Genomic DNA, 72,089 nt, shown 5'->3' on the forward strand with positions numbered 1-72,089 from the left:
AGTACTCGTCCCTCATCTAAATTCTTGCTAGGATCTAGACGTGATTCTTTTGTATTGAATGACAATTTCTCATAACTGATTTTACTTCAATTAAAGTTATGGTTTAATGACTTTGAATGGTTGTAGAAATGTTTTCATATTGTACTAAAGTCTGAGCGCAAATGTAAGAATATTTGTCCTTTACACAGTATATTCATTTATTATCGACAAGAAAGATAAATTTCATATTGTAGGTATGTTTATATTATCAACAAGATATAGATTCTCTAGATGCCATTTAAATGTAGAGTTTAATCCTCAGTCAAGATATTCACTAATTCAGACGGAAATCATTACAATGATATAAAACTACTCTGTTATTTTGTTTAACTTGCAGTCAGACTTTGCCCCATTTTATTCTATTGCACTGTCGCTATTGTTTTCTATCGCAATGTCAAATTTTAAATTCAACTATTTCAATGTCGATTCTTATATTTTGTAGCCGTGTAACATTTCTATATTCAATCGCAATTTCGTTTTAAATTCTATTACAATGTCACTGCCATGTTACTCGTTATATACAATCGCAACAAGGATGACATCGTTGAATGCATTGTATGTAGCGCTTGTTCCCTGCCTACAGGTGTTCTTATATTAAAAGTTAACTTTCCGGAATTTACGTGAGGTAAACACATGGCATTGTTCAAATGTAAGCTAGGAAAGTTGCCCTTACTTCTTGTTGTTGTGGGGTATCGTTTTAACTGTATATCAGAAACAACACAAGACATTTAAGAAGTTTTATTACCATTTACTACATCGAAAATAGAACTGGTTTATAAACTACATGAGCATGAACATTTCAAAATGATATGTATAAAAAACTTATTGTTGCAGGGGATGTAAACGTCTCGATTAAATCTATCAAAAAAAAAGTCTTATTACACGGCAAAGTCGCCACAAATTATAAGTGCTAACAAGTAAAGACTTTTTATTTCTGTCTTCTTTATTTGATTAGTAATTACTCTTTAATGTTAAATAAATTACTATGTTGATTTTCCAGTAAATGCTTTGACCCTTATAATCTTTCGGTATAATAAAATAAATATTGCATTCCTGAGAGGGTGATATGAAAAATGTTCACCTCTCGAAATATGAATACAGACCTCGGCTGGCGCCTCTGTCAATATTCATATATCTCGCGGTGAACATTTTTCATATCACCCTCTCAGGAATGCAATATTTATATAATATAGTATATATATTGGGAATAAAGAAATAAATGCCCAAATTTCTTTGAATTTTTGAGGGGCTTTGGTAGGTTAAACTGCCTTTTAACTCTAGAGGTGATCCTAGAGGTCTTTATTAATAGTGTCATTTTAAGCGCATATTACTGTAATACATGTATTATGGAATAAAGCACCAGTGCTGGTTTAATGTAGGGATAATACACGTTTTTTTGTGTATTAACGTCTGCAGAAGCCCGCGGGATTGTTTGTGACCGAGACCGAAGGTCGAGGTCACAAACATATCCCAAGGGCTTCTACAGGCGTTAATAAACAAACCAAACGTGTATTGTCGCTATTCTTGCATAAAAAAAAACATTACACGACGACTAAATGCATTGTTTTCATATGTGATGACTTTACGATTCCGGTACATTTTTAGTTACCATTCGGTTGTTCTTGGAAACGGTAAACAAGTTTTAGATATCCATAACCGGGGCACACACAACAACAACACTACCAAAAGCGTGATTTGAAGGTTTTTGAGCATCTTATTTTTATTTTTAGTTATTACAAACGTTACATTACACATAATTTTGCATATAACTCAAAAATTTGATTAACAGGAACATAATTTTAAAAATAACAACTTTACATTCGAATTATTTTGAATACGAACACACTTAAGAGTACGGATGAGTACGAAGCTAGTGACTAGCTTTTGAGGTTTATTATATGAATTCTGCGAAAAATCAGGTAAAACCAAACAGACTGATACTAACAAAAATCATTAATATAATACCTAAAAACGGACAATAGCACAAGTTACACGCGATACTTATTAATTCACAGTTATTTACAATAACTGAACAGACGCTTTGTAAAGGGAGTACACTCTAAGAGAAGCTAGTACGTACATTGATGGGGCAGTACGTTTGGGGTTGGAAACTGATACAGCTAAACATACTATGGATTACATTGTATCTATAATGCTACAAGAAGAGGTTATTATTGGAAGAAACAAGATGCAGATGCCAAATATCAGTCTGCGCAGAAATACATACATACGGCCCTGGCAAAGCATTTCAAAAATACAAATCATGTATTAACAGCACGTGAATTGCCTTGTTTGCACACGATTTTTTTCCCGTTAATGCATGGGCGGATCCAGTGAAAAAAAGGTAGTTTTTATGCAAGAATACATACAAAAACCTTTAAGTATTCTGGACTTGTTTCAAAATTTCAAAAGTCGCTCACCTACCTCATATCATCTTGTTTTACAGTCTAGTGTAAAAGGACATTTCACTTTCCGTTAACGTTCAAGTGAAAAGCCCTTTAACACTAGACTGTAAAACAAGATTATCATGTGTGAAATGTAACAAACCAACGCATTTGTCGCTTCAACTCTACCTAACAATATGCTGTTTTACATCATTAGCAAAGGTGGTGTTTGTACCGAGCAAGCGAGAAATGTAGCTAAAACAAATTTTATTTCACAATTAATTAAAATAAAAGCTATTAATTTTGCGCGGTAACTGACACGTAACATCATGACGTCAATGACGTCATTTTAAGGCAACAATGTTTTGAAGCGTTTCTGCGGCAATTCATTCATTATTTCTGCATTATTAAACCATTAAACATAAGATCAGAGGCAGGTTCAAGATTTATTTCCAGAAGAATGGATATACAAATACATTTAATTTGTCGTAAACGTCGTCGTAAATCGTCACGTTGGCTTCCGGTTGGACATGCGTACTTACAAATATCAAGGTAACCTACCTCCTTACTGCTTTAAATGTCATTTGTAGGCTGCAGGCAACGTGGCACAAAATTCTACACACGTGTTGACCAAAATAATACAACCAACCAATCACATATCATACATCACCATGCCTCTTTTTGTTCTTGTCCGAAATTGTTTGCAGTTTACAACTGACAGTGACATTCGAGTTCGAAATATTATTCATCCACTTCTCAGCATGCGAATTGCTATTAATATTGCATAAATAATCCACACTATAGTGTGTTCGGATGGAGCCAAATGTTTCGTATTGTGCGATTGGAATAAGGAATAAAAAGCGACATATATCAAAGTGTTCAATAATGTCTGAAGTTCATCTTAATCTATGTCGCCAGTCTCAATTTCGCGACCGGACCGATTTATGACGTCATCAAAATGGCGTCCATTTTGATAATCAAATTTATCTTCAAATAATTGATCGATGTTGTTTGCTTTTGATGCTAAAAGTGAGTTTTATATAACATCGTACACATACATGTATATATTTTGCTCGCATTATGCCATTTTATACAATTTTAAAGACATCTCTTGCCCATATTTCAAAGTTTATTATATGCACAATTTCCGCATATCATTTAATATGTAATTATGAAAGAAACGTGTTTGTTGATATTATGTGCTAGGTTTACATACTACATGCTAATAAATGTGCAAGTAAAACAGTATGAATACCACTTAAAACTTTGAAGTTAGTTTGGAACAAACGACTGTTACTGAATGAATATTAAATATTAATTGCAGCACACAGTTAGTATATCTTTGGCAAAGTTAAAAATGTTTGATGAGGATTTTCTAGGTCTAACATATGATTTATTTGTAATGAAATGGTCATGTTAAAGATGAGCATAGTACATCTTTAAAGGAATAAATAGTGGATATTACGTTAGTGTCTTGAATGAAATAATGAGCTGCGAGGCTCTGCCGCCAACAGTAAATCGCCTCTATTTGATGTGCGCACGTTTGTGTTAGTGTACAATATACTGACTGAAGGTTAGGGTTAGGTTTAACATATGTTAAATTGAGCATTTTTATCAATTTTATTTAACGAGTTTAATAAATTCAGTTTTGAAAGACATACCTGTATTATTCTTTTTACCACGTGTAAGCTTTTCCTGCTGATACATCAGTCTTTTCTCTTTCTTTATCTACCATAGACCAAGGTCTCCTAGACTTAAAACGACATCAACGTCAAAGCTTTATTATAATAGTGTAATTCAAAATTATTCAATGGCTTTATTTCATTTCCTAGAGGTTCTAAACATGTGATAAACTGCTATAATATAATTCTACATGTGTAATATTTCAGGAATCTTTCCGATTGAGATAACTTGTACTGGTAAACACTTGTCTTATAAAATACTTAACTCATATTGACACAACAGTATAAAATAGAATGATAAATATAATTGTATTTATTTTAACTTTGGATTTTCAACATAACTTAAATGTACATATTGATATTTTGCACTTACTTTCCACTTTTGTTGTTGTTGTTGTAACATTCATGTATCGGCGCTATTGATCCATTTGCATTAATGTGTCGCGAAACCCTTAAACTGATCCGTAAAATATAACAGCTATTCATTGAAAATTAACATGAGGTGAAGCAGTGTCTGCGGAGCATTTATACTCCCTTCAGAAATGTTTATGCCTGTAACTAAACACCATCCATAAATTTGCTGGGTTTTACTGGGAGATTTCAACTTCTGTTGTAAATATCTTTTCTGTATTAACCTGTAAAGATGTAACAAAATGTCTGACTACAACGACACTAAGACCGAGTAGCAAAACTTTACACGACATGGAAGTATGATATTTAATCGTACGGTGGTAAGATATGCGCTTATGATTTTAAAACAGTCGGTTCTACTATTCAAAAACGCATTAGATAGAAGACAAAATGGTTTGTAGTAAGTCGAAGTTTGAATACACCAAATTATATTTCAAACCTTGTATGCCATTTTGATGACATCATAAATCGGTCTTGTCGTGGAAATCGGACTGGCGACATGTCTTTTTGTGCCCTTAGGCTTTACCAAACAGTTTGGTATATGTCGCCGTTAATCTTTTTTCCGATCACGCGGGATTCCCGTTTTTCATACACTACTGTCTATTTCCAGACGTCTGCATTGATCCAAGTGAATAAACACTTGAATGTGATTTGGTGAAAAATTTACTTTTAAAACCTGTAAATTTAGTGTTGTTTCTTTTTTTTTGTACGCTAAACCTATGCATAAGTTCTGTGCTCAAACTGTCAACGTTTACTGACTTTAAAATCAAAATGGCTGCCGTTTCGGAACTTCCAGCTGCGAATCTATATCATTTTTGCCCTGTCTAATTAGCCAGTCAAACTTCTCGCTGACTGATATAGATATTGGCACTGTTTTACAGAGGAGGCATTTGTATTATTGGACGATGCAAATGCTGTGTTTAAGGGCTAATAATTAATAGTTATTTAATAACCATTCTTAACAACCTTTACAAAATACGGAGATGATTATATTACATGTTTTGATTGTTCTTTTTTGTCCTTCCTTTTATCCACTCTGAGGTAATTGGAAGTGAAAACATAGAAGCCCGTAGGAATTGTTTCCCTTATAAGCTAAAATCTATTACAAGAAATATAATTGCTGATAGTATGTGTTAATAGACTATAGTAGTTGTTTCCCTTGAATATGAATACCAAACACTATTTTTCCCTTGCAATTTTCGTTGTTTTCGTCCTATTATTGCAAGGTTGTTTTATGTTTCAGTTTCATTTCCCTTTTAAAATTGCTTTCTTCTTTTGATGTTTAATACCTACTGGTTTGATTTGCTTGTCTTATCCATTTTTTCGTTTTTCGAATGGTAAGGTAATATTATTATAAAGATTTCTGATCAGCGTAAAAATAAAATTCAGTAACATCTTGTATTCAAGACTAAGCAGACATATGACCTAGTAAATTGAATGAATTTCTATGTCGGGAAAGAATTTACTAATTTCTTTTCTGGGGCATTACTATGTAGAAATTAAGTACATACTTTACCATCTGCAGACTATACTCGTACTTGTATTGTAGTTTGTTTCCTCTTATTCATGCATAACTCATAAATAGCAATTATGTATGATGAATTTAGGAACTATAGAAAGAAAATCAAATAAGCGGGGCTACCCGCAAGGGGCCCCAAAATTACAAAAATAGTGTAAAAACTCCATAGATTTTTGGAAAGGTCTTTTAAAGTGTCTCTTAACTATATACGACGCTATTATTTTCTTGCAAGATCATGTGATGATATTCGAATGTATCTTCCTGAATCTACTTGTGCAGACAGGGAAGAAGGAAATTATATTCTACTGGTTAATTGCCCTTGTTTAAGGATGGTGTGATTTAAGTGCCCTTGCTTTATAGGCAAGTGACCTGTAGTATTCACAAAAGAGAGACCCTAGTTGATACATACATATTATAGTATTTATAGTGCAAGTGTTAGCATAGTTAGAATACATGTTGCAATTATGCTCTAGTTGCAACCGCAAAGTTATATATCATTCTAACACGACCAGATTTGTTTTCCTGTTAAACAAAGAAGACTGAGAGTGTGACGTTTTAATATTTCTACGTCATAATTATCAGTCAAACGAATTAGCGACGCACTGGGAAGGAATAACAGACAAAACAGGCAATTATTTGGCATTAATGTCAGTACGGAATACTGTTCCCGCCGGTTGTTATCTCGTCCGTTGCGCTAAGACTGCGACATACGACAATGCGAAGTGACAATGCGATACGACAAACGTCAATGCCAAAAAGAAGCTCTACAATGCGATACGACCGGCGACAATGTGACGGGATAATGTCGCTATATATATCAGTGTTGCACCTGATCTGTTGTTGTCGTTGAATACATAGCTCTAGGTACCATCTCTAATATAAACAGTATCATATTTTGACATATCGTTAACCCTTACCCTGCTAAATTTCTAAAATGGGCTTTAGACATGAGACGCAAAAGTTTGAAGGATAAGTCTGTCAACGCAAATGATCAATAATATCTACGAGTTGTTTCCCTTTGTATACTCCATGCACTTCATCTATAAAATATGGGTCCTTCCATACATCGTTTGATCTTAAATAACTCTACAGAAAATGAGAAGAATGATTTAAGTAGAACAGACTTTTTAAATTCAATTTCATTTCGATACTTCAAGATGCGCAATTTTGTTTAAAAAAGAATTGCATTACGTAGCTTCGAATCCAAATGCAATATCCTGAAATGTTAATGTTTGTTCCCTTTTTAGCACGGTTAAAACTTCATATACTATTTTCTAAAACAATTTTCCCAACCAAAATAGGACCCACTTTATGACAGTTTCAAAAACAGATAGTATCAGTGTTTCTCTATTAAAATTGCACATTGTGCAGAGACCGTTTGATAAGAGCATTAGGTTCAATACATGTTTTGTAAAAATATGTTTGCATTTCTGCTCCTTTAAAAATGCAAACGATCTATATACGTTGTTCAAAATACAAGACTAATTATTGGTGTAGTTAACAAAGTATTTCCCATTTTTGTTCCGTCCTGAGCATATTATATGTTGTGCAAAAATATTGCTTCCAAAATTTTCTGAGCATATTATATGTTGTGCAATAATATTGCTTCCAAAATTTTCTGAGCATATTATATGTTGTGCAAAAATATTGCTTCCGAAATTTTCTGAGCATATTATATGTTGTGCAATAATATTGCTTCCAAAATTTTCTCGTGTGCGCAGTTGATTATACAAAATTTGTTTGCGTTTTTCTAAAAAAAAAATCGTTATATTTATTTTCGATGAATATGGCGGCTTTTTACGCAGCTTTTGTTGATAAGACCCGACTTTTGAAACCGAAAGTTATAGCGTGACATTATTTATCCGATGCCTGGACTTGGTATACGGATTATGAAATCAATGGCAAACCATGAGTAAATTTATTAAAATGGCAAATGACCTTAGTGGCAACCCATGGGTAATTCAATAAAATGGCATTGCTACTATCTTTTAAAAGATTAAATATTGTGTCAAAACTTTACACATCAAGTAAGTCCAAAAATATTTCAAATCACATTGAAAAGTGAAAACAAGCACAAATGCATAAACATTTCTTTCACATATTATTCATTTTATATTATGTTTATTTACGAGAGTGAGAAGTTTTATTAAAACCTACATCATAGAAAAAGTTTTTTTGCGAAAATGTTATCACAACTGTAATTTTTCTATAGACTTCCATTATGAAAGTTGAATGAGGTTCAATTTTTTAAGTCGATGTAGCAAATAATTAAGCACACGAATGTATGTTTTTATTTACCAGTGTTCTACGTATCCTCTGAAATTTTGAAAAATCAGAATTTAATCAAATTCTTCATGGTAGAAAACAATTTATCCAAACTTGCAGAACTACCGCAAGAATATTAACGTATTCAGTAAGAGTATCATTTAAAGTGTAAGCCGCTCCGTTTGCTTAAATATCTTTCTCTTTTTATTTTTAATTTCTCTTTCGGAGAGAAAATCTTTGGTGTATTAATTGAAGTAGTATTTCTTCTTTAAAACGATGTATAATACAGAGGCTTGATCCGAAAAAGTTTCCTCTGATTAACAAGCTAATCTATTTTAGGACGTCTTTGACAGTGTTGGGTTTGAACAACTTTAAAACCTCGCACCAGTGACGCACTGCTTGGACATAAAACAAAAACTATGAACGAAAACATATAAGAAATGTGATTATAAAATCTGTCTTTCTCTAAAAATATTTTAACCGAAAAACAAAATATATCATTTGAATATTTAAAGATAAGTCTTTTATATTCGATAAATTAAAACACACCAAGGGATTTGTCGTATCCTACAAAATGTCAGTTATTAATAGTTTTAGCTCGTTGGCATATATTTAAAGTATGCATTTAGTTTCTATCTCATCTTAACACGGAGAAGACAGAATACATAATGATAAGGACTTTTTCTTTTATTGTTAAATTTCTTGGCTTTCAAAATCGAAGACAGGAGTTTATTTTATCGTCATCGTTATAACCATGGCAGACTCCCAAGAGTTTTAACATGATAATAATTTGTCCAATTTATGTCATTAAATTTCGGATTCCTATTTTTTTCAGACTACTGAAACAAACGCCCGTATTCTTCTTTATTTAGTTTAGCATCTGAGGCTTTTTCACATAATTTTAAGTCATTGAAATCATGAACCAAGGATGGTTGTCTTTTCAAAAAGTTGGGTGCATGTTTGCCTTGGTCAATGTTTCTTCCCTTTACATATGCTTTCTGACTGGAGTGAATTAAATATGGTAGTACAGCTTTTAGACAAGTACACAAAAAGTTTACAAAAATTTTATAATATACATTTGCTAAACACAAGCTAGCGCGCACAAACGGTGAGCATTAAAATTAGCGCGCATTAAATTGAGTGCTGTCCCCTGAATAGAAATCGGAAATAAAACTGGCGAACAGTAGCTTGCGAACGTTACTTAACTGCACCCAGGAATCTATTTACGGTCCGCACACTAGAGTTTTGGCCAGTTGCATGGTTTCGTATTGTGACCCGGGCACTTATTTTAAATAAAAAAAGACGTACATATACTTTAAAGGCTTTTATATATATATATTGGGTTATTTATGATGTTTAAAGAACTAAGAATTCCCGCGAAGGAGTAATTGGATAAAATAAACGAAAATGCCTGAATTGATTTTCCTAGCTCCTTAGGGACTGTAGGGTCTAAAATCTTAACTGAGGTATTGGAAGTATGTCGAAACGGAAACGACCATTTATCCATCAATTTAGATACAACTCACATTTGTAAAAGAAGAAAAACCCTCGCAACCATAGTTCAAGACTGATCATATATAACAACCAGGCATATTAACATATATCAGGATGACTGTTTAACAGTTACACCAGAAGATAACAAAATCAATATAACAATCTGTCACATTTATGAAATGCTCAAACAAACTGTCTTAAAATGTTGACATCAAATAAGGAAGGACTCTTGGTTCTGGAACTGACAGCAGGGTCGTTAAAAGGACAGTGTCGGAGACAATATCGGCCTCCTTGGCCCAATTTGAGCCGCCGTAGCTCAGAACCCAGGACGTGTGCCACCCCCCTAAAACCGGGTATGTATCGAAAGGGTGTTCAAAGACAGATAAGAGGAGCCCAGGCTTATAGCTGTATCTTGGGTCTGGCACTGACAGCAGGGTCGTGAAAAGGACAGTGTCGGAGACAAAACCGGCCTCCTTGGCCCCATTTGAGTCACCGTAGCTCAGAACCCAGGAAGTGTGCCCCCACAAAAACTGGGTATGTATCGAAAGGGTATCCAAAGACAGACAAGACAAGCCCAGGCTTATAGCTGTATCTTTGTTCTGGAACTGAAAGCAGGGTCGTGAAAAGGACAGTGTCGGAGACAAAATCGGCCTCCTTGGCCCCCATTGAGCCGCCGTAGCTCAGAATTCAGGAAGTGTGCCCCTCTAAAAACGGGTATGTATCGAAAGGGTGTCCAACAACAGACAAGAGGACCCCAGGCTTATAGCTGTATCTTGGGTCTGGAACTGACAGCAGGGTCGTGAAAAGGACAGTGTCGGAGACAAAATCGGCCTCCTTGGCCCCATTTGAGCCGCCGTAGCTCAGAACCCAGGAAGTGTGCCCACCTAAAATTGAGTATGTATCGAAAGGGTGTTCAAAGATAGACAAGAGGAGCCCAGGCTTATAGCGGTATCCTGGGTCTGGAACTGACAGCAGGGTCGTGTAAAGGACAGTGTCGGAGACAAAATTGGCCTCCTTGGCCTCATTTGAGCCGCCGTAGCACAGAACCCAGGAAGTATGCCCCCCTAAAACTGGTATGTATCGAAAGAGTGTCCAAATACAGACAAGAGGAGTCCAAGCTTATAGCTGTATCTTGGGTTTGAAACTGACAACAAGGTCGTGAAAAGGACAGTATCGGAGACAAAATCGGCCTCCTTGGCCCCCTTTAAGCCGCCGTAGCTCAGAACCCAGGAAGTGTGTTCCCCTAAAACTGGGTATGTATCGAAAGGTTGTTCACAGACAGACAAGAGGAGCCCAGACTTATAGCTGTATCTTGGAACTGACAGCAGGGTTGTGAAAAGGACAGTGTCGGAGACAATATCGGCCTCCTTGGCCCAATTTGAGCCGCCGTAGCTCAGAACCCAGGACGTGTGCCCCACCCCCCCCCCCCCTAAAACCGTGTATGTATCGAAAGGGTGTTCAAAGACAGACAAGAGGAGCCCAGGCTTATAGATGTATCTTGGGTCTGGAACTGACAGCAGGGTCGTGAAAAGGACAGTGTCAGAGACAAAACCGGCCTCCTTGGCCCCATTTGAGCCGCCGTAGCTCAGAACCCAGGAAGTGTGCCCACCTAAAACTGGGTATGTATCGAAAGGGTATCCAAGGGCAGACAAGAGGAGCCCAGACTTATAGCTGTATCTTTGTTCTGGAACTGACAGCAGGGTCGTGAAAAGGACAGTGTCGGAGACAAAATCGGCCTCCTTGGCCCCCTTTGAGCCGCCGTAGCTCAGAATTCAGGAGGTGTGCCCCCCTAAAAACGGGTATGTATCGAAAGGGTGTCCAAAGACAGACAAGAGGCGTCCAGGCTTATAGCTGTATCTTAGGTCTGGAACTGACCGCAGGGTCGTGAAAAGGACAGTGTCGGAGACAAAATCGGCCTCCTTGGCCCCTTTGCGGCCGCCGTAGCTCAGAACCAAGGAAGTGTGCTCCCCTAAAACTGGGTATGTATCGAAAGGATGTTCAAAGACAGACAAGAGGAGCCCAGGCTTATAGCTGTATCTTGGGTCTGGAACTGACAGCAGGGTCGTTAAAAGGACAGTGTCGGAGACAAAATCGGCCTCCTTGGCCCCATTTGAGCCGCCGTAGCTCAGAACCCAGGAAGTGTGCCCCCCTAATACTGGGTATGTAACGAAAGGGTGTTTAAAGACAGATAAGAGGAGCCCAGGCTTATAGCTGTATCTTGGGTCTGGAACTGACAGCAGGGTCGTTAAAAGGACAGTGTCGGAGACAAAATCGGCCTCCTTGACCCCCTATGAGCCACCGTTGCTCAGAACCCAGGAAGTGTGCCCCCCTAAAAATGGGTATTTATCGAAAGGGTGTTCAAAGACAAACAAGAGGAGCCCAGGCTTATAGTTGTATCTTGGGTCTCGAACTTACAACAGGGACGGCTATTTCGTTTGCTTACGGTCTCTAGTGAACTCTTGAACTACTTTGAGTTTGATAAATGTTGCCAACGAGGAAATTGTAAGGGTAAAATGGATGATAATTCGGTATGTATACAATTTTACGATCAGGTTTACAATATAATGTAGGAGCCTCCGTTGCCGATTGGTTCAAGTCGCTGACTTCGAATCGCTTGCCCCTCATCGATGTGAGTTCCGAAGGCTTCCGAAAGTCGTTGGTTTTACCTAGGTTCCAGATCGTGATGAAATAATGCATGGAGAGGCACCTTCAGTCTTCCTCTACCACCAAAAATCTTGAAAGTCACCATATGACCTATAATTGCGTCGGTGTTACGTTTAACCAAAAAAAACCCCCCAAAAACAAAAAAAGACCAATTTAATGAAATGCAAAATAACGAAAATCATTATACTTGACATTCACTATTTAAAGTTCCATCTTCGGGTATATCTATGGTACAAAGTCAATATTGTCTATTGATTACATGCCTTAAGTTTGTTTATGAAGCTTGTTCTCTTAACTCCGGAGAACGGCTAGTATTGAATGAAGGTGATAAGTGAAAGGCTAATGACTTCCAGCAATGTTTACTTTATATTGGTCCAGTTCTTTTCGAGGAATCCCTGTCCATTCGTTTCTTTAATTATTTCAGGTTTCTTTTTGTATCAATATATTAATACATTTTCTCTGTGCGTCTTGTTTTCAAATAATGCAAGCTATTTGCCTACATGCATTGTATTTGATTTATTCATCACCTTGCTAATGATGTGTTGAACTGGATATATATTATCAAGTTTTCTCTCTGGACGCTTTTAGCTTGTAAGAATAATGGTTTATCAAACATGTATTAACGGGCCTGTAATAAAGAGACATTCTGGAAATAACGGATCGTTGTTAACCCTGATCAAATTATTCAGGATCATGGAATGTTAACAAAGAGATACATGTATAAACAGAGTCCCCTGTTAGAGGATACAATGCCTACCTGCAATATACGCAACTGACCTTGAAAAGTATTTATTTGTCAGTACATTGAAATAATAATCTTATCCTTTCTGTTGAAAGGTTTGGGTTAACTGTCACTGGACAATAACTCGACTGAGAGAGAGGTTTAGAGGTAATCAGTTGCCCGCTGCTGGGGTGGGGGCAAATAGCTAGCTTAACTGCCCACCATTACGTAACTGACATTCTGCTTAATCCCACCCACCCCCGAAATCACCAAAAATTTCGGATGAAAATTCGGCAGAAGTGAAATATGTAAGTGGTCAGTCATTCACAATTGACTTGAACGGTCGTCGGATAAGAGTCATTTTTTTTCTTTTGATAATAAGTAAACTGCATAAAAGAAATGTCAGATACATATTTTATTCCTATCGCTTTCCCAATGTATTGAATTTAATGATATTCAGGGCGATATTTGTCGGGACGACGTTCAGTGGGACGCCATTATGGACGCTTCGTGGGGCAACGATCGGCGTGGCGACATTTTGGTGGGGCGACGTTCGATGGGCCGCCATAACGACGTTTGTCGTTGTGGCGTTGCGACAGAACGAAATAACGAAATGGCACAAAACAGCCACCATATTTAATGCTACTGTTGGTCATATCAGGTATTATTACATGACTGTAGGGGCACACTCCCCGTTGTTGAGCTACGACGGGTCTAGGTACGTATAATATACATTTTCTAGATAGAAACATATTCACGCATGTACTGTTAGTACAGACACATCATCTAGTCAACCATTTACTTTTTTCTTGGTTTCTATAAACACTTTTTCAAAACTTGTAAACTTGGAATGGGAAGGGTTTGGATCACAAATACCTGATATGAGTTGCATCCTTGATAACATGTTCAAATAATAGCAAAAGCTGATCTTCATCCGATGTATAATTATTGAAATGGTCAAATGCACACTTTTTACGCAAATGGCATCGAAAAATCACATTTTAGCCTAGCCTTAAAATAGTTCTGACGTTGCCGTTTTTATGGCGATTAATTTAGTTTCGGGGCGTCCATTCAATTCAAAAGGTATATTTTTCATTTAATATAAAGGTCCGTTGAAACCTATACGGTGATGTAATTTTCAAATATGTACTCCGACTATTCGCCGAAGGAATGCTTACTTTATACAACAATCATGCCAAAATCATTCTACTAAATGTTTGTAGTCTAAATGTATTGAATGACTCAGTAGTGTCCCATAGATTTTTAAAAGAAACAAAGGCATGAATGTGTACCACAGTAAGACGACGTGTCGCGCGCAAGACCTAGGTCCGTAGCTCAAAGTTCAAGGTCACACTTAGACGTTAAAGGATAGTGCATTGATGGGCGTGTCCGGTCCATATCTTTGTCATCAATGGATGGATTTTCAAATAACTTGGCATAAATGTGTACCACAGTAAGATGATGTGTTGCGCGCAAGACACAGGTCCGTAGCTCAAAGGTCAAGGTCACACTTAGACGTTAAAGGATAGTGCATTGATGGGCGTGTCCGGTCCATATCTTTGTTATCCATGGATGGATTTTTAAATAACTTGGCATGAATGTGTACCACAGTAAGAGGACGTGTCGCGCGCAAGACCCAGGTCCGTAGCTCAAAGGTCAAGGTCACACTTAGACGTTAAAGGTCATATTTCATGATAGTGCATTGATGGGCGTGTCCGGTCCATATCTTTGTCATCCATGGATGGATTTTCAAATAACTTGGCATGAATGTGTACCACAGTAAGATGACCTGTCGTGCGCAAGACCCAGGTCCGTAGCTCAAAGGTCAAGGTCACACTTATACGTTAAAGGATAGTGCATTGATGGGCGTGTCCGGTCCATATCTTTGTTATCCATGGATGGATTTTTAAATAACTTGGCATGAATGTGAACCACAGTAAGAGGACGTGTCGCGCGCAAGACCCAGGTCCGTAGCTCAAAGGTCAAGGTCACACTTAGACGTTAAAGGTCATATTTCATGATAGTGCATTGATGGGCGTGTCCGGTCCATATCTTTGTTATTCATGCATGGATTTTAAAATAACTACGCATGAATGTGTGGCACAGTAAGGCGACGTGTCGTGCGCAAGACCCAGGTCTGTAGCTCAAAGGTCAAGGTCACACTTAGACGTTAAAGGTCATATTTCATGATAATGCATTGATGGGCGTGTCCGGTCCATATCTTTGTCATTCATGCATGGATTTTAAAATTATTGGGCATGAATGTGTACCACAGTAAGACGACGTGTCGCGCGCAAGACCCAGGTCCGTAGGTCAAAGTTACTAAACTCTAACATCGGCCATAACTATTCATTCAAAGTGCCATCGGGGGCATGTGTCATCCTATGGAGACAGCTCTTGTTTAAACATACTTTTGACACACACATATAGCTTTTAATTTCTTGTTCGTTTGTTTGTTTTGGTGGACTGGGCACTTTTGATTTTAAACTATTATTGGTGAAAGGGAGCATATAATAAATATTTGTCAGTTACTAATTACACATTTTCACGCATGTACTAACGATACAGCCTTCATTTTCGGAAACTGCAACCAGAACATAAAATCATAATTGCGTGACCCGATTTATTAAGCCAAAAATGGCATTTTGTTAATAACATTTAGTCGTACCTGTTACTTACGCCCCATTTTTGGTCAGTTTTTGAAATATCTACTGAAGAAAAAGGCCGTATTTGCCATATGCAACATTTTAAGATTGCATATTATATAATTTTGAATACAACAATAATTAGGCCTATTATATAGTAAATAGGTAGCAGATACGACCTTTCGTTATTGACGACTGTAAAAAGGCGTATACTGACAATTTCCCAAATATTATCAACCGTCAGTATGTAAAAGCTTTCACTTTGAGGTTACAATAAAGATATGATCAGCGTCAGTGAAAAATCTGCAAAAAATATTTAGTTCTTCTTCTTCTTCTTTCAGTGTTCTCAAAAGTACGACTTTTTTATTTCTGGAGCCTCGATATATAAACTGTTGCTTTTGAAAGTAGCTGCTCTTTTCGTTGTCGTTCCGTTCTTTCTCCATCGCATATATACTAGTTCTTTTTTCTTTTTTTTTTGGTGGGGGCGGGGGCGATACACTAAATAGATTCTGTGCTACGACGAGTCAAATGAGAACTGTATTAGGAATATGTAGATGTAAATGTAGATGAAAGAACCTATAGTCTCTCCTGTTAGTCAGTGGTCGCCATTCCAGGACTGAGGTTCTATACTTAAGCATTTGCGATAGCCTCAACTGAAAGAGCGGACGCAGTGGTCCATTAACACAGTGTTTGACTACGAAACCTGGGGTCGTGAGAACGAGCCCTGCTTCTTCAGCTGAAAATTACTAGAGTCCTGTGTATGCCACGGTAATTTACACCTGGCACACTAAAGAACTAGGGAAGCTTCTTGAATCGGAGCGTCTTCTGTGTCTTGCTCTATCCTCCCATTAAGATTACTAACAGTCTTCCGCCTATATGGGTTACCGGTGGCGACTATAAATAAACTTAAATACAAACAAGCAAAATAAACCTCAACTGAGAGGTTCGTAGTTTAAATAGATTTTATTTATTCACTCCGAGCCTGAAAATTGCAGAAGAAACATATAGTAGAATGCTTATGTTTATGGCACTGTTGTTTTCTATTTCTAATAGATCTATTGAAGCGTGGATCACATTCATTCATGACATCAACAACATCATCTTAGTAATTGCCGAATTCTTTTAATAGCTAAAACGAGAAAAAATGGTAACAACTGGAGAAGAATGGATATCTTTACCATTTTTAACGTTTAAAAATATGCTTTCTAACTCAATTTAAATTGTTTGTGTATTTGTTAAATGATAGGATCGTTTTGTTGGAAGCTGATTTGCGGACCGTATAAACTGCTGCAGGGCCGCTGTTTAGTGCTGTCAATTATTATACTTTTATATAATTGATTAAAACAATTATTCCGCATAAAAATCAGACTGAATTGTTAATACTTTTTTATAATTACAATACAGTAGACGTGCATAATGGAATACAATATTAACTTGAAACACCTAAAATGCTCGTCCCTTTTTGTGTTAGTTAGCTTACTGTCTGGCAGTTGTTTTCTTAGAGAAATCAAGGGAAGTAATTAACGTTCGCTGAAATTATTAATGTTTGCTGGAGAAATTAGATAGCAGGGTCACTTAGATGCAAAAAATTTGGGCACGGACGGTCTTACATGTAGCGAGTCGCATATTGCACTTCCCTTATGAGCAGAATCAGGGTGGCCATTTTATAAATTGCGTGCATGTTTTGTGCTTTTAATTAATAGCAAGATCAGGATTATCATACAAGAATAAAGAAAGTTATCAAAACGAAAGGTTTACACCATCCATGAAAAATAGCATGCCAAAATCATCAATTTTGCACCTTTTGAACGGCCTGCAATGATCCCGCTGCAAGAACAATGCCCAATTTTATTGCATTTCTCAATTTAATAGTCCTTACTGAACGTCGGGATATAAACGGAATGGGGGCCCATCCAGCTCATTTTTTCACAAAATAGCGAAAATGTTCCTGAGTATCAATCAACAAGCACAGAACCCTTCCGTGATTTGAATTTTTCCGCGAAAAAGGTGTCTCATTGATCGTACAAAGCTACCAGCAGTTAGTTTTCCAACTGACATCAGAATTTTACATGAATCGGCTGTATAAATTTTCTAAAGAATTAATAATCATTATCTCTCACCTTAATTTACAGACATCCAAAATCACGAAGTTTTATTTATAACAAATATTGGGGGCCAAAATTCGAAGTGTACCCTGCTACCTTAATGTTCGCTGTTAACGTTCGCTCGCTTAATGTTCGCCAGCTTGTTTTCAGTTATACATTTAACATAGTAATCAATATTGATTGCTATTCAAACTGTTCTATTTACATCCGAAACCGGACGTTCTACGTACTGCGCTAATTGGGCATTTTTTACAAATATTGTCGTCTGCTAACTTAATAAAGTTTTTTGCAAGTTAAAAATAAATTGACAGAAGATCAGACTGGCGAATTATAAATAATATACCGTTAATAATAAATTACTGTAGTATACTTCATAGGTTTATATACTGTACTTAAGTGTAAAGTTTAACACTGAAATCAAATAATACCAATATTACCATTGAAGTTTACGCGTCATGAACTTTAACATAAACATATAGCTTAGGTACATGTTAGGTGCTATTAAAACGATTTATGTGAAGCTTTAAAATATCAAAGAATTCATTACCAGAGAGTGGATTTAACAGTTGATTTCTGGAGTGCTGCTAAAACAACGGAGGAAATAACACAAGGTATTACTTTTTATGTTTCAAATATGCTAAGTACACATGTCAGCACATGTCAAACATATTGAAAACGAAAGTACCCATCTGGACCTAAGCCTGTTCACTATCATTTTACATTTGAAATTTTATGAACAGTTAAATTGAGTTGCTGTTTTTATAATTGTATTGGTTGCCAGTCTATTGATCATGAACTTTAAATATTGCTACGGATTTGATGAAAAATGCAATTTTCAAAGAGAATTTAAATACCTTTTCATGATATACATGTAAAATTTAAAAATACTTCTTTAATAAAGAGTGACTTTTAGAATATCGTTGAAGTTTAATTCCACATTTAATTTACATTGTAGGGTGAACTCTTTGCTAACAGCTCAAGAGAAATGGAAGCCAGTATAGTAATGATATACATTTCCTCTCTCCTTGCCGTCGGTTACGTAAGCTATATGCATAATATTTTGATGCACACGAAAAACACAGACGCGCTCGTCACAAGCTCGTGCCCTGTAGAAATGGAACAGAAAATTCATGTTTTAGAAGTCCAGGTTCAGCAGCTCCAGAAACTTCTGCAAGAACAAAATACTTCCCCGTTTACGACCATTGAAGGATTCCCTAAAGGTATAAAATACCATTTATTAAATACAATGTATTACAACCATTTTCAAAGGGATGAGCTCAAGATTTTGCCTTAAAGTGATCATTTTTGGACAAAATATAAATATTAGAACATGAGGTTTTGTTTCTCTGCTATCTGAATGAAACAGACACTACCGAGTCGGGAATCGAACCAGGACTGCATCCCTTTTAGGGTCCGCCTGAGTAAAAATAATAACTCATAAAGTAGCTTCTACTTTTTAATCGCATCATGGATCTTTACTAAAATTAGTGTGTAGCATCCTGGTATAAACCTTTTCAAATTCATTAAGATGCTTACACTTGACCTCTTTTAGGGGCCATCGGAGCTAAAAATATAATAGAAAAAGTTGATAGGACTCCTTTTTACAATCAACTTGATAGATCGTCAACAAGCATGATCTGTTTCTTCCTCGTATGGACCTATCTCAGATTTGGTCCAGCGGTTCCAACTTTGTTGAGAGCATCCCTGGGCGATTCTCTCACTTTCTTCAACTAGCTGGCCCCTGTTAATTAGGCCCATGAGAGCTATATATAAAACACCCTTTCAACAACTTATGAGCCGCTCTAAACTGTTCTGTAGCAGCCATGTTCCTTTCTCAATGGTGTACACTGCACTCCCTCTCGCTGATTTCTATCAATATGTAAAGTGTTAAGTTAATCCCTCATATAATTTTCAAGTTATGCTCTGGACAAGTTTTTTCACATAAGGGGAGATAACTAAAAATGGAGTCAGATAGAGTTATTGCCCTTTGACACTGCAACTCCTCTAACTGATCTCTATCTACACGTAAAATGTCAAGTCAATTCCTTATATTATTTTGGACTTAGGCTTCGGACAAGCTTTTTACATGAAGGGAGATAAATCAAAAATAGGGTAGGCTAGATTTATAGATCCTGGTAGTTGCTCTTCTTTTCAATGACCTCTATATTAATTTGAAGTACCAAGTCATTCCTTTATATACTTTTTAAATTATGCTCCGGACAATTTTTTTTCAAATAAATGGAGATTATTCAAAAATGGGGTCAGTTATGGTTATGGTTCTTTGACACTGAACTTTCTCTGACTGAGTCGACCTCTATCAGTTTATAAAGTATCAAGTCAATCCCTTCCATAGTTTTGGACTTAGGCTCTGGACAAGCTTTTTACAAAAGGGAGATCCAGAGTTATGGTTCCTTATCACTGCACTTCCACTCTATCATTGTGTGAAGTTACAACTTAGTACCTTCATTACTTTTTAAGTAAGGCTCCGGACAAGAAGTGTGACGGACGGACAGACAGACGGACGGACGGACGGAAAAGGTGGCGACTATATGCTCCCTCTTTCGGGGAGCATGAAAATGTTCTTATATAAAATGCCACAGCAATACAAAGTCATCGACTTGATTAGAATAGTTAGTTCAAAAAGGTATCAAGAAAAAAATAATCATAAAATGGCTTTTTTTTTACGAATTCTTTTAAAAGTAATCTAAAAGTGCTGTATATATCTGGCCATTTTACCGCAAGAATAATGTAAACTATTCGCTTAACTAGCAGGTGAACTCAGACTGACTTGCAGCTGTCTGAAGATTGTTGTTGAATAGACAAAAGAGATGGCTTAAAGAAGGCATATATTAAAACTGTATTAGATTATAGTGGGTTGGAGTGTAGTTTATTAAAGAATGGTATGGCTGGGTGATATAATTTTAAATATTTTAATGACGGATATCACTTTGGACTTTTAACCCTTACCATGCTATATTTCTAAAATCGACTAGTCCATCATTCAACATGGGCAGCATCACTTATTTTTTAAAGGTGTGTTCACTGAACATTTACTGACTGAATAGCGAACAGTGCAGACCATGAGGAGCTTGCACGGATGTGCAGGCTGATCTTGGTCTCTACTGGTCCGGCTAAGAGTTAAACGGAAAATCTCTATTTATTTTACACTCTAATTGAGGAATTGCTTGTATTTACTTATGATGTGATTTTTTGTTGTATTGTTTTCATCCTACATGTAATTTATGTCTTGACACATTTTAGGTGATATATACAAGGTCAGTGTGATTTCTGATTTCTTGTCTTTGTCACATATTTGCGCATTTAAGACTTTCTATAAAAAAAAACACATTCATACAGTAAGTCTTACATAATATTAAGGGTCAAATAGTCAAGGTCAGGCGAGCGACTGATGATGTCACTTTTTGTACCCAAACAAAGATTTTTGGAAATAGGTGTCGTGTCGATATTTAAGAAACCAATGGGAAGTGGAAAATGTGTGTACCGTTAAAAGTATTGCGTCTACGTTAAGTTGACATTTATGCACTGACACCACCGATTTCAGGTACGGAATACAAATATGGAGGTGCTTTAAACAAGCCTCTTCGGTGCAGCGTATTCATAATTAGGTTAAGATACCAGATTTAAAAAGGAAATCTTTTTAGCTGGAGGCAGTATTTTTAGAATGCTCTGCTTCTGAGCTATCGGACCGCGTTTACATATATTTACCAAATTATAACATAAATGTATTTCAAGTGTCTTTAAATAGTTTGGTTGAGACAAGGTTTTGGACCACTGTTTCGGTTTAGACGAAAAGTGTGTCATTTGGCGAAGGTAGGCGCCTTGAAGAACCACAGACCTTCCAAAGTCATCAAGATGGTTTTCTTACATTTTCAAGAAAGATTCTACACTATGTTTCGAAGCACATTAACTATTTTTAAGTAAATACAGTTTTAACTAGGTTACCTCTCTTGAACAGACCCAAACCGAGTCTATTATTCTTCTGCATGGTTGTGTTCTATGATTTCAAAGGATCTTTTTACAGAATTAAATAAAGAAAATGTCTTTTCCGTCAGTACAATTATTGCAAAGTAGACTCAGTTTGACTGGGACTGTTTATGAGAGATGAATCTTTTTATTGAACAATTCATTAGTGTTGCCCTTTCAAATGTGCACAAGCCGGTCAATATTTTTCAGTTTAGTGTTATTAGAAAACCATTTAAAAATCTTCTCTAAAAGTATAAGGTATAAAGAGGCTATTTAACATGAAGTTTTGCCTAGTGATCCACTATCCAATTTGTTCAAGTCAGGTACATTTTGTATATCGGAAAAGAAATGTGGGACCACGAGTAGGGTCAGTGTTCTTTGTTGTGTTTAAAATGCAATGATATGTTATTTAGCCTATATCCGTAATGGAACATTTGAGACTTGACCCTATTTAATTCATACGTCAATAATTTTTCTTACTATGTTACATTATGAATAGGCATAATTTCGCTTACACTTTATTCTAACACGACCAGCAAATATCCTACATACATATAGAGCAAAATCTATCTCGGGTTATTCTGCAATAAACCACTCGCGTGCAATGACGTCATCCGATCAAGGTGCGTAGTTACCTTTTTTTCTAACACTGTTGATACTAGTATGTCGTGTTAGAATCGAAATAATAAGTTCCCAAGTGTGATTTATCGTAGAGATAAGTGGTGTCAATGTATTCAGTTTCAAGACAGGGAATAAATGTAACTGTGTTTTTTATGAACCAACGCAAGAAATATATTGCAATAACTTTTTATTGTTTAGAAAATTACCTATTTCTTATAGACTGTTTGGAGTTATTTAAAAACGGTACAAGAACAGACGGAGTTTATTCTATCTCACCAGATGGAAGATGTCCTTTCTTTGTGTATTGCGACATGACAAACGGGGGTTGGACTTTGATCCAGGTAATATTTTTCACGTACTAGACAATTTACAAAACCGTTTCTCGCCACTAAAATAAAAAATTAAAGACAAGCACTTTCTACATTGTTACAATAACGCAATCCTGGTAATATTGTAATTAAATGGATTTAAATGTTATGTTCAGCAATATCGGGATGGACCAAAGATGCCGTTAATAGTTGACATTTATCTCCTTAAGTGTTGCTACGTTAAGAATACTTAGATATGCAAATATATAATGTGACATTGCTTGTTTCAATTGCAGAATCGGATTGACGGTAAAGTAAACTTTTATCGGCCATGGAATGATTACGTTAGTGGGTTTGGTGATATCGATGGCTCTCACTGGTTAGGTTTGGAGAAAATTCACCGTCTAACTCGAGAAGGCAGTCAGATACATTTTGATATAGAAAATTATGATGGGACAAAAGATTATGCACATTACCAAGTGTTTACCGTTCAAGGAGCTGCAACTGCATACACTTTGAACGTGGATGCCTTTAATTATGAAGGTAGTATTAACGAACTACTGAGTTACCATAACAGTATGAAATTTTCAACATATGACAGGGACAACGATATATCGTCAACCAATTGCTGTCTCCAGAGCTTAGACGGTGGAGGATGGTGGTACAAAGATTGTTACAGGTTGGGAAACATGAATGGAGTGTTCGGTAAAACGCCACTAGGTGGTATCGGCTACTGGACCACAAAGAATATTCCGATTAGAAAGGTTACAATTAAGCTGAAAAACATACATGGCCAGTGTTTAACGCAGAATTGACAATGCCATTTTCACTTTTCATTTTACAGCTAGATAGTTTTTAAACGAAACAGTGCTGCTTTAGACTTTACTCTTAGGTATGAAGTCGAGTGTATGTTTATTGAATAACGACATTTTATTCGCTAACATTTTTAAATGTAAATGTCTTGTTCATTCTTATAAAGACAGTATATACATTTAAACCTGTCTCTATAGACAACTCATTGGAAATGAAACAAGTCATTTTTGTTGACAAATGGTCCTTTATGGACATAACTTAACACCTTTTGTGGTTTAACAGGAAGAGAATATAGTTGTCTTTAAATGTAGCTTTATGGTAATGGCTTCTATTATTCAGATGATCTTTAAAACAGGCTTGATCTAAACATGTCAACTTTTGGAAAGTGTTTTTAAAATTAAGGGGACGCATACCTTGAAATTAGAAAAAAGTGGGTGGGGTATGATAAAATTTACCTGCAAAAAAGTACAAGGTTTTGGTACATGAAATGGATACTGTTTCAACTGTTATAAGTACAGAAAGGATTGCTCAATAAAATAAAAATGAGAAAACTGAAACAAGAAAGTTATTGTTGAATTACATAAGACTTATTGTGTACATTCAAAGTCAACAATTAAGACTTTTTGGTGCGAAAATAATAGTGCTTCACCTTGTCCAAACATTTATCAATGTCCTACAGATTCTAATTTAAAGAAAGAATGTGAAATATGGTCACTGTCTTGCTTTTCATTTCGCATATGTAAGCTAAAACACATTATTTAGTTTGTTTACAAAGTAGTGCATAAGAAAAGATACGGTGGTCAAGGAATGCCACATTCCAAAACTAAAAGAGTATATTCCCCTTAATACATTAAACATTTATCGTTACAGAAGTCTAGTGGCTTACAATAAGGGCCTAGAAATGTTGCCATTATTAATTTTTAACTTGGTATTCATGCACTACAATGCACTTAAATATCAAAACACATTGAACAAACTTTTGAAAATGTATTGTCTTAAAAATCCCTAAAATAAGGTATGAAATTTGGTTGAGAGGTCCAATCAATGTGTATATGTGCAAAAGTAACATTCTAATCTTGTTCACAAAAGTTACTAATACACAGCAGGCATGTCAATGATCAAAACTGGACGAATATACAGTTATCCTCACTTTAATGTCATTTATAATTTGTCCTTGAATTCTCCACCATACTTTTCATAACTCTGTTTGCACGAGTTGCACGAGAATGCTGTCATTCACGTAAAAAATGGGGTCAAATAAGTTGTAAATGCAATATCATCTAAACGTAATTAATGGATTATGCAGTTCAAGATAAACTTTATCTCATAACGTAACGAACATGTATAATGTTGTAACAACAACTTTACTTACACTGATTTAAGTAGCAATCGGTTTATAAGTGACTTTATTGATTCATTGTGTGTTTTGTTATTGTTGTCAAAAAGTATAACGGAAGTGCCTCACAACTGAAGCGGAAACCAGTTTGATGCACAAAGTAGTCCAATGTAAGTAATATTTTTTGACAAATGTCCACAGAAATTAATAATTTTCTAATATTAAAGACGAATATCTGAATAGGATTCATTATTTGATAAGAAATTATAATCATCGACATGTTTTTTTAAAAATCGTACACGTGCTGACACCTAAGTTGTCTCCCGTTGTTTATTAGAGTTACCTTTCGTCCGGCGCAGTAATACATTTGCAGTGAATCGCTGAGAAGTCGTGGGAAAATTAAAAACCATGTAAACAAACTGAAATTAACCACCTTTTCAAGATGAATTTCAAGTGATCGCCATTATGCATTAACCCGCCTGACCTGTGTAGCATCTTAGATATCTGTTCTAAGGTATTAATTGTGTAGAACGTCATGTTATGCCCTTGCAATGCTAATCCCACTCTGATTTTTTGTGTTTACATTTTTATCAATGAGAAATATGGCGTCCATCCCGAGCTGAAATGACGTTGCGTTAAATTTTTACATGTTTAAGCAAACCTGGTGTGTTAGAAAGAAAATCTCATCCCTTCAACATTATTTGGAACACTGTTATTGTAAAAAACCTGTTTTTTCCATATACAAAAGCTTAATATTTTGTGTTGAATGTACTTTCATAAAGACCTCTGTTTTCCTATTACATTCATAGTACCACATCCTTATCCACTAAATACTGAATATTACAGGTGTCCATCAGTATTATATCAGTTTAGGAATATGTTTTTTATTTTCCCACCATCGATTTCTTGAATATGCACCCCTTCGCCATTTCTGTATGAACTGTGAATGTAGCAATATGCGTCCCCTTAAACTTCTAAACGATAAAACAAACATCATTTCTGAACAAGGCTCACAGCTGATTTATCTTTTTTTATTTTTACGCAGATAGAATTTTTTTTATTGTTACTCTTTTTAACAAGTAAGACAGAAAGTAAATAGATATTTTCTAATTTGAATTCAACATGACTGCCGTATTGTTCCGTTCACATGTTTCAGAATCGGATGAATTTTCAAGTCTGCAAAATTTGAATTTATTTATTTTTGCTTCAGAAATCAAGGTTTTGCGAAATAACGGAAGGAAATATGTTTTTGTAGCTTAGTTATATATGTGTTATATATGATAAATAGAATAACAGACTATTGTCTTTCGATATCAATGTTATAAGGCTTTGTAGATAAGGGCGGATCGGGCTCAGTTTAGAGCATTTATCAGCCTCGACCTGAGAACATCTATTATAATATCAAAAGACAGCAGCAAGTTATTTTCTATTTAGCCTGCAACTACCTTGAAAACTGCACGAAAACACTTGCCTGATATTTGTTTTCGTTATCACGTCAATGACCTGATAACAGAAAATTGTCTCTCCCATATTAAAGGACTAGTTTTTACATCAGTTTCCTTCCAGATTCAATTGTATTACGGAGTTAAGTTTTAATATTGCATTTTCTACATAGATCCTTTAATCTCAACTAGTAATACCCTTTACTATGCCTGTCTCCATATATTGCACAAACAGTAGTACTAAGTGACGACACTGTGTACGTTCGTCATGATATCACAATGTTTACGCTGATCAATTTTAGAAAGGTTCATTACACACCTGAGACTATGTTTATTATATATTCATGATTTAAGACATCCCTTTTTGATAAAGTAGAAGAAAAGTGTTTGTGGTAATCATTATTCTTGGAAAAGCGTAAATTTAGTGATTAAAATTTAAAGTCTCGCTGACTGAGTCTGGAACTGGACGTGGAATTTCAATACAGGGGACATTTCCTAGTAATTTCCTGAGTTAAATGTTTAAAAATGCGGAAATTAAGAATGTTTTGATTTAATCAAGAGGATACTTTTTGATTTCTACGCAGGTAAGTGTTTATTTTATTGATAGTTTTTATAAGAATAATCAGAAAGGCATCTAAAATCGACTATCTAAGTTTTATTTAATATGACTGAGTCATAGACAAAAAAAATGAATTTTTTATATCAGTGTTATCAGGCTCGGTAGATATTGGCGGAAGGGGTCCGGTGAACCTCACCCATTCCAGCCCATATTACTTTGAACTGATAACATCGATATCATGATATCAAAAACACAGTAGTCTGATATTCTTTATAGATCACATATGTGATACAACCTATTGTATACACCTTATTATGAATAGTAGAATAACTTTGTTGCACAACTGGCCCTGGTTTGCAAAATGTGCTGCTTTTTCCTACTTTTTTATTGTTGATATCATTCTTTCGTCAGCGTTTTTGTAACATTTCGTCCTCAACTAACGTTTTTCATGTATTTACATCGCATGTTTCCTAATGACTCATGTACAGAAAGCCTTCAAACCATATACAAGTGTTAAGTGCTTGGCGCAATTGAGAAATCTCACAGAGCAAACAGACAAGTCATAAATTAATTAGAAAGTCAAGTAGCCACAAAATTACATTATCGTTTGTAAATTTGATATAAAATGATATAAAATGAAACTATTTTTACATTTTCAAGCATTTTATTTCCATTAATATATGTGATACATTATCGTTTCAATAAAGATTTTTCTCATATCTATAAAAAAAATTGTAAAGTAAAATTTCATAAATGAAACATACTTCTTAATTAAACAAAATAACAATATCACAATATAACTCAGTTTTGCTTACATCGTACAAAAGCTTTTTTATTTCATACTTGCAAACAACTTTTGGAATAATCTACACATCTGACTATACTTCTTTATATAAAAGAAACAACGTTAACTTATATTCTGTAAGTTATTGTTAGGTCACTATGTTCAGCGACAATAGAAATAGTGCAGATATCAAAAAAATATTCATTTTTGTCAAGTTTTTATCAATTTACTAATAGTCGTTTGATGTGCTTGTGAATCTGCTGATAAACCACACTAACAATTCTAAAGAACATTTGTCTTTTGTTCACCAACCAATCACTGTCTATTCCAGTGTTTTATATAAAGCGTGAATTTTTAGCTGTTATTATAATTAGTAATAACAATAATGATATTTTTATCGAAGGACATTGATTTCGCTACACTTATTGCGTTTTTTTAAATTTACAATTGAAACTCATTATCTCGAAATGGCTTATCTCAAAATTCGGGCTATCTCGAAAACATTTTCAAGTTTCACCTCAAAAATATATGCAATAACATTTTGAGTAAAATTTCGGTTATCTAGAAGTAAACGCTCGATCCTTTGAAATTCGTGATACCGAGTTTCGACTGCCCACTGCTCTGATAACAATAATAGAATTACAAACTCAGCAAGAAGTATTCTACCATAACACTGCTGTTCTCGTCACTTTTCTGGGGTGTTTAAATAGGAGAGAAAACGTGTGTTAACAGAGAGAATCTCGCGCTCACGTGGCGATAAAACACCTTTTTATGTATGAGCACTCCCTGGCAAAGCGTAAACGTATTACGGTCACAAAACGGATCGTTCAAAAGCAAATAACGTCAACATGAATAAAACAAACAACATAGACATTCACACGTATTTCATGGAAATTTGAATCAGTGACGTTCATGGACAATATATTAATTTATTTGTTTTACGCGTGTAATGCTATGATAGCATCAGCGCATGTTCAGTTCGTGTTATAACGTCTTCAAAGTCCCTCGGGAAACATTGATACCTTCGCCCTACCGGGCTTGAGCACAAGCCAATCCCTCCGGATTCTACAGATGTAATTACACTCGAAAACAACACGCGGTATCTTAACAAACATTACCAGGACACACTTATACGTTTGCAACTACACGGATATAGGTTTATATTACATTGCTTTCAAATAAGTCTAACGTTGTAAAAAAGTAAAAATTGACGGAAACACTTCGTTGAATTGAGACCATAGAACAAAACATTTTTATTCGGATCCGGCCGTTTCCTTCAGATATCATGTATCACTTTTGTCAATGCATAAACGCATTTTAAGTAAGGTACAAATAAAAAAAAAAAAGCATGTTCATTGATAAAGGTGATCTTATTATGTTGTTAAGATATGTTTTGGGAGATTTGATTCTATGTCCTTATGAGAGTTAACATCTGTTTATAGATAAAAAACATTGAATACAAATAATAACGAAAACTTACGATAAAAATGATACTATTTAAACGTTTCTTTTTAAGAGTTAGGTCCATGCTACGGAGAAAAAGTTTGAACATCACCAAATCATAGAAAGAAAGAATTGTTTTACATGAAAATAAAACATGGGGGTGGCGGGGGGGGGGGGGGGCAGCTCTTAGAATATTTAAGTATCACATTCTACGTTACTAAATATATTGGAAAGATAAGTTGTTTTGTAAAGATGTTGTTCGTTTACAAAAGGAAAATTGTATTTTTTTTGTGATCTACTTCTAAACCTTAGATAAATATTTATTTGCTAAACTAGCAAAACGTACTAGTATGCCTTTCATGTACATAAAGTGAAAACTCGATATGTCGAATTCATTCATCCCTAAATACGGCTATTTCGAATACATTTTCAAGTCCAATCCTACATGCACAAAATATCACAGGTTACATAAGTATATTGTTCGCTTCCTCTTGAATTCGACAGTTTAAACTGTACATGTATATACCATTCATTTCAACTTTTATGTTATTTATATGCTGAATTATTCCGTTCTATTGTGTATACACTTTAAGTTCACAGTTTTTAGGTCGGCAACGATGCATACCTGGCGTATATAAGCAACAATATTGTGTTTCGATTAAGATGTCATTTGAATTGATATAAAGACGCAAAGTTTCAGACAGCGCGCTACTCTTCGTAGTTGTCTTTACAAGAGGTCCTGTGTAAAACATTTAAAAAATATCTAAATTTAAGATATTCCTTCAGAATACAACACAGTTCATGAATACTTATAGGCAAGTTATATTACAAGAAATAATCTGAGAACATTAGGATAATTCCAACATAACGATTTATCGATGATTTATAATTTTAACATACTTCGCATTACAGGAAAAAAAGTCCTCAAAGAAATCCTAGCCATGCTGTGAAAATTAGGCGAAATCTAAGGGCAGCTTCCTTTAGATTTTAACTAAAGTACTGCACATTTATCTAAAATCAAATGAGTTTCAAGAAATATTAGTTTTGATTTCTTTATTTCTATGCATATATAATATAATAAAACAGTCCAAGCATTTTACAAGTAACTGTTATATGTGTTTATGAATTTAGAGCTAATATTGATGTTAACAATCTATCTGCAGTAACATATACATTTTTACTTTTTCGAATGCCTTTGTATGTATTTTATTGTAAATGACTTTAAAATACACATATTTAGAATTCAATTCCTTCTTATATCTGCATTGTCAACGAGTTTGTTTTAGAGATACATGTATGTATAAGTTTTGTTAGAAAATCTATGTTCTGAACTTTGATAGCTGTGTTCTGAATTTCAACACCCGGCGCTTTTGACAACGATGGCAAAATACTAAATATAGCCTACCAGTACCTGCTGGAAATCTTAAAACATATTTTTTTCTGATATTGAAAACAAACATTTATGCTATAGCATACCAGAAGTTCAACAAGCAAATTCATTGATGCAAGAATCAAAGACGCCGCCAAGTGTTATGTCTGAAGTACATTTACTGCAATATGAGAAATAACCTAATCATTACTGTATTAGTCTGACTGGTTACAAATTATCAACATTAGCACATAATACAATATATGTTATAAACTGTTAAAAACAGTATAAAATAAGCATGTTAAAGAAGTATTACCATGCAAGACCAATCCTCTATCTGAAATGACATTGTTAGGAAATGATGAAATGCTGATAGTTTATTATTTCAGAGTTGTGATTCACATAAACCATTTTTTATTATTACAATAATGTAATGAGTATTTTCTATTCACTGATAAATTTCCATGTACCTTAGTCACATACAAAATAGATTTCAAGATTCAGTTTATACACAACATTTTACTGTTTCCGTTGCAAAAGCAACCAAACTTTTTGTCGAAGAAAACAATAATATTACATGCATACTCTTTATATTGCTTCTTCAAAGTTAAGGTAACCATAAAAATTATTTAAAAATACAACTGTTAAAGGAATCTGCAAATATGTGCGCATTCTCAAATTACATCACTGTACCTATAAACAAAGAAAATAAGACAAAAAAGGTTTAAAATAAGTTAACTGTGGTATAAATTCCATTTATCAGGTAAGTAGATCATACTAAGGTCAGAAATAGAAAACTTGGCTTAGAGTTACCTCTCTTATCAATAAATCGGATACACATTTTGAAGAATTTTTAAGTAAAAAATATTTTCTGCTCTACAAATAAGGAGAGGAATGACAAATAATATTGTTTTATATCACATTATAATTTGCATTACATGTATTTTTTATGTTTTCTTTTTGACATTTTTTGTTTATTCACTTACATTTATTGTGCAATATCGTGGGGCCTTTAACACACTATTCTCTGTGTTCTTTTTATCGTTTCGAAACTATTCATAACTATCTTTACATGGTCCAAAATAAGTGTATCCCATACACTCGACGCCGCTAGGACAGCATATGGCAAACAGTAACGGCCACTGTACGCATTAGACGTAACTTCCAAATGTGACATAATATTTTGAGGACCTTTTTCTGTGTTACATTCCTTACAAACTACTTATTCCGCACCCAAAAAAAGAGATTATGTGTGAGTTTAATCCTAAAGCTTAAATGACCGACGTATTACATATATATTTTATTACATACAGTGTCTGTATATGTTCTTTGAAAAGTGAATGTCATTAAACAATGTTGTCGCTAGCAAAAATCTATTTTACAATGTATCTTTGCGTTCTGACCAAAAGCTTTTTTTTTGTTTTGTTTTTGGTAATTTTTCAGTAACTCAGAATACATAACGAAAGCAAAAATCGTTTCACAATATACAGTTATACCCTTATATTTTATATTACAAGATGGCCTGCATTTCTCCTAGGACCACATACTTTGTTGTTCGCTGAATGCCATAAATGTATGTGTCTTCTAGTCTTAATGCTTTTCTCCAATTTGTAGTTTTCCAGATACGTTGGCAAAGCTGGGATGAAATTTTAATATTTGTATTACTTTAGTAGAAGCAACAGGTATCCGGAAGCTTTTGTTACAATATTAGCAAACTACTAGATACTCTATTGTAACGGGGTGTTGGCATTTATTCAATAAGTTTTGCGTAACTGTTTAGAGTATATTTTGAAAAAAGTGCCTTCCTGTGACATTATGCATGCGTCCTGAGAGTCTCTTGTTTCAGTTTACAGTTTTAGAAAAATTAACCAGTCGCGGTTAATCGTTTATTTTACTTTCCCACCAGTTTTACCATGACAGCCTTCTTTAATATTGACGAGTATCATATAAAAAAGAGAGGAAAAAGCAGGTGTCCGGATAGTGCCATGATACCGCCATAGTCTTGTTAGGTACCAAATTTCGCAAGGCGGATAAAATACAGTCTAATGAAACCGCAGCCAGATCTCATGTATGATGTAGACGAGCTACCAAAATTCCTTCTAGAAATGCAAGTACCGTCTAACCAGTTATGAACTAGGTGCAGTAACATAATTAAATGCAACATTTGCACAGGTTATATGTAGTTTCATTCAGCCAATTTATCACTTCTCTCACACTTTTATATCCTCTAATACTTTTCTCTAACGTTGCCATATATCCTGCTAGTACGTCCATACTAGCTTAGTATGTCTTTAATTATTTAACTTCTTTGAATTGAAATTTCGTTGATTACCACCACCATGTCTGCGTTTTAAAGATGATTACGATATGGTACAACCTGAAGTTTAAAAGCGAAAATGTTGTTAAGAATATTTGAAAACAAAGATACTTTGAATGGCTCTTCAGGAGCAGCCTCTAATGGAGATTACCCTTTCGATAATTGTAGCCATTTTTCTCTAGACAGTCGACTCCGTAAAAGCAAATATAATGGCGCGTCCCATTTCTGTCATATTTCCTTTAAAGAATATATTATATTAATCTTTATCAACATTGTACGTCTCAATTATGTAAAATATCACAGGTATAAAAATACATTTCAATACATGTATTAAATTAGTACATGACCGTTCAAATTTGAACTATAAGAGACTATCACAAAATATTACAATATCAATTTACACATAACACATAGTTAAGTTAATAAATACAACTTGTAAAGAAACGGTAAGCTGGCATTAATCTTAGCTTTTAAATGGTCTAAAAACTGCCATAAAGAAACAAACAATGATCTTAAACTTGAAATGTCTTTAAAAAAGACAAACGGCGTAGAGGTAATAATTTGGCGCGTGCAAAATTCAGACTTAAACATGATGTACAGACAGAAAAGATTTGGATATGCATATACCCAGTTTCGTGAGATAATAACAGAATTGTTAAATGTTCTGCTTTATTTTCAAGAAGAACATGATTTTGCCGTATGTGCGAAACCGCGTACAGTCCGAAACCGGGTACACTGACTCTACAGTTACAACTAGCCACCACTCATTCATCTCTAAGCGAGATACGCAACGGGGAAAGAAGTTTACTTTCAATTTCTCTTGCGGTGATAAAATACTAAAAACTTTAAAATTAGCATAAATCATTTCACTTTTGGGTAACAAAACTACTAAATATATTCCATTTAATATGTGCCTTCTGATATTCAATGTCATTTAAGACTATCTTCTCAGCGCACACCTGTTCCGTGTCCGGATTACATTTTCTCTTTAAATGTAGACATTATGCTTTACAAAGAATACAACTTTTTAACGCCACACGTATCTTTCATCCACTGAATACGCGTACTCTTTTGTTTGGAGATGAAAATTATACTGAAGAAGAAAATTCACTAATATTTTTAGAAGTACAAAAATATATCAAACATACAAATCGTTTTCATTAAGAAATCTAATTGCTGCCGTATTACTTTAGTATATAAACTTAACGCAGTTGTACCCCACACATCAAGTTACGACCCTTGGAACACTCTGGACTCTCTCTCTTCTTATATTACCATCTATCTAGCTTTCTTTTAATTTTTACAGTTAAATCATTCTACTTCTTCTCCAACATTGTTGTTATTCATTTCGCTTAACTTTGTTCTCTTCCAATTACATTTTGTCATTTTTATAAGAATACAATGCAATCTATAATATAAAATTTTCCTTTAAATATACCTTTGGGGACGGACCGAATTACTAATGTTATATGAACTTGTGGTCCAACCCTTTTACCTTTCTTAGAATGTTTTTATATTTTCTGTATATGTACATTGTATACGTTGTCAGAAAAAGGAAGGAATAAAATATGTTTAAATCAAATCAAATCAAATCAAATCCGGATTACTATAGAATCGAGGTCAAATCCATGTTATACAGCTAACGCCGAAAAACTGAAAAGCAAAACACCACTAACCTGTATCTGGTAAAAGATGGTTTCAAAAATGTTTAAACTTTACGCATGTTTAAAAATGAAATGCATATTAACAATGACAGACGATCGAATACTGTTTTCGACATTTCTGTCTAAATGTATATAAATGGCCAGCAGATACACAAGATTACACAGGATTTCAGACATTTCATTCTTATAATTAATACAAGGGTTATAAATCGGAAACCATGAGTATAAACATTAATTAAGAAACAATGGGCAGTCGATTATGTTTAAGAGAGGTCAGATAAGTTCAATTTCAACTGGAAAAAAATCGACATGTTTTTATTCATCTGCAAATTTTATAGCTTCAGGTCGCACTCTTTGTGAATAAAAGTACATGTTACATTTTTACATTACCATGTTCTTATCATGCTCAAATGGTTCTTTCACTTGTACAACAATTAATCCTAAAATGATCACCAAATGAATTAAGCAGTCTAGAATAGTTAATATCATAGACTAACACGTTTTGAACATAGCTAGTACTATGAATTTGTCACACTTTTGAAATGCCAAAAAAAATGTTACAACGTTGTTATTAATTTCCTGAAAACAATATCATTTTGATAGTGTTAAATTTGATTTCTACGTAATATTTCAAGTAATGACTTTTCAAATGGTCGAAATAATGCCGCATCTTTCGTACTTCATCAGTGCGTCTACTTGTTTTACAGCTTACAATTTCTCTCCTTTTATATATAGCGATTTTCCCAGTTTATTCCTTGTTTGAAAACAAGACTGAATGACATTATACTTTTAGAGAAAAACAATGATCTAAGCTGATTTTTGTCTACAAATGCGACATGGTAGGGTAATCTTAAAACAGTTGTACATTTACTTATGTTTCGTCTTAGTTGAAACTTTGTCTGGACGTAATGATTTTTCTTCTTCCTTTTTGCGTCCGGAGTCTTCAATAAAGAACATGGCAACTGAATTTTAACAAGACTTCACAAACGTATTATGGCACAACAATCGATATAATATTATCACAGCAAAATTGCTCGAAACACATGTACAAGAACATTTAGAAAAATATTAAAGCTTCATACCATACTATTTTTTCTTTTCACAAGGCAAATTACTTTCGACGGTATTTCAGAAAAGCGCAGTTATATGTTTTTGTGTTTATGCGGCGTTTTAATTGAAAACAGTAAAACAGCATTTGGTCCATACAACACTCACCGTGGTAGGGCAATCATAAACAGTTGTAAATTTACTTACGTTCAGTCTTAGTTGGAACTTTATGTGAGCTTAATGAATCTTCTGCTTCTTTTGTGCATGTATAGTCCTCTCTGTCGTCTTCAATAAAGAACATTGTATGCGTGTTTTAACAAGACTCGTCACTATATTATGGCTGATACCAAATGCTATATAATTATTTCAGCATTATTATTGCTGTGAAATGACACAAAGTTGCTTTCACATGGACAAGAACAATCAGAAGTATAGAATGTTTTCAAATTATTTCACATGGCAAATTACTATCCATAGTATTTCGAAAAAAGTAGGATTAAATTTTTTTTTCTGTTCATGTGTCGTTTGTATTGAAAACATAAAAATCAACTTTGTTCCCAGTTAGTCTGTTCCATTTTGTCAACAAAATACGTCATGGTAGGGAAACCGTAATCAGTTGTACATTTACTTGCGTTTCGTCTTAGTTGAAACTTTGTCTGAGGGCAATATTGATTCTTCTATTTTTTCCCGTCGAGTGTCTTCAATAAAAAACAGGACATGCGAGTTTTAACAGGACTTAACAAACCTTTAATGGCTGATAACCATTGCACCAAGATTATTACGGCAAAATTGGTTAAAATGACACGAATCAACAGTCACATGGATAAACTGTAGGCATGTTTAAAAATGAAATGCAGGATAAGAATGGCAGATGCCTGAATAATGTTTTCGAAATTCCTGTCTAAATGCATATAAATGGCCAGCGGATACATAAGGTTATACAGGTATTCAGACATTCCAGTCTTATAACTAATGAATATAAACATTAATTAAAAAATAATAGGCAGTCAAGATTATGTTCATATGTTCATAAGAGATCAGATAACTTCAATTTCAACTGAAAAAAAATCGACATCTTTTTATTGGAATTTTGTCTGACTAATGATTTTTCTTCTTCTTTTTCCAGCCGAGAGTCCTCAATAAAAAACCTGGCATGTGAGTGTTAACATTCAGAAAAATATGAAAGCTTCAGTTCATACTATTTATTTCTTTTCACAAGGCAAAAATTACTTTCCATGGTATTTAAAAAAAGCACAATCATATGGGTTTTTTCTGTTTATGTGACATTTCTTTGAAAACAGTAAAACAGCATTTGGTCCAAGGTAAAATTTGTCTACAAAATAAGCCGTAGTAGGGAAATCATCACCAGTTGTAAATTTACTTATGTTTCGTGTTAGTTTGAAATGTGTCTGAGCGAATTAATTCTTCTTCGTCTTTTGTGAGCATATTTTCCAGTCATGAGTCTTCAATAAAGAATATGGCATGCAAGTTTTAACAAGACTTCACAACCATATTTCGGCTGATAACAATCGCTATAAAATTATTACAGCAATGTTCTAATTGCTTAGAAATGTCACAAACCTACTATCACATGAACAAGAACATTCAGAAAAACAGAATGTCTTCATATTATTCTTATTGATCACAAGGCAAAGTTCTTCCCACAGTAGTTAAAAAAAGCACGATTATGTGTTTTTTATTTTTGTTAATTGAAAACAAAATACTTTGTGGTAGGGCAATCATAATCATAATCAGTTGTAAATTTACTTACATTGCATCTCAGTTAAAAAAATATCTGGGCGTAATAATGGCGTTTCTCTTTCTTCCAGCCATGAGTCTATTTCGAAAAAAGCACAATTTTATGCTTTCTTTTGTTTATGTGTCGTTTTCATTATAAACAGTATAGACAACATTTGGTTCAAGCAAAATTGTGTCTACAAAATACGCCGTAGTAGGGCAATCATGATCTGTTGTAAGTTTACTTAAGCTTCGTCTAAGCTTCGGAACTTTGTCTGAGCGAATTGATTCTTCTTCTTCTTTTCGGAACATATTTTCTAGTCCGTAGTCTCCAATAAAGAATATGGCATGCAGGTTTTAACAAAAGATAATAGGTAAAGGTAGATTGCTCGGAAGCACAGAAGACCTAAAACACAGTCTCAGAGCCACGCATTTGCAAAGTAGGCCCACAACTAAAAGAAGCTGTAATGGAAAAATATTACAGACGGGTTGCTTCAAATATCTAACAAGTACATATTAATTTATGTGAAATATAGATAGAGGGGGAGGAATTTGAAGGAGAAAGAAGAACAAGGATGAATATATCAAGGGAATGCTACGTACCTTAATAACAGTCACACTACAACGTAAACCACAAAAGCGCAGACACTCATGTACCAAAATCAAACACACAACCACACACAACTAAATAACATTGAAAACAATACGGCACCGTCTTAGACACACAATCACACAAACGCACCCATATAAGCAGGAAAAAACAATTGTGTACCGCCTTAGGATTCCGTCAGCCTGAATAAAGGGGAGCCACGAAAACTAACTCAAAGTAAAGGGGTGGGGGTTGGGAGATGCAAAAAGTAGCGCAATTGCAAGGGTAAAGGAGGGGGGGGGTGCAATAGGGGGAGTAAGGAGGAGGAAAACACGCATACAACAAGAAGAAAACATACGCAACACACAATACGAGGCAGGCAGAAAACCAGTTAAAAATAGGGGCACCGCCTTGGAACGGTCAGTAGCCTATATAAAGGAAACAGGGGGTTTAAACGCGTTTGGGCATGCCAACCTCGCACTTACCCTACTTTCAAAAAGTTAGACAAAACAATATAAACTAGAAAATGGTTTTGTAAAAAAGCGCATGTCTCCCCCAATGCAAAGTCCTATAGGCAAGAAGTCAATAGGGGTCAGGAGCGAAAGTCAAAGAGATACTGATGGTTGGCTGCAATAGGGATCATCTACTTGGCATGTCCAGTCATCCCGCTAAATTTCAACACTCGTGGCCTAGTGGTTCTCAAGTCACTGTTCAGGCTCCTGTGACCTTGTCCTTTGATCAAGTGACCTCAAAATAAATAGGGGTCATCTACTCTGCATGTCCAATCATCCTATTAAGTTTCAACATTGTAGGTCAAGTGGTTCTCAAGTTATTTCCAAAAAATGATTTTACATGAACAGGCCACTGTGACCTTGACCTTTAATATACTGACCCCAAAATCAATAGGGGTCATCTACTCTGCATGTTCAATCATCCTATGAAGTTTTAACATTCTGGGTCAAGTGGTTCTCAAGTTATTGATCGGAACTGGTTATCAATGTTCAGGCCCCTGTGACCTTGACCTTTAACGGAGTGACCTCAAAAACAACAAGGGTCATTTACTCTGCATGAACAATCATCCTATGAAGTTTCAACATTCTGGGTCGAGAGGTTCTCAAGTTATTGATTGGAAATGGTTTTCCATGTTCAGGTCCCTGTGGCCTTGACCTTTAACAGAGTGACCCTAAAATAGTCAGGATTCATCTACTCTGCATGACCAATCATCCTACGAAGTTTCATCATTCTGGGTCAAGTGGTTCTTAAGTTACCGACCGGAAATGGTTTTCAATGTTCGGGCCCCTGTGACCTTGACCTTTCAAAGAGTGACCCCAAAATCGTTAGGGATCATCTATTCTTTATGACCAATCATCCTATTAAGTTTCAACATTCTGGGTCAGGTGGTTCTCAAGTTACTGACCGGAAATGGTTTTCAATGTTCAGGCCCCTGTGACCTTGACCTTTGACGGAGTGACCCCAAAATCAACAAGGATCATTTATTATTCATGACCAATCATCCAATGAAGTTTCAACATTCTGGGTCAAGTGGTTCTCTAGTTATTGATCGGAAATTGTTTTCAATGTTCAGGCCCCTGTGACCTTGACCTTTGACGGAGTGACCCCAAAATCAATAGGGCTCGTCTACTCTTCAGGACCAATCATCCTGTGAAGTTTCAACATTCTGGGTCAAGTGGTTCTCTAGTTATTGATCGGAAATGGTTTTCAATGTTCAGGCCCCTGTGACCTGGACCTTTGATGGAGTGACCTCAAAAACAACAGGGGTCGTCTACTCCAGCAGCCCTACAACCCTATGAAGTTTAAAGGTTCTAGGTCAAATGGTTCTCCAGTTATTGCTCGGAAATGAAGTGTGACGTACGGACGGACGGACGGAAGGACGGAAGTTCTAACGAAACGGTATTTTTGTGACACCCCTATTGTTCTCTCTATTGTTCTAACAGTCACATAAAAAGAAAAGGGTCACATAAACAGAACGAAATGAATGACATCAAAGAGAAAGTACCGTTATGCAGTCACTTAACCATCGCGGGCACGGACGGACGGACGGACGGACAGGGCAAAAACAATATGTCTCCTGGGGGAGACATAATAAAATCTCTGCTGAGAAAGGCTCTAACATTAGCGCAAAAATAACAAATTATTAACGTAAAACAAAAAATTACGGTAACTCTAAGGTATAAGTACACCAATGTACTCAGCAACTTGTCTGTAGTCAGAGCACCAAGAGCCTATCTTTTAAGGGCACTACTAAGAAAATCAAGTCCCTTCGTCTATTGTAGGTAGGATTTAGGAGAAAAGCATTATGGAGTCTTACACTTTATTAGTCATCGCACCATCAAATAGAAAAGCGTATTAACTGTAGAGGGGTCAATCACTAAACATGCACTGTGCTTCACGATTTTCACATCGTATCCTCTTTTGATACACTTTTTAACCCATTTTACAAATATTTAATTAAAACAAGGACTATGTTTAATTTTCCAAATTTTATAAACAACATCTCCATAATATTCCGGATGTGTAAGTCCAAGTTTTAAAAGTGTTTTTAGGTTCGTATTGTATTTTTCTACCAGTTCCGACGATCTGTAGTAAAATTTACTGAAAGCTTTCCGTAGCTTATGATAACGGTAACCCTGCTGTAACAATTTCTTGGTGATATGAAGATTTCTGTCATTAAAACATCTATCTTTGAGCAAGCTCTTGCAAAACGAATAAGTTGTGAAATATAGACTCCGTATGATGTTGCTCGAGGGACATCTCCATGGGGAAGGTGGGGAAGTTAACAATTTCAAAATCAAAATCGTCCCTTTTATCATATATTTTCGTATCTAGATTATTATTCACAATTATTAAATTTAAATCAAAAACTTGTTAAGCTGTAACTCTTTTGGGTAAATATGTTTCACCATTACTGAAAAATATTGGTTGTCCATATTTAAAATATCATCAAGATACCTAGAGGTTCTTTTAAAAGCTTCAATAATTTCACATTGTGTCTCAGAGGATAAACTAAGCATGAAATCTCATTCAGAACAGTATAAGAATAAATCAGCAATGAGTGGGGCGCCGTTGGTTTCCATCGGGATACCAATTACTTGTCTGTAAGTTATATCCATAGGCTGTATCTCTTAAATGCACTGTTAGAAAAGAATGCTTATTTCATTGCAAGCCAGATAATTAACGTTTTCTCTTGCAAATATTTTCTCAATTAAAGCTACTAGTTTGTCTTTAATAAGATTATGTGGTAAATTAGTAAAAAGAGTAGAAAAGTCATAAGTACTTATATTCGAACATTTGAAGTGTTTGCATTTTAGCTTTTTTATGAAATCTCCAGAGTTCTTGCTGGACCAAAACAGATTAACACTCGAGTTCTCATATACCTTGGAGCAATTGTTCTGTACATGATCTTTTATTGCAGTAAGACAAGAAGTCAAAAGTAGAGTTTTTTGTAGTGCATAAGGTTGAATTTGCGATGAATCGAGCTTTATATGGAGTTTTGTGAAGTTTAGGGATCCAGTAAAGAGTAGGGAGCTTCATCTGACTGTCGTCAAGTGCGACATTAAAAGTCATACATTGATTAGCATGACATTTTGCAAAAGTTTTCTCATCTTGTTGTGATAACTGATAAGTTTTAGTATGTTTCAGTTCGTTTTGCAATATTTCTGTGTAGTAAATGCGTCATATAATGATAATATTATTAGAAGCTTTGTCTGCAGGAGTAAAAACAAAATTCATGTGTACATTGTACCTTGGATAAAGCGTTCCTTAAACTGCAAAGTGAATGCTTGGGTTTAGGAGGTAATAAGGAAGGATTTGATTAATAAATTTCAACTCGAGGTTTTATGATTTTATATATATTCTTTTTCTATTCATTGAGAGCGTTCTGATCTGCATTTTCTTTCCGACACCATTTTTAATATAGTCATCAATAGACTGAGCTATTTCAGAGAGACATTTTTCAAAGTTAATAGACAAGGGTTTTCTATACTTTGGACCTTTGGAGAAAATATTTCTGATTCTTTTATCATTAAAATTTTTAAAATTACCCGTTATGATATAACCGGCTGGTTGGTAACAGTATTTAGATTCTTTACAGTTACAACTCTCTGGAACATTAAGCTCTATGTATAAATCCGAGACAATTTGATCGTAATTAACTATAACGTTTCTAACCGGTTTATTAAATTTGTAACAGATAATAGGTGTTTCTGTATCTTTGAAATATTTAGGAATAGAGTTAACTAGAGATTGGTCTCTTAAAATACTGGGTAAATCAATAAACTCGATTCCTTTATTTATGAAAGATAATTTTAGAATGTTTCGTTTATGATCGGATTCAGAGTCAATATGAGGTCTAAGAAAATGCTGCGTATAGATTTGAATCAACGAAGCAGTGTCGTAAAATGGATGTGAACGCATATAAATATTATCAGCTTCTTGATCAATTCGCCTCAACGAAGAAACAGATAAAGAGGTTTAACATGATAACATAGCATGTCTACCAGAGCGTTTTAGTATCATATGGCAATCAGCAACAGTCATTCTTTTGCGAAGTTTACGTTTGATATTCCCATTTCTATAATTATTGTCTATCTTTATATATTAATTCAATGTCTTAAAATATTTATTGTAAAACAGAAATATGTTTTCAATGTTTTCATTTTTTTCTATGTATTGAAAAAATAACTGTAAAACTAAAAAATGTCTGCAATGCGACAAGATATTTATTCGATATTTTCAATTTATTTATTCGATCCTACAAAATATTTTTTGCAAAATAAAAAATATTTATTTTTTATCACAAAATATTTATTCTAAAATTTAATACTTTTATTCAATCCTACAAAATGTTTGTTCGATGCAAAGATAATAATTTTGTGTGAAACGCAAATATGTACTGTATCTGCTTAAAATATTTGTTCGAAAGAATGCTGGGTAAATTGCTATATTGCGGCCAATCTGAATGTATGTATGTGGCCATGAGACGATGTGCTAAAACCAGGGTGGTAGGTCAGAGGTAAAGGTCACAGCAAGGTCAAATCCACCCATCATATTTAATGTCAAGATGTTATACATCCCCCGACCCACAGAAACATCTTTTTTCATTTACATCTCCACCCCAATTTTCATTGTACCACCACCCCCCTCTGCCCACCCCCCGCCCCACAAATTATTTTTCTCTCGTTTATTTTTTTTTCATTTATCTTCTTTCCCTTAAGTATTCTGTCACACCCAAACCATTCCCACTTCCGGACCCTGCATTTTTTATCATTTAGTTTTTTGCTCTTTAGTAAACTGTCTCCTGTCACCAGCACCGCACACACACACCCTTCTCCCCTCCTCTCCCAATCCCTCACATGACCCACCAAAAATCTTAAAATATGCTTCTTCTTTAAATGTTGCTTGCCTCCTCCTCTAAAAAAACATTTCGGGCGTAAATTGCCTAGCTAGGCGAAGCTCTTGTTTCGTATAATTCTGTCCTCGGTGATATGATCTATACCCTCTAACGTTTTATACTAATGAAGTCAGTGATCAGCATAAAATACATGTACTAAGTAACTGTAATAAAATGCGCACAGTTGGCCGCAAAGTGGCCGCATGGCCGCAGAATAGGGATGTCCACAATATAACAATTTACCTTGAATTCTTTCGAACAAATATTTTAAGTGGATAAAATGAATATTTACATTTTACACAAAATTATAATCATTGTATCGAACAAATTTTTTGTAGGATTGAACAAATAATTTGAAAACATTGAATAAATATTTTGTCACATTGCAGATTATTCGTTAGTTTTACAATAAATATTTCAAAAGATGGAATAAATATATGAAACATTGATAAAAAAAATTTGTTTTACAATAAATATTCTAAAACATTGAATGAACATATAAAGATAGACAATAATTAAAGAAGATATAATATTGCAACACATTACACGCCATAGTTTTGCCTTGAAGCCAGAAGTCATGTTAACCTCATACTTTAATTGTTCAACAGCTTGAACAGAAACATCTTTAACCGAATGTCCAGTTTTACGAAAATGATTGTATAAGTAGTTTTGAAATTTATTATTATTACGAAATTTGTAACAGTGTTCCCGAATTCTTCTTTTAAGAGGTCGTTTCGTTTGCCCAACATACTGTATACCACAATTATGGGCATTTCTTGCACGAACATAAATAACATCAGAGGAATTTCAAGAAATGTCTGAATGAATATTTATACTGAAATTTCTGTTATTAACAGTAGAACGCATTGTAGAGTTCCAGTTAAGATGAGGACAGCACATGCACCTATTAGAATGGCACTTAGTCCACTATAATAGTCCTTATATAAAATTCTAATGATGGAATCTGTTTCAACCAGAATAATTATGAAATTAGTCCAACGGGAAACACTATAAACCCGTAGACGGTTCAGAAAAGTACAACCAAAATCTCAACTCATACAAATAGAAGATGAAATACAAGGCAGGAATCTCTGAATAAAGAAATCCAATACCCGGCCAATGCATAATCTTCAACATGGCTAGGACAAAATTGGTAGGTAAGAGAAGCAAAACGCCTAAATATAAATACCTTCGATTTCCAGTAAGCGTGGAAAGTCAAAAAACAGGATCAAAATGTTGAAAAGGCGTTAAACCATAAGTCATCAGCCGTGCATATAAATGCTAAATGATTCCAAGGAATCAGTAAATCTATAACAACACTGAGACTTCACAAACCATATTGCGGCTCATAACAATCGCATTTTGTATTTCGAAGAAGCACAATTGTATGCTTTCTTTTCTGTTTATGTGTCATTTTCATTATAAACAGTAAAGACAATGTTTGGTCCAAGCAAAATTGTGTCTACAAAATACGTCGAAGTAGGGCAACCATGATCTGTTGTAAGTTTACTTACGTTTCGTCTTAGCTGGAACTTTGTCTGAGCGAATTAATTCTTCTTCTTTTTTGAGCATATTTTCCACCCATGGGTCTTAAATAAAGAATATGGCATGCAAGTTTTAACAAGACTTCACAACCATATTACGGCTGATAACAATCGCTATAAAATTATCACAGCAATGTTCTAATTGCTTAGAAATGTCACAAACCTACTACATGAACAAGAACATTCAGAAAAAAAGAATGTCTTCATATTATTCTTATTTATCACAAGGCAAAGTACTTCCCACAGTATTTAAAAAAAGCACGATTATGTGTTTTTTTATTTTTGTTAATTGAAAACAAAATACTTCGTGGTAGGGCAATCATAATCAGTTGTAAATTTACTTACATTGCATCTTAGTTGAAAAAATGTCTGGGCGTAATGATTGCTTTTCTTTCTTATCCAGCAATGATTCTACAATAAAGAACATTGCATGCTAGGTTTCACAAGATTTAACAGACCTTTAATGGCTGACAACAATTGCTCATAGATTATTGCGGCAAAATTGCTTGAAATGACACAAATTAACAGTCATATGATCAAGAAAATTCATAAAAACAGAATGTCTTCATATTATTCTTGCTTTTCAGAAGACGAATTACTTTCCATGGTATTTCGAAGAAGCACAATTTTATGCTTTCTTTTCTGTTGATGTGTCATTTTCATTTTACAGTAAAGACAGCATTTGGTCCAAGCAAAATTGTGTCTACAAAATACGTCGAAGTAGGGCAACCATGATCTGTTGTAAGTTTACTTACGTTTCGTCTTAGCTGGAACTGTGTCTGAGCGAATTAATTCTTCTTCTTTTTTGAGCATATTTTCCACCCATTGGCCTTCAATAAAGAATATGGCATGCAAGTTTTAACAAGACTTCACAGCCATATTACGGCTGATAACAATCGCTATAAAATTATCACAGCAATGTTCTAATTGCTTAGAAATGTCACAAACCTACTATTACATGAACAAGAACATTCAGAAAATCAGAATGTCTTCATATTATTCTTATTTATCACAAGGCAAAGTTCTTCCCACAGTAGTTAAAAAAAGCACGATTATGTGTTTTTTTATTTTTGTTAATTGAAAACAAGATACTTTGTGGTAGGGCAATCATAATCAGTTGTAAATTTACTTACATAGCATCTCAGTTGAAAAAATATCTGGGCGTAATAATGGCGTTTCCCTTTTTTCCAGCCATGAGTCAACAATAAAGAACATGGCATGCTAGTTTTAACAAGACTTAACAAACCTTTAATGGCTGAAACAATTGCTAATAGATTATTACGGCAAAATTGCTTGAAATTAACAGTCATATGATCACGAAAATTTAGAAAAATAGAATGTCTTCATGTTATTCTTGCTTTTTACAAGGTGAATTACTTTCGACGGTATTTCGAAAAAAGCACAATTTTATGCTTTCTTTTGTTTATGTGTCGTTTTCATTATAAACAGTATAGACAACATTTGGTTCAAGCAAAATTGTGTCTACAAAATACGCCGTAGTAGGGCAATCATGATCTGTTGTAAGTTTACTTAAGCTTCGTCTAAGCTTCGGAACTTTGTCTGAGCGAATTGATTCTTCTTCTTCTTTTCGGAACATATTTTCTAGTCCGTAGTCTCCAATAAAGAATATGGCATGCAGGTTTTAACAAAAGATAATAGGTAAAGGTAGATTGCTCGGAAGCACAGAAGACCTAAAACACAGTCTCAGAGCCACGCATTTGCAAAGTAGGCCCACAACTAAAAGAAGCTGTAATGGAAAAATATTACAGACGGATTGCTTCAAACATCTAACAAGTACATATTAATTGATGTGAAATATAGATAGATGGGGGGGGGATTTGAAGGGGAAAGAAGAACAAGGATGAATAAACCAAGAGAATGCTACGTGCCTTAATAACAGTCACACTACAACGTAAACCACAAAAGCGCAGACACTCATGTACCAAAATCAAACACACAACCACACACAACTAAATAACATTGAAAACAATACGGCACCGTCTTAGACACACAATCACACAAACGCACCCATATAAGCAGGAAAAAACAATTATGTACCGCCTTAGGATTCCGTCAGCCTGAATAAAGGGGAGCCACGAAAACTAACTCAAAGTAAAGGGGGGAGATGCAAAAAGTAGCGCAAATGCAAGGGTAAAGGAGGGAGGGTGGGGGGGGGCAATAGGGGGAGTAAGGAGGAGGAAAACACGCATACAACAAGAAGAAAACATACGCAACTGACAATACAAGACAGGCAGAAAACCAGTTGAAAATAGGGGTACCGCCTTGGAACGGTCAGTAACCTGTAAAAAGGAAACAGGGGGTTTAAACGCGTTTAGGGTATGCCAACCTCGCACTTACCCTACTTCCAAAAAGTTAGACGAAACAATGTAAATAAAATCCCCGCTGAGAAAGGCTCTAACATTAGCGCAAAAATAACAAATTAATAAAGTAAAACATAACATTAAGGTAAATCTAAGGTATAAGTACAACAATGTACTCAACAACTTGTCTGAAGTCAGAGCACCAAGAGCCTAACTTTTAAGGGCACGACTAAGAAAACTGCAAGACAAAAATCAAGTCCCTCCGTCTATTGTATGTAAGATTTAGGAAAAAAGAATCATGGAGTCTTACACTTTATTAGTCATCGCACCATCAAATAGAAAAGCGTAGCGATTAACTGTAGAGGGGTCAATCACTAAACATGCACTGTGCTTCACGATTTTCGCATCGTATCCTCTTTTGATAAACTTTTTAACCCATTTTACAAATATTTGATTAAAATAAGGACTATGTTTAATTTTCCAAATTTTATAAACAACATCTCCATAATATTCCGGATTTGTAAGTCCAAGTTTTATATGTGTTTTTAGGTTCGTATTGTATTTTTCTAACAGTTCCGACGATCTGTAGTAAAATTTACTGAAAGCTTTCCGTAGCTTATGAGAACGGTAACTCTGTTGTAACAATTTCTTGGTGATATGAAGATTTCTGTCATTAAAATCATCTGTCTTTGAGCAAGCTCTTGCAAAACGAATAAGTTGTGAAATATAGACTCCGTATGATGTTGCTCGAGGGGCATCTCCATGGGGAAGGTGGGGGAAGTTAACAATTTCAAAATCAAAATCTTCCCTTTCATCATATATTTTCGTTTCTAGATTATTATTCGCAATTATTAAATTTATATCAAAAATGACTCTGCTAAATCTGAAGAATTAGCCTTGTTAAGCTGTAACTATTTTGGGTAAATATGTTTCACCATTACTGAAAAATATTGGTTGTCCATATTTAAAATATCATCAAGATACCGAGAGGTTCCTTTAAAAGCATCAATAATTTCAAATTGTGTCTCAGTGGATAAACTAAGCATGAAACCTCGTTCATAACAGTATAAGAATAAATCAGCAATGAGTGGGGCTCAGTTGATTCCCATCGACATACCAATTACTTGTCTGTAAGTTTTATCCATAGGTTGTTTCTCTTAAATGCACTGTTAGAAAAGAATGCTCTAGTTTCCTTGCAAGCCAGATAATTAACGCTTTCTCTTGCAAATGTTTTCTCAATTAAAGCTACTAGTTTGTCTTTAATAAGATTATGTGGTAAATTAGTATAAAGAGTAGAAAAGTCATAAGTACTTATATTCGAACATTTGAAGTGTTTGCTTTTTTGCTTTTTTATGAAATCTCCAGAGTTCTTGCTGGACCAAAACAGATTAACACTCGAGTTTTCATATACATTGTACCTTGGAGCAATACTTCTGTACATGATCTTTTATTGCAGTAAGACAATAAGTCAAAAGTAGAGACGAAGCTTCCGGTGTAAACAGGTATGGCGGTAATTTTGGGCGCTCTTCAAAAATCTGCAAAAATGTTGTGAACACTCACAAAAATGGGAAGTGAGCTGAAGTATAATATGATTAAAACTTAGACAATATATTCTTTAGATGTGAGCATTCCTAAAATCTGCCCTCAAATGTGACTTTGCCGAATCGTTATCTGAATCGTTATCCCACCCACTCTTTCGACACCTTCATGTCGTGGGTCAAACCATCTACTCGAAGGAGGAAAAGAAACAAATCTTCACCCCTTGAAAAAGACTGGATAAAAAAACAGCAATTTTATAGAGACGGGAATGATTCTGATATAAGTGAAAACAGTGACTATAGTGTGTTCAGTGATAGAGGTGAACTTGACCCAGAACTTGACCCTGAAAATCAAACTTTAAATATGGCCGCCAAATTGACCAGAGAAGAACTGAAAGAACTAGGTCAGTTTTTAGTTTTAGTGAAAGAAATTAAAGAGAACTTAATAGTCGAGTTAAAAAACGAATTTAAAGCCATGGTAGAGATCGAAACTGAAATCATGCGATCACAGATCAACGCTCTGAAAGAAGAGAACGCCTCACTGCGAGGGTCCTTAAAAAATGCGTTCTTGCAACTTGACGACCTCGAACAGTACGGTCGCCGCATGTGCTTAGACATCTCAGGCGTTCCTGGAGACACTGGGGATGCGAATAAAAATGTTGAAAAAAAGATCCTTGATCACATCAGCAAAATCAAGCTTCCTAACGGCCAGAAACTCAACATCTCCAGTCAAGATATTGACAAGTGCCATCGTAAAGGCCGTTTCAGGAATGACGTTAGCTACAACAGAAGGGTGATAGTAAAATTCACCAATTCTAAAGCCCGCCAGTGTCTATATGCCAACAGGAAAATTCTTGGTAACGGCATATCCGTTCAAGAAAACTTGACGAAACATAGAGAAAAGATAGCATATGAGGCCCGCCAGCTAGTGCGTGACAAAAAACTCACAAAAATGTTGGTCGCTGGCTGCAATGTGTTCGCACTGATGAAAATCAACGGAAAAGATGACATCAAAATAAATATAATAGACATGGATACAATCCAATGCGTTTGAGAAGGCCGGCTGCCGAAAACCAGCCCGTACTCAGGACACGCCTAAAGGTGCTTGTGCTACATATCAGCAAATAAACTTAAATACAGTACGTTGTACTAAATTTTGACACCACCTATATGTATCATAAACAAGTGATAAACTTACTTTATGGATATAATTCCACAGTTAACGCCGGTTAATTTTTCCAATATCCTTTTTGACACTGTTTGATATATCCATCGTGTACAATAAAAGTTCACATTGTTTGTAAAACATATTTAAATGTAATTAAAATTCACATCTTCATAAATATTAGCACAAAATTTCGTGCTTCTGTTAAATTTAGATCATGTAGATTGTGTATCATGTAAAAACATATTGTAGAAGTTGTATATATCGTGTTTTTCACTCCATGCTCGAATAATACTTGTTACTATAAAATTGCCATTGAATGACATTCCTATCTGTACTATACTTTACTATCACGATATTCGCGTGCATTCATTTTAACTCTCCCAACCTTCACAATTTTCTAGTACATGTATATGCTATTTATACAACACACGACAAGAGGTCAGTAGGCTATTTTTATACGAATGAATAAACCGGATTACTTTTACGGAATATTGTAGGTAAGCTTCAGAATTAATTTAGTATTTTTACTTTTAGATTTTTAAAGACTTTATATTTTGAAGACTACTCACTTTTTTCAAAACGGAAACATACATTTGTTGGTTTGTTTGTTAAAAATATAAAGATGTTGACATTAAAACTCTATTGTTCAGATCCATAATAGAAAGTATCTATCAACTTTTCTATTTCACGTACTCAAAATATAATGTGTGTTTTGACTCTTACGAAGTGTATGCTCTGTTCTGTCCATACATGTAAAGCGAAAGTCCGATCTAATGTAATTTTACGGTTTATAAAATTTATAAGTTGTAATAATTGAAGTCATTCTTTGTGTATTTTATTAACTCAGGTAAAACACAATGTAAAGGTTGTATACACCCTGTATCTATTTTACGTCGTGCTTGAATAACAAATATTACTATAAAACTGCCATTGAATGACATCCCTGTCTTTACTATACTTTACTATCACGATATTCACGTGCAATCATGTCAACTCTCCCAACCTTCAAGTTCAATTTCAAATACATGTATATGCTATTTATACACAAGACAGGTGGTTAATAGTCTATTTTTAAGGGGACGCATACTTTGAAATTAGAAAAAAGTGGGTGGGGTATGATAAAATTTACCTGCAAAAAAGTACAAAGTTTTGGTACATAAAATGGATACTGTTTCAACTGTTATAAGTACACAAAGGATTGCTCACTAAAATAAAAATGAGAAAAACAAGAAAGTTATTGTTGAATTACATAAGACTCATTGTGTACATTCAAAGTCAACAATTAATATTTTTTTGTGCGAAAATAATACTGCTTTACCTTGTCCAAACATTTATCAATCTCCTACAGATTCTAATTTAAAGAAAACAAGTGAAATAAGTTCACTGTCTTGCTTTTTATTTTGCATATGTAAGCTAAAACACATTATTTAGTTTGTTTACAAAGTAGTGCATAAGAAAAGATATGGTGGTCAAGGAATGCCACATTCCAAAACTAAAAGAGTATATTCCCCTTAATACATTAAACATTTATCGTTACAGAAGTCGAGTGGCTTACAATAAGGGCCTAGAAATGTTTCCATTATTAATTTTCAATTTGTTATTCATGAACTACAATGCACATAAATATCAAAACACATTGAACAAACTTTTGAAAATGTATTGTCTTAAAAATCCCTAAAATAAGGTATGCAATTTGGTTGAGAGGTCCAATCAATGTGTATATGTGCAAAAGTAACATTCTAATCTTGTTCACAAAACTTACTAATACACAGCAGGAATGTCAATAATCAAAACTGGACGAATATACAGTTATCTTCACTTTTAATGTCATTTATAATTTGTCCTTGAATTCTCCACCATACTTTTCATAACTCTGTTTGCACGTGTTGCACGAGAATGCTGTCATTCACGTAAAAGTTGTAAATGCAATATCGTCTAAACATAATTAATGGAGTATGCAGTTCAAGAAAAACTTTATCTCATAACGTAATGAACAAGTATAATGTACAACAACTATACTTAAACTGATCTAAGTAGCAGTCGGTTTATAAGTGACTTTATTGATTCTTTTTGTGTTTTGTTATTGTTGTCAGAAAGTATAACGGAAGTGCCTCACAACTGAAGCGGAAACCAGTTTGATGCGCAAAGTAGTCCATTGTAAGTAATATTTTTTGATAAATGTCCATAGAAATTAATAATTTTCTGATATTAAAGACGAATCTCTGAATAGGATTCGTTATTTGATAAGAAATTATAATCATCGACATGTTTTTTTAAAAAATCATACACGTGCTGACACCTAAGTTGTCTCCCGTTGTTTATTAGAGTTACCTTTTGTCCGGCGCAGTAATACTTTTTGCAGTGAATCGCCGAGAAGTCGTGGGAAAATTAAAAACCATGTAAATAAACTAAAATTAACCACCTTTTCAAGATCAATGTCAAGTGATCGACGTTATGCATTTAACCCACCTGACCTGTGTAGCATCTTAGATATCTGTTCTAAGGTATTCATTGTGTAGAATGTCATGTTATGCCCTTGCAATGCTAATCCCACTCTGATTTTTTTGTTTACATTTTTCATCAATGACAAATATGGCGTCCATCCCGAGCTGAAATGACGCGGCGTTAAATTTTTACATGTTTAAGCAAACCTGGTGGGTTAGAAAGAAAATTTCATCCCTTCAGCATTATTTGTAACACTGGTATTGTAAAAAATCTGTTTTTTCCTTATACAAAAGCTTAATATTTTGTGTTGAATGTACTTTCACAAAGACCTCTGTTTTCCTATTACATTCATAGTACCACATCCTTATCCACAAAGTACTGAATATTACAGGTGTCCATCAGTATTATATCAGTTTAGGAATGTGTTTTTTATCTTCCCACCATCGATTTCTTGAATATGAACCCCTTCCTCATTTCTGTATAAACTGTGAATGTAGCAATATGCGTCTCCTTAAACGTTTTTTTTTTCTATATCAGATTATTGTGATTGAATATCGTAAATGAGTTTCAGAATTCAATTGGTATTTTCACTTCAAGATTTTTAAGGCTGTATATATGTGATGAAGACCACCCACTTTCTCCTAAACGCAAACATAAGTTTGTTGTTGTCTTTATTTTTACTATTATTATTCATAACGATTAGACATTGGCATTAAAAGTCCATTGTACCCATAACCTAGAATGTTCCTATTATTTTTCTATTTTACGAGTATTACCTATTCTTAGCTATAATATGTAGTTTGACCCGCTATGCTCTGCTCTGTTCTTTTATGTACAGCGAAAGTCCTATTCAATGTAATATTACGGTATGTAAAGTTTATAATTTATAATTGAAGTCGTTTTCTTAGGTATTTTCATGTGAACTCAAGTAAAACGCACTATAAGGTTGCATACTCTCTGTATTAAATAGTCATCTTTGAGAATACTCTAACGTATTCAGATTCATGCTTGAATAACACTTATTTCTATTACTACGAAATTGCCAATGAATGACATTCCTCTCTGTACTATACTTTACTATCACGATATTCACGTGCAGTCTTTCTAAATCTCCCAACCTTCACCTATATGCTATTTATATAACCGACAAGTGGTCAGTATGCTATTTTTAAAGGAGTGAAGTACTGGTTTTTCCCACATCAGATTATAGTGATGGATTGTAGTAAATCTTGAATATGTGTTAAAGACTATACACTTGTTTGCTTGTAATGTTCATACTGTTTAGTTAGTGTCATTAAAGTCTATTATTCTTATCCATAATATAGAATGTTCTATCAGTTTTACTGTTCACATTTTATTATACTATACTAGTATGTTTTGTCTCTTACGAAGTGTATGGCATGTATTATTTACAAAACTTAATTGTAGACGTTCTTGTCACTGTACTATCGGGCATTTTTGTGTCGACGGATATACTGTTCGATTGGATCATGCATAACATGTATATAATTATCTATGCAAAACTATATTTGTATGAATATGCATATGTTTAAAAGACAAAAGCAAACGTAGTTACTCCATGATACAAAGTTTCAATATGAAAGAAGTGGTATTCTATGCTAATGTATACCATATATAATCTCATTTGGTACCCATAAGAAGAGTTGACATTTATTCTATGGTAATATATACCAGATACAATTTTACTTGCTATGGTTATATATTTTTTAAGAAATGATTATAATACTCATTAATGCATACCATATACAATATTGTTTGCACCTTCGACTTGAAAGAAGCGACATTAAACTTCAATATAGCATAATTAAAATTAATAAAATATACACTTTTTGGACAGTGATTACATGTTATAAGTAAAGATGTACATGTAGCTCGCATTGTTTACAACGATAATCATAATAATGAAAGTAGTTACGATCCTAAATAACTTCCCACAAATTAATATTTCCTCAGGAAACTCTCATCTTTTGTACTTTATGCTTCTTTTTTTCCTTTTGCTATGTTTTTTTTTGTTCTTTCCATTTTTTGTTTGAGAATATGCTGCTGTACTATTTTTGTGTCGGCTTATGTGGTCATGTTTTGTGCTCTGGTCCCCGCTGGCTTCGGTGTGGGGGCTCGCGTGGGGAATTACATTTGCGCACTTGTTCTATTTATTCTTGCTAAGCTTGAACTTCACATTTTTTACTCGTAATATAACTCGTGCGCGAATCGAGGCGACGACTCAAGATAGTATCAATCTTAAACCGTATCATAGCTGTGGCTTATTTATAAACAACGTTTTGCGATTTGACATTACATTAGCATTCACAGAATTGTTTATATATAGGTTTCTGCAGTTGACATGGTTTTGATAAAAAAAGAATCGATTCTATATCAATCATTGGTTGCAATTTGGATTGCTACTTTAATACGTTTGTCAGGAGATGTTCATCCAAATCCGGGACCAAACACCCCAGATAATTCTTTCTCTAGTTCATCTTCATCTGTAAACCTTCTCAAAAATGGCCTTAGTATAATGCATTTGAACATTCAAAGTCTTCGTCCGAAAATAGATCTTCTCGAGATCGAAGTCCAACCCTATGATAAATTTATTTTTTTCAGAAACTTGGCTTACATCAGATATCGACAGTAATGGCATTAAAATTCCAAACTTCGGTCTCCCGTTCAGAAAAGATCGAGTTGATAGAACTGGCGGTGGTGTTGCATCTATTTGCGTGATACCTTACATGGTAATATACGAAATGACCTCATGATCAACGGATTAGAGGCTATCTGGATTGAAACAAATATAAATGATAAAAAACTACTAGTAGGCGGTTTTTATCGACCACCGAATGCCAATAACGAATACTGGTCACTCATAGAAGAGAGTTTTGACAGGGCATATAACACCAAACTTGAAAATATAATAACAGCAGGCGATTTTAATATAAACGTAGCTGGATCACATTCACATAAAATCGACAATTTAGTTGCGTCTTATAATTTTGAACAATTGATTACAGAACCTACCCATTATACGGAAAATTCGTACTCTGTTATAGACTTAATTATTGTAAAAAACAGCAACAGCGTACTAGCTAGTTTTGTAAATGACACATTTATTCCTGACCTTACCAGATATCATTGTCCCGTTGTTCTAGTCTTAAAACTAAACAAAATGAAAAATGACAGTTTTAAGAGAAATATTTGGAAATACGACCAAGGGGATTTCAATAATTACAGATCTATTTTAGGAAGTATTCACTGGGATTCTATTCTTTCAAATGATAATATGGAACATATAGCATTAAGCATAAATGAAACCATTATAGACGCCACAAAGAAATCAATTCCGAATAAAGAAGTAATTATCCGCCCAAACGACGTTCCTTGGTTTAAGAGTAATATCCGTAAACTAATTAGAAAGCGAAACAGATCTCACAAAAAAAGCTAAAGAAAATAATACTGAATATCATTGGGCAAAATTTCGAATAATTAGAAATGAGGTAACGAAACAAATAAAAAAAGCAAAAGCGGACTATAACTAAATCTGATAAACAGGATTAATAATAATTCATTAACTGTCAAGGAGTGGTTTAAAATTGCAAAAAAATATAACTAAAAACCAGAAAAACACTGATACTATCCCAACATTAATAACCCGAGATCTGACTGCCTCAACAAATACAGAAAAGGCAGATATTTTAAACAATTATTTCTGTAGTCAGTCAAATATAGATGATACTAATAAATTTTTGCAGAATATTGAACAACCCTTAAACACTCTTTTATCTACTTTGCAGATTTCGAGGCAAGATGTTATCGACGGCATTAATCAAATGGACTGATCCAAAGCTTCTGGCCCTGACCAGATAAGCCCAAAACTGTTAAAAGAGGCATCCGTGGAACTTTCAAGTCCTCTTTCGCAATATTTCAACATTCTTTTAGCGAAATCTTTCTTCCCAGATGAATGGAAAAAGGCAAATGTTACACAAATTTTTAAAAAATCAGATCCCTCTAATCCTGGAAATTATCGACTTATATCTCTATTAAGTTGTGTGGGTTAATAAATGGAAAGTTGTGTACATAATCATTTTTTTAAAAAACATCTACTTAGCCCATTTCAGCCCGGATTCATTCGTGGAGATTCTACAACAAATCAGTTAGTTTATATCTATAATGATATTTGCAAGTCTCTTGATGATGACAAGGAGATATGAGTAGTTTTCTGCGATATTTCAAAAGCGTTTGACCGTGTTCGGCACCGTGGATACATACATAAATTATCGTCTTTTGGAATAAGGGATTCCCTTTTACAGTGGTTTACATCATATTTAGAAAACAGAAAACAACGCGTAGTCGTAAAAGACTCAAATTCAAAATGGAGGAACGTAATGGCCGGGGTGCCATAGGGCTCGATCCTCGGACCTCTTCTCTTTCTTATTTATATAAACGACATTGTGAAAGATATTAAATCAAACATTCGATTATTCGCCGATGACACAAGCTTATGTAGTTGACGATCCAAAAGACGCCGCATCTCAACTCAACTCTGACCTCGGCAAAATACATCATTGGGCAAAAACTTGGCTAGTTGATTTTAATCCTAATAAAACGGAAACTCTTCTCATTTCTAGAAAGTATAACAAACCTCACCATCCGGACTTATTCATGAACAATATTCTTATAAAAACAGTAGTAGAACATAAACACTTAGGAGTCATATTTGCAAGTGATGGTAAATGGCGCCCTCACATTTCATCCGTTATTTATCATGCATGGCAGAGAATAGGAATACTAAGGTCGATGAAATTTATTATCAACAGACAATCGCTCGAACGCCTTTATATATCTTTTATAAGACCACTTCTCGAGTACAGTGATGTCCTTTGGGACAACTGTACTGAAGAACTTAAACGCGAACTAGAAGCGATACAAACTGAAGCTGCGAGAATTATTACCGGCGCGACGAAGCTCTGCAGTATTAACAACCTGTATACCGACTTAAAGTGGGAAACACTATCTAACAGAAGAAAGAAACTTATACTATTCTACAAAATGAAAAATGACATTTCCCCAAGCTACTTATGTGACCTTATCCCTCCTTCTACACAAAATAGATATCAATTAAGAAATAACACGAATATTCCCTTATTAAGTTGTCGTACACAATTATACAAAGATTCCTTTGTTCCATCCGTGATTCGTGAATGGAACGCGTTGTCCGAAGAAATCAAATCAAGTCCTTCGTTAGAAATATTTAAGAGACGTTTAAACAGCAACGTAACCGAACCCCCGCCGCATTACCTTTCAGGAAGTAGGATTGGTCAAGTACTACATACTCGTCTCCGTCTAGGCTGCAGTTCCCTAAATTATGACCTTTTTCGTAAATCAATTTCAAATAGTCCTTATTGTATATGCGGTGAACCAGAAACAACAAATCACTACCTTTTATCATGCCCGATTTATATACCACAAAGACAATTGCTCCTAAATGAATTACCTTGTGCACCCACTATTGATAACTTACTGTTTGGTAACGAACACTTAACAACGACTCAAAATATATCGGTCTTTACTAAAGTGCAAAAATACATCGTTGCCTCGAAGCGATTCTCCACGTGACCGGCACACCGGTGCGTGCGGGTGACCATTGGCGCGGACTGGCCGCATGCAGCACATTCTTAGTACCAAGCAGCATTTCTCAACTATTTTCACAATGCTCATACTTTACTAACTAAAAAACTATAAAAAGAGTTTAAACTAACAAATAAATAGACAAACCCCATACTCTTTTACACTCTATCCTTACAACATGTTTTACTGTCGAGGAAATGAATTAATATAAGTTTTCGCTGAAAACTTGTTTTCAGATCCTTTACATTATTTTGATTGTAAATGTTACTGTATATATTTATGTACATGATATATCTAACAAATTCTGTTTAAACTAAAAGTAGAGAAATGCTTTTTGTAGTGCATAAGGTTGAATTTGCAATGTATCGAGCTTTATATGGAGTTTTGTGAAGTTTAGGGATCCAATAAAGAGTAGGGAGCTTCATCTGACTGTCGTCATGTGCGACATTAAAATGCATACATTGATTAAAATGACATTTTGCAAAAGTTTTCTCATCTTGTTGTGATAACTGGTAAGTTTTAGTATATTTCAGTTCGTTTTGTAATATTTCTGTGTAGTAAATGCGTCATATAATGATAATATTATTAGAAGTTTTGTCTGCAGGAGTAAATACAAAATTCATGTGTACATTGTACCTTGGATAAAGCGTTCCTTAAACTGCGAAGTAAAAAATTTGGGTTTAGGAGGTAATAAGGAAGGGTTTGATTAATAAAATTCAACTCGAGTTTTATGATTCTAAATATATTCTTTTTCCATTCAGTGAGAGCGTTCTGATCTGCATTTTCTTTCCGACACCATTTTCAATATAGTCATCAATAGACTGAGCTATTTCAGAGAGACATTTTTCAAAGTTAACAGACGAGTGTTTTCTATATTTTGGACCTTTGGAGAAAATATTTCTGATTCTTTTATCATTAAAAAGTTTGAAATTACCCGTTATGATATAATTGGCTGGTTGGTAACAGTATTTAGATTCTTTACAGTTACAACTCTCTGGAACATTAAGCTCTATGTCTAAATCCGAGACAATTTGATTGTAATTAACTATAACGTTTCTAACTGGTTTGTTATATTTGTAATAGGTGTTTCTGTATCTTTGAAATATTTAGGAATAGAGTTAACTAGAGACTGGTCTCTTAAAATACTTAAACATGATTCCTTTATTTATGAAAGATAATTTTAGAAAGTTTCGTTTATGATCGGATTCAGAATCAATATGAGATCTAAGAAAATGCTGCGTATAGTTTTGAATCAATGAAGCAGTATCGTAAAATGGATGTGAACGCATATAAATATTACCAGCTTCTTGATCAATTCGCCTCAACGAAGAAACAGATAAAAAGGTTAAACATGATAACATAGCATGTCTACCAGAGCGTTTATGTATCATATGGCAATCAGCAACAGTCATTCTTTTGCGAAGTTTACGTTTGATATTCCCATTTCGCCGAACACCATGAGAACGAGTTTTGCGTCTTCTTGGGGAATAGATAGAGAATATATCAATTCCAGAATCTTTTGAAATATTTCCCTTTTGATAAATGTTATCATTTAAACCCAACGGAAAAGGTGTTTGTAGAAATTTAATCCATTTAAGTTCAGAGACATATCTGAGTTTTGTATAGCGTGTAATGTGTTGCAATATTGTATGTTCTATAATTATTGCCTATCTTTTTATGTTCCTTCAACGTCTTAAAATACTTATTGTAAAACCGAAATATTTTTTCAATGTTTTCATATATTTTTTCTATCTTTTGAAATATTTATTGTGAAACTAAAAAAAATCTGCAAAGTATGGCGTGTAATGTGTTGCAATATTATATCTTCTAGAGTTATTTTCTATCTTTATATATTAATTCAATGTCTTAAAATATTTATTGTAAAACAGAAATATGTTTTCAATGTTTTCATTTTTTTCTATGTTTTGAAATAATAATTGTAAAACTAAAAAAAGTCTGCAATGCGATAAAATATTTATTCGATCTTTTCAGTTTATTTATCCGATCCTACAAAATATTTTTTGCAAAATAAAAAATATTTATTGTTTATCACAAAATATTTATTCTAAAATTTAATATTTTTATTCAATCCTACAAAATTTTTGTTCGATGCAACAGTAATAATTTTGTGTAAGACGTAAATATGTACTGTATCTGCTTTAAAATATTTGTTCGAAAGAATTCTGGGTAAATTGCTATATTGCGGCCAATCTGTGGAAAACTGCGGCGCATTTTATTAATATGCCCGTTTTGGAAAGGAAACGGACGTATTAGCCTATGTTCTGGTGCGTGCGTTCGTCTCTTCTTCCGTCTGTCTGTCCGTCCGTCATAATTCGTATCCGAAGCATAAATTTTAACCATTGACATTAAACTTGGCATATAGGTAGATGGCGATGAGACAATGTATAGAGCACTTAAATCGGCTCTTGAGGTGAAAGGTCATGGTTTCAAACTGAGCTAAAAGGTCAAAACTGATCATCAAATTTCGTGTCCGTAGCATAGCTAGATAACCATGCAGTGTATTGACTTCAAATTTGGCATGCCCTTATGTGGCGATGAGACAATATACAGAGCACTTAAACAGGCTCTGAAGATCAAAGGTCAAGGTCACAAATTGAGCTAAAAGATCAAATTTGTAAGTTTAATTTCGTGTCCGGAAAATAAGTTATTAACCATTCAAGATATTGACTTCAAATTTGGGGTGTATGTATGTGGCGATGAGACGATGTGCTAAAACCAGGGTGGTAGGTCAGAGGTAAAGGTCACAGGATGGTCAAATCCACCCATCATATTTAATGTCAAGATGTTATACATCCCCCAGTCCACAGACACATCTTTTTTCATTTACATATCCACCCCAATTTTTATTGTACCCCCACCCCCTGCCCAACCCTCCCCCCACGCCCCACAAATTATTTTTCTCTCGTTTATTTTTTTTTTCATTTATCTTCTTTCCCTTTAGTATTCTGTCACACCCAAACCATTCCCACTTCCGGACCCTGCACATTTTTTTCATTTAGTTTCTTGCTCTTTAGTGAACATGTCACCAGCACCGCACACACACATCCTTCTCCCCTCCTCTCCCAATCCCTCACATGACCCACCAAAAATCTTAAAATATGCTTCTTCTTTAAATTTGCTTGCCTCCTCCTCTAAAAAAAATTCGGACGTAAATTGTCCAGTTAGGCGAAGCTCCTGTTTGGTATAATTCTGTCCTTGGTGATATGATCTATACCCTCTAACTTTTAATACTGATGAAATCAGTGATAAGCATAAAATACATGTACTAAGTAACTGTAATAAAATGCGCGCAGTTGGCCGCAGAGTGGCCGCAAATTTGCCCGCATGGCCGCAGAATAGGGATTTCCGCAAAATAAAAATTTACCCAGAATTCTTTAGAACAAATATTTTTAGTGAATAAAATGAATATTTACGTTTTACACAAAATTATAATCGTTGCATCGAACAAATTTTTTGTAGGATTGAAATTTTTTTTTTAAAAATATTGAATAAATATTTTGTCACATTGCAGATTTTTCGTGAGTTTTACAATAAATATTTCAAAAGATGGAATAAATATATGAAACACTGGTCAAAATATTTTTGTTTTACAATAAATATTCTAAAACACTGAATGAATATATAAAGATAGACAATAATTAAAGAAGATATAATATTGCAACACATTACACGCCATAGTTTTGCCTTGAAGCCAGAAGTCATGTTAACCTCAAACTTTAATTGTTCAACAGCTTGAACAGAAACATCTTTAACCGAATGTCCAGTTTTACGAAAATGATTGTATAAGAAGTTTTGAAATTTATTATTATAACGAAATTTATAACAGTGTTCCCGAATTCTTGTTTTAAGAGGTCGTTTCGTTTGCCCAACATACTGTATACCACAATTATGGGCATTTCATGTAAGAACATAAATAACATCAGAGGAATTTCAAGAAATGTCTGAATGAATATTTATACTGAAATTTCTGTTATTAACAGTAGAACGTATTGTCGAGTTCCAGTTAAGATGAGGACAGCACATGCACCTATTAGAATGGCACTTAGAAACTGAATGAAACCTCACGTGTTCAGTAGCAGTTGTTTTTATGTTGTATTTTTAAGAATATGTGCTTTAATTGGTGATATCAGTACTTTTAAATTATTGTTGTAAAGTGGAGTGTTTTAATGGTTCTCCTAGAATTATCTGAATGTTAAGGTAAGTGACCACCGGTCGCCACATTATAGCTAGTAGATACGGAGGATAAGTGTCTACTGGACACGTTAAATATCACACAATCAGTATTTTTCTTTGTATTATTATTTGTTTTTATCAATCTGCTCATTGAGTTTGTAATCGAAGAGCCATTATGCATCAAGCGAAATTGGAAATCAATGAGAATTAAGCCTTTGTTAAAATCAAACAAGAATTCTTGTTGAACAATATTTTCTTGACCATAACATGAGAACAAAATACCAAAATCGAGTAAAAGAGTAGAAGTAATTATAAGGTGTAGAAAGAACCAGAATAAGACAAAAATAATGCTTAAACGGAGCCAAAAAGATTTACAGAATTTATTTACTAAAATATTGTTAATTTCAGTGTCTCCCATTCTTTAAACCGAAGCAAAATCATAACTTGATGACGTTACTAAAAAGACTCGTATATGAGGTCATAGTCTATCTACTTCGATATAGAAATTAAAGTATGCATATATACTCTAGGGCACCGCCTTGTAAGGTTAATGAAAATTAAGTCATAGGAGAAATGTATAGAATCATTTAGTAAATATAACATAATAGTATAGTAGTCGCAACTTCACCGCGATGGTTGACCTTAGGCTGATTATTCATATCGATTGTTTCATTGTAGAAATAAGTGGTGCTTAGGGTAGCCGTGTATATTTATATGGAATAAGTTTGTATATAACGTTTTTCGTACACTCCTTTTCAATAGTAAGTTGTGCCTCATAACGTATTATAATACAAAGGTCAACCATCAAGGTCAAGTTGCATCCACTATAATAGTCCTTATATAAAATTCTAATAATGGAATCTGTTTCAACCAGAATAATTATGAAATTGGTCCAACGGGAAACACTATAAACCCGTAGACGGTTCAGAAAAGTACAGCCAAAATCTCAACTCCTACAAATAGAAGATGAAATATAAGGCAGGAATCTCTGAATAAAGAAATCAAATATCCGGCCAATGCATAATCTTCAACGTGGCTAGGATAAAATTTGTAGATAAGAGAAGCAAAACGCCTAAATATAATTACCTTCGATTTCCAGTAAGCGTGGAAAGTCAAAAAAAGGGATCAAAATGTTGAAAAGGCGTTAAACCATAAGTCACCAGCCGTGCAAATAAATGCTCAATGATTCCAAGGAATCAGTAAATCTATAACAACACTGAGAGTTCACAAACCATATTACGGCTGATAACAATCGCTATAAGATAATTACAGCGATGTTCTAATTGCTTTGAAATGTCATAAACATGCTGTCACATGAACAAGAACATTCAGAAATACAGAATGTCTTCATATTATTCTTATTTTTCACAAGGCAAAGTACTTCCCACAGTATTTAAAAAAGCATGATTATATGCTTTTATTTTTGTTAATTGAAAACAAAATACTCCACGGCAGGGCAATCATAATCAGTAGAAAATTTACTTGCGTTTCGTCTTAGATAAAATTCTTAGATGAAATTTTGTCTGAGGGAAAAAAATGATTCTTCTACTGCTTCCCGTCCGGTGTCTTCAATAAAGGACACGACATGCGACTTTTAACAAGACTAAGCAAACTTTTTATTGTTGATAACAATTGCTCCTAGGATACTACGGCAAAATTGCTTGAAATGACACAAATGAACAATCACATTGATAAGAACATTCAGAAAAATAGAATGTCTTCATATTATTCTTGCTTTTTAGAAGGCGAATTATTTTCCACGGTATTTCAAAAAAGCACAATTTATGCTTTTTTTTGTTTATGTGTAGAATCAGCATTTGGTACAAGCTGAAATTGGTCTACAGGGTACGTTATGCTAAGGCAATCATAAACAGTTATAAATTACCTAAGGTTAGCTTTAGTTGGAACTTTATCTGAAGAGTGTAATGATTCTTCTTTTACGTTTGTACTTATATATTCGTCTTCAAAAAATAACAAAGTATGCGAGTTTTAACAAGACTTACATTGAAATGACACAAAGTTGCTGTCACATGGACAAGAACATTCAGAACAAAGAATGTCTTCATATTATTCTTGTTTTTGTTACTGTCAATGTTATTTCGAAAACAGCAGAATTATACGCTTTTTTTGTTTGTTCATCGTTTTATTAGAGACAATACCAAATAACGACATTAATCTAAAATTCATCTTGTTATGTATAGAACATGTGGGAAACACAAGTGGTATTACAACGCTTGCTAGAAATAGTGCTTTTTTTTTTCAAACAGAAACTTTTGTTTTCTATTTCATAAGAAAATAAAATTTATATTGAAAACCAATAATACATTGCCCGCAAATAATATTTCAAAGGTACATTGAATTCAAAAGAGTTCGGAGTATTTTGCTTGACGTTCAACTTTTAGCTTTGGTAAATACATGAATGTTACTGAGTTATTTGATCTGAACTTACTTTTATAATGTGTTGTTTGACAAAAGTTACAATTCTTTTTAATTATGTGTTCCCCAAAAGTAAACCACTTATACGCCGTTGACAATTTGTTGATAAGTTAACCTGTCCTGCTGATCTACCGTTTGTATTTGTAATTTGCAAAAAGTATCAATTATATATGTTGGCTGATTTTCGCCATGTCGTGTTGGCGTGTTGGCGAGGCGAAAGTACGAAAACACGTTTAGAGGGCGCTGAAAAGTTTTCGTGTTGGCGGGTATGAATTTGCCGTGCTGTCGTGTTGTCATGACTTCGCCCCGCCTACACGAAAATAAGAAAACACGACAAATACCATATTTGTCGAGTTTTCATGTTTTCGTAACACGACAAAAACATTATTTGTCGAGTTCGTGTTTTGTGTCGGCGAAAGAAGTGTGATTTCTTTTAATTATTAGATTGCATGTCTGCCTTGTCAATGTCTGGCACACATGAATGATGAAATTTCCTACAAGTATCTAAACAAATAAAAATCATAAATTTTTTATGCAACATACAAGAAATTATTATTATTATTATACCAGATTTATATAGCGCCCTTTTCACGATCAATTTCACGTTCAAAGGCGCTTTACATAGTTCAAATACAGCCACAGAGGGCGCATAATTCATCCTCTACTAGTACAGACACAGAGCGATCTGACCAGAGGGTCAGAGTGAGACAAAGCCCCCACGACAGAGAGATCAGAAATCAAATACAGGCTTGTCCGGCTAACTTAGCCTAGCTCGTTACGAATAGACAGTATAGTTGTTTAACATGCCCAGTGTATAGCACTGATACACGCAAGGATTGCCGGGGTTCCTGACCAGTACAACTCTAGTTGGGTGGGAAACACTGAAAAGCGTTTCTGAAAATTCCCGAGTAGCTGCCGGGGATAGAACCCCCGACCTCAGGATTGGAAGGCCAGTGTGCAAACCACTAAGCTATCCGTCCACCCATAGAAATACACTTAAGACAATCTAAGGAAATGCATCTGGACTGTAAAAATAAGTTTAATAGTGGATTGATATATTTTTGACAGATGGATAAACTGGTAACTGTATTTTAGCTTAGCTTTTTGCAGTTCATTCAAATGTTTTAAAACAGGTTTAAATTCATTTACGCATTGCAGAAATAGCATTTGGTAATAATTTAAAGTCATGATCTGACTAACTTAACCAATCTTCATCTGTCCTATCATCTGTCATCCTTAAGTCTTAAATAAAGAGCATGATACCCTACGTTTTCGCGAAACTTAAAAAAACATATCTCATGATTGACAACAATCATTTTAAGACAATCTATTTATTTTGAGTACAATGTATGCAGATGCAAAATAACCGCATACAACAGATAAGTTATGGTTTAAATATGCATGCATGTAGGATACCACTAATAATAATAATATGCTTTGTAGTACGTTAACCTTATAAAACAGCACGTAAGTAAAAGAAAACGGTTGATTTTAGACTGCAAAAAGTACGTTCCAGACTGCATTTTCTATATTATCAATGTTGTGAAACTTGACACGCTTAATAAAATATATGTGTGATAATTTCCTATAGGTACCTGTACATTTTTAACATTTTATTAACATCCGACAACCACACTGCTTAACTTTTATTCCAGATGATAAAAATATACTTATTATTTCTTCTTAATCTGATTGAAATCATTGAATACGATTAAAATAGTAAGCGTATCGTTCCTGTTTAAGTATGTCTAAATTAGACGATGCCAGACAATACAATTTTGACAGAAGGACAAATATACTATTATACACAAGCATAAATTTTCCTTTTATACAGTATCATGTGAATTTTACAGTTCATTCTACAGTTTTACAATCATTTAATTTTTTTGATATATTGAAGAAACAACTGTTGGTACAAATTAAGAACCATAGTCTGGGTATCCTAATCAGTGTTCTGCCAAAGTGACTAGAGATTTTTCCCTGGCCGTACATCTGAATACTTTTTTTCACATATTAATGTCGTTATTGAAGTTATTGAATACGATTTAAGTCTTAAGCTTATCATTCCTGTTTAAGAATGTACACACATGTTTAAATTAAAGGATGTCAGACAAGAAAAGAAACAGCTATCTGCAAAGAAATGTTACTGTACTAAACTGTCGCGTTTGGACTGGAATTTTAATAGTTGGGAGGGTTGGGGCAATTTACGATTGACAGATGGACATATAGATTATTGTAAAGTTTTAAACGTATTACATCTGTTTAAGTATGTCTAAATTAGACGATGTCAGACACAAAAGGAGCAGATATCTGCAAGAAGATGTCTCAGAAACGCATTTAGACTGTAAGGTAAATAGTGGAATGATTCACGACGACAAACAGATTATTGTATACTAGCATATTAATGTTTTCCTTTTATACATTATAATGTGACTTTCACACTGCATTCCAAAGTTTTAAAACAGAGTTAAATGAAGTGATGTTGTCAAAACAACCATTGGTATAAATATAAAGTCATGGTCTGGGCATCCTTATCAAATAGAAATTTACTTACGTCTTGGTCTAACAGATCTAGATATCATCAATTGACTATATTTTTTGGCTTTGTCTTCATCTGTTCTATTTTCTTCCATCAAGCCTTAAACAAAGAGCACGATATTGTACGCTTTCATGAAACTTAATTAAAGTATATTCTGATTGACAACAATAACTTGAAGTAGGAATAACTGCCATGAGCATCATAATTATATGGAAAATAACCATATACAATAGACTCGTTATGGTATAAATATGCATACGTGTAGGGTGTCGTTAATCATTATAATAAGAGTATCATGTTAACCTTATATATAACAACAGGTAAGTAAAAGAACAGAGTTTGTTTTAATCTAAAATTTAGTGCATTGTCTAAAAATTTAATATTATACTCAGGGCATCCTTATCTGTTGTAAGTTTAATGTATCCTGACGAAAGAACTGGAGATATTTTCCCTGGACGTACATCTGGATCTTTTCTTTCATATTTTTCACCTACATATAATGGAAAATTTTCAGTAAAGAGCATGTTACGTAGTGTATTACGTAATAAATAGAGCTGGGACGATTTCAAAAATTTGAAACCGGTTAGTCGTCTGTTTGAAATCGAATCGAACCGGTTAATCGGACGCCATATTAAAAATGCTGTTTCCTTTCCTGACCACCATATCAAGGTACTTCGAGCAGCTGACATCATTAGAAACTTACCGACTTTATCGTTTGCAAGCAGTATGACAATTGATAAGTCATATTTTGGTGTATTTTATTTCAAATATATCACGACATTCAAATCCAAGACTATTGAATATTATGTTCAAGTTGATGTGTTTTAGCGGAAATATACTGTGGATCTATGTGCTGGTCAAAGAAATGTATAAAGATAAAGTACGACTCGTGGTGTTTATTTTTTGAGAGCGATAGCGGTTTTGCAAAATTGAATCCGGTTTCATCTAGTCATAGAATCGGATCCGATTAACCGAGTAATCGCCCCAGTCCTAGTAATAAATGTATATAATAGCTGGCAGCAATCCTTTTTAGAATGAAAATAGCTATTACGCGTATAATGTATAAGAGTATAAATGTGTACAATTGATAGGTTCTGCTTTGAATATATATCTATATGTAAGGTAGAGTATCTTTAATTATTAGAATATGCTTAAATGCGTTATACATTAATCTTAAATATCACAGCACGAAAGTAAAACAATACGGTTTTGAACTGCAAACCTCATTATTGAAGTTACTTCATATGATTAAAGTCTTAAGCTAATTACTCCTGTTTAAGAATGTCTAAATTAGACGATGTTAGACAAAAAGGAACAGCTATCTGCAGAGAGATGTCAGTTTTCTAAGAATATAAGTTTAAAAAAGGGGCGTTTCACTTTTGACAGATGGACAAATAGACTATTTCATGATAACATATTACTGTTTTTCCTTTCATATATTAAGATGTGACTTCTACATTTCTTTCCAAAGTTTTAAATAGAGTTAAATGAAATGTTGCATTGCCAAAACACTTTTTGATACAAATTTTAGTAATGGTCTGGGCATCCTTACCAGTTATAAATTTATTTACATCTTGACCTAGTAGATACAGATATCGTCAATAGACTAAAACGCTCACCTTTATATTCATCTGTTCTATCTTCTTTCATAAAGTTTTCAATAAAGAACACGATATTGTACGCTTTCATTAAACTTAATTAACATATATCATGATTGACAACAATAACTTTAAGAAGGACTAATTGCCATGAGCATGGTATATGAAAAAAATAACTGCATACAACAGACATGGAATGACTTAAATATACATACGTGTATGATATCGTTAATCATAATAATAAGAGTATGATAGATTATCTAATATGTTACCTTATAAATAACAACACGTACGTAAAAGAACACGGTTTGTTTTTAATCTAAAACAGAGTACATTGTCTCTATTTCAACTGTTCTGAAATTTGACACGCTTAATTTAATATATATGTGTGGTAAAAATCCTATTTGTACATGTACAAGTATAAAACTTCATATCTATATTAATATCCGACTTCTGTTTCCACACTGTTTTACTTCAATTTCAGATGACAAAAAATCACAAAAGAAAATGTATACTCCTTATATTTTCTAAGCCTGGTGAAAACGTCGGAATTTAAGCTATTGACTATGCTTAAGTATGTCAACAAGTATATACTTGAATAATGATATCTTTTCCTTTTTCTTTCCTTTTTTTTCCTCGGTGATATATGACCATTTTGTACCGTTTCGCCGTAAAACCCAACTCACTCACTTTTCCTTTTTATGTCCCCGGTAGGATACTGCATTTGAATTGTCTGTTCATTCATCACAATTGTTTTTGATTAGATACACTTAATGGTCATTAATGATGATATGCCATATATTTTTGTTCAAACACTAGTATTTACGTCTAGGGTTTAAATATCCCGAGGACAGACAATTTTGAAATGTGCGCTGCTTGAACTGCTTGATACAATAACTCTTCCGTTATTTCTTCTGGATAGAGGCTGTCAAATCATATTTTCTTAATTCGTGAAAAGCAAAATTATCTTATGGTTACATGTGATAGCAGATATGTAATGACTTATTTTAAATATAACAGAAATCATCTTTTGAATGAAGTATTGCAATACAAGGTCCCCTACTGGAAGGTACCTACAATTACCTCAACTGCAGTATAACTTAATGATCTGTTACATGTAGAGATGGTACCTAAAAATTCAAAATGCAATTGATATTACTAAAACGTTAATACCGGAGTACCGCAATTATATAATGTTTTAACTTTAATACTTCATTTTTCATGCTGAAGGGCAATATTTAATCCGAAAAATTTGGTCTCACTTGGAAAAGTGAAGCTAGAGACAGATAACTCTTCTAGGACTCTTCAGTTATCTGAACAAAGTATGCATAGATTTGGATGTAATTCCAAAAATATAGTTTACTTCAAGATTGAGCATTACCTTTCATTTTCAAACGAACTAATTCAAAGAATTTTTTATTTATTACTGCCGATAATTTACAGGTTTACACTTGTCACTTTCATGAAAATTACTTTTAAAATACATTAGGACAGGAGAAGCAATTTAAATGTCCATAATAATTGTACTTGAATAATGATATCTTTTTCTTTTTATGTCCTCGGTAGGATATTGCATTTGAATTGTCCATTCATTCATTACAATTGTTTCTATTTGATACACCTCATGGTCATTATTGATAAGTAAATTGATGGTAATCTTGTGATTACGTATGATAGCAGATCAGGTATTAGGCCTAGAGCTGGAAGATGAAAACCTCCCCTTCTAGGGATTTTTGTAGACCCCATTATTTTTGAAGCCCATTGTATGTAGATCATATATCTGAATTCTGCCATCTGGCAAGCGGGTTCTTTATAAGTTACAGCCTGTTACTTACGTTACCTTAACAATTATTTGATAAATGATAAAACTGGAATGTGGTGATTTATATGGTAGAAACAACCAAAATCATTAGTAAGTGGGTTAAGTAATATGCAGAATATGATGTTGCCAATGGTCCCGCTTAGTTTTGTTCTCTTAATCGATCAGTTCATTTGGTAATTTACGTTACCATTATGTTTTGTAAAATACTCATATCAATTAATTCAATAGGTTTAATTGTCAGAAAATATCAGATATGTCTAAAGTATATCATTTTCAGATATGCATTACATTAGTATTTAAGAATTAATCATTCAACAGTTTTAAGAACAAGTACGTTACCGTTATTATATACGTTACTAAAATTCACGATATAATATTTTCATTTCTCAGTCAATAGATTGTTTATGTAATCCTTATAATGATGTTGAAACTTAGATAATGAGAGTATCTTATAAAGTTCGAACTAGTTTGATATAAAAATGCATACAGCACAGCACTGACGTTGTAACCTACGTTACGGTACGTTACTGAATGTGTACTGTAGTAACTGAAAAATACATGCTTACAACCGCTTATCTGTTAAACGAAATAAATTCACATAAATCAAAATTTAGAAACAATTAATTTGCAGGGTTCAGTCATCTAAGTCGTCATAATCACTGTCTGTTTCGTATATGGTGTCAATTATATTGGTTATCTCTACTTCTTCATAGTCATCATCGGAGTCATCAGAGTCACATGTGCTGGTGTGTCACAAATAATTTTAGCTAGTTCTTGAAGTACTATATAATCGGAACATTAGTCATATTCGAACAAATTTTCTGATCCAAATTTCTATCAACTTTCATCTACTTTTGATAGAAATGGTTAAATTGATAGTTCACACGTGTTATGTGCGTTTTAAGTGACAATTGTCACTGTGGAAATAGACTCATGTCCATACCATTATATGTACTCGGGACATTGCCATCACGTATTTGATACTTTGCAAGAAACATGTCATATATATAAGTGTGTTGATGTTATTGTATTCTTCAATCCATAAATTGCACAGACAATATTTTCAATGCCGGTTAAGAGGTTATCAGATCAGTGATGTGTATGAACTACTTCTGCTAATGTTGCAACATACACTTGCTTTTTCTCTACTAGTTTGAGTTGAGTTACTTTCCATGTGCGAACAAAAGCACTGGTTATGTCAACCAGTCATACAGTGTATTGCAGGCTAAATTGAGCAGATTCTTTCTCCTTTGCTTATAAAGATGTTGTGAGCATTTAAATGGCATCCCTTATTGCCTGTCCTAGTGTAATATAAAATAGTATTTCGTGTTTTTGAAGATATCATCAATAACACAAACGCGTCTGTATCTGGGGATCAAACTTTGATTTTCGCCTTTTGTGTAGTGCTAGTAGTACTGATATCTATGCAATGAATATTATTCTTGTGTCTGCTTCTTCCTTTGTATAGAAACAGTGGTATTGGTATATAAGG

At 34.2% G+C, this 72,089-nt stretch overlaps 1 protein-coding gene and 1 long non-coding RNA gene across 2 annotated transcripts; one reads left to right on the plus strand and one right to left on the minus strand.

The window, feature by feature from the left end:
* Positions 1–18,325: 18,325 nt before the first annotated feature.
* LOC128554029 (microfibril-associated glycoprotein 4-like) lies at positions 18,326–23,965 on the plus strand. The gene is made up of 4 exons (XM_053535239.1): positions 18,326–18,540; positions 18,885–19,149; positions 22,754–22,875; positions 23,139–23,965. The coding sequence occupies exons 2-4, from the start codon at positions 18,915–18,917 to the stop codon at positions 23,655–23,657; spliced, it is 876 nt and encodes a 291-aa protein (XP_053391214.1). The 5' UTR covers positions 18,326–18,540; positions 18,885–18,914; the 3' UTR covers positions 23,658–23,965.
* Positions 23,966–27,447: 3,482 nt separating this feature from the next.
* Positions 27,448–44,939, minus strand: LOC128554030 (uncharacterized). The gene is made up of 3 exons (XR_008369505.1): positions 44,867–44,939; positions 35,824–35,901; positions 27,448–32,965 (listed from the first exon to the last, which is right to left on the minus strand). It is a non-coding gene; the product is annotated as an uncharacterized LOC128554030 (long non-coding RNA).
* Positions 44,940–72,089: the final 27,150 nt, after the last annotated feature.

Source organism: Mercenaria mercenaria, unplaced genomic scaffold (assembly GCF_021730395.1).
Source record: "Mercenaria mercenaria strain notata unplaced genomic scaffold, MADL_Memer_1 contig_4660, whole genome shotgun sequence".
NCBI lineage: Eukaryota > Metazoa > Mollusca > Bivalvia > Venerida > Veneridae > Mercenaria > Mercenaria mercenaria.

Coding starts and splice junctions, on each gene's coding strand:
- LOC128554029 (XM_053535239.1), top strand. CDS start 18,915: ATGGAAGCCAGTATAGTAATGATATACATTTCCTCTCTCCTTGCCGTC. Junction 19,150..22,753: donor CATTGAAGGATTCCCTAAAG/GTATAAAATACC, acceptor TATTTCTTATAG/ACTGTTTGGAGTTATTTAAA. Junction 22,876..23,138: donor GGGGTTGGACTTTGATCCAG/GTAATATTTTTC, acceptor TTTCAATTGCAG/AATCGGATTGACGGTAAAGT.